This window comes from Lissotriton helveticus, chromosome 8, assembly GCF_964261635.1.
Source record: "Lissotriton helveticus chromosome 8, aLisHel1.1, whole genome shotgun sequence".
Classification (NCBI taxonomy): Eukaryota; Metazoa; Chordata; class Amphibia; order Caudata; family Salamandridae; genus Lissotriton; species Lissotriton helveticus.
The window spans coordinates 1,515,116,008-1,515,188,096 of NC_136069.1; positions in this window are offsets into that span (position 1 = coordinate 1,515,116,008).

Sequence of the window (72,089 nt, forward strand, 5' to 3'; positions counted from 1 at the left end):
ATGTCTGCAAATCGTTGTTATATGTTTTGACGCAGTAATATGAATCGGACACTATAAGTGTCGGGAATTCGCGATCCGCATCATCTAGCGCCATTTTCAATGCTATAATTTCAGTCTGTTGTTCTGAATTAGTTTCTACTGAGTGTGTTTTTGTTAATAGAGGTCTTAGTTTACCTCCGCGCCACACTTCTTTTGTAATCTCATATGTGGGGTTGTATGCTTGTTCTCCCCAAACGGAGGGTTGAGCATGTCCGTCTGTATAGATTACACAAGCGTATTGTCGTAAGGGCAGAATGTCGATTGGCAGAGGGAATGTTCTTTCATATTCTAGATTTTTTAGTTCTTCTAGTTCTGGATCAAAGTAGTAGTTTACTTTGTCCATTGTAATTGAATTCACCCATTGTATCCATTCCGGATTCAATGTTGTTGTTGGTAAATTACACAGTGTTGTTAATGCCTCAAAGGCTGATTCTGCTGTTCTGACTGTGATACGTCTACCGTCCGCTTGATCTTTTTCTCTAGCTATTGCGGTTTGAACTGCATGAACCATGTTTTCTTTAATGCTGAATTTCTTTTCAGCTTCTGTGTACAAGTGTGATTTAAATGCAATCGGTACCTTTTCTCCCTCATTAGAGGTCAGGTATGTGAATCCGCATCTTCCTGGGATGACTCGAATCACAAGATTGCGTGTGTTATCACGTGTTTCTAATTTATTTTTAATTAACATGTCTGTTTGTAAGGATCTCAGAATTTCTGTGTGTATTTGAGTCCAATTGGTTCTTTTAAAATCTGGTTTTATTAGATCATAAAGGGGTTTGACCCTTTCTGCGTAATTTGCAATGTATGTTCTTCCGAAATTTAGGAAGCCTAGAATTGACTGTAGGTTTTTTAGTGTTCTAGGTGCTTGGAGTACGGCACATTTCTCTAGGAAATTGTCAGCCAGGCTTTTGCCTTCACTTGATAATTCATATCCTAAGAACAGGACTGTTAGATGGGCAATTCTAGATTTTTTAAAGTTGAATTTGTAATCCTCTGCTGCGAACCCAAGTATTATGGTGTTCACTCTCTTCAAGTGAGTATCCAAGTCATCATCTGTTAGGTATATGTCGTCGACATACGATAATGCTTCGTCATCATATGTTTGTAGTAATTCTGTTACTCTCGCTGAGAATACCCCTGGGCTGTTCTTGTACCCCTGGGCTAACCGACAGAATTGTTTTTGAGTGCCATTTATTGAGAACGCAGACAAATATCTGCTCTCTGGTGCTATGTTTTGACAAAAGAATCCATTAGAGATGTCTAATGTTGTTTTGTATTTTTTGCGCACTATGTTATTCATTAGTGCAGCACTATGTGAGTTTTGCACTGCAAAAGTTTTGCAACATGAGTTAAGGTGCCGGTAATCCAAAACTAGACGATATGAATTGTCTGGTTTGGAGACCGGAAACAAAGGGTTGTTCATTTGTGAGGTGCAAGTTTCAATCACCCCCTGGTATTCTAGTTGATCTAGGATTTCTTTTACCTGTTTTTTAGCTTCTTGCTTAATTGGGTACTGTCTTTGTGCAGTAGGTTGTGATTTTAACTGGATTTTGTGAGGAGGAGAGTCCTCATCCCATCCTACATGATTTTTATATAAAGCAGGAGCTTGAGCTACTGCCCACTTTCTAGCAAGTGTGTATTTTTTATGAATTGGGATATGATTTGAGAAGGCAGGCATAATTATTTCTTCGCCATGAGGGCAGTCCCTGACAAACTCTGGTGTCTGCAGTTTCCACTTGAAGATATTCATTCGTGTCCACTGTCTCCAGAAGATTCATAAGGACTTTGCGAGCTATGCTCACTTCTGCTGCGCTGTCTAGCATTGTCTGAGCCCATTCTCCCTTTTTCAGTTGTGTCCTCAGTATTCTCGGCATTGTTAACTACTTTAATACTGGCTACCTTCTTTTTTGGAAATTGTAATTTCTTTTTTAGATGAGCAGGTTCCTTGTCTTTGGACTTGGCGTGCTCTTCTCTTTGTTCTGATCGTCCTCTTCTTTCTGATTTCTGCGAGGAAGTCTGAAAAGATTGAGAGGGACGTGTATCAAAATCTTGATATCTATCAGGCTTCTTTATATTTTCCCTATTTCTAATGTTATATCTTTTCCCAGAGGGGTCACTTTGGGGTGACCTGTGTCTTTGGTTCGGAGATTTTTCTCTTCGCCGAGGAGACCTTCCTCTGGACTGGAATTTCTTTTCTTTAGGATTGGATCATTTGTTTCCATCCCAGCTCTTTTTTTGTGATGTTGAATTATTATTAAAAAATATTTTTTCAGGACTTTCAATCAGTTGTGGTTTTACTGGTATTCCACCTAAACTATCTCTACCTAGTTCCTCATAGAATTTTTCTATAATTCTGGCAATTTCAGCTGGTTGGTCTGCTATATCTGTCTCCTTTAACCTCTGGCGGATCGCCACGTTTGCTGCTTCTCCCTTTATGTTGGCTAATAATATAGCCGAGACCTGCTTGAAGTCTTTTAGTAATTTTATACCAAGAGTTAAAGCGGGTTCTGGACCGTATTCGTCTTGAATTTGTTTTAGCACATCTGGTATTACCGAAATGGATGGAACACCGTGCGTTTTTGTGTAGATGGAAGCAAAGACTGTACCCCAAGTGTCACAGTCCTCCACGTGTGGTGCGATTCCCATTGGAAGACAGATAGTCAGAATCCTGTGTTTTTCTAACGGGGTGGTGTCTGGAAACACCGCCTCTATTTGGGTGATTTTTTGTGCTAACCAGAATGGTATTTGTTCCCGTTAAGCTGGTACTTTACCTAGGCAGGATTGTATGTTCTGTGGTGTAATTTTATTTGTGTTCCCCTGATGAGGGGTCAGCTGTGGAATTTTAATTGCTGGTTGAATTGTTGAAGTCCGCATCACATATTGGACTAATTGTCTATGTAATTTTATTAATTGTTTTAGCTGTGTTAAAAGCTCTGCTGCAGACATCCCATCGATGTCTGGATGTGGTGTGTATCCGGCTAGGACCGGCCACGTTGCTCCTGGTCTACCTAATGGACCGAGCCTGGTGATGTGATTATTATGTTTTAGGGCGCCATTAAATAAGAGCAGATGCTCTTGAAATTTAAGTGGTACTTCCACCTCCTCGAAAGGAGTGTACTCATTAGGAGGTTCCTCTGTTTTGTAATAGTGGAAGACCTTTGTTATAGCATTTGCTGCTGGAAAGTGTATCCATGAATAGAATACCTCTGTCTGCCGATATTCGTGTGCCTCAATTACGAATATGACTGTGCCACCTCTAGGTGTCAGTCCATTTTCTATAAGTTTTAAAGTTATAGATTTTCTTATGTTGACCGCGATGAGTATTATATCCGGGTCAGCGTCTTGCAGTGCATTATCAGCTGCTGCGAGTTCAGTTACTATTCTAACTGCCTCTCTTTCTCCTTCAATGTCTGACATTGTACTGTCCAGAAGGTTATTTAGTTTGTTTGCAGATCAGGTTCTTATGGAAACAAAGATTAGATGCACAATATTTTGGAACAGTGTATCCTTCAACGTTGACTAAACCAAGAACCATACATAGGAGTTTCCTCCTGCGAGGTCTGGCGGATATTACCTTTCACCCACTCCAGACGTCTTTGGAGTATTATGGGTAAAAAGGGGTCTGAGTGAAATAGCACGACTGAGTTACTCTAAATGTCTTACGTTAGTTTTATCGCCTATCCAAACGCGTTGGGCGCCATGTAGTGTAGTTCCTATTATCCCAATAGGCTCTGCGCATTGGAATAATACCTTCAATAGTATAGGCCTAGACCAGACGTTAACTAGGTCTACTACTGTCGATATTAGACTTAAAGTTTTGGGTTTGCCAGCTAGCTCAGAGTTCACTAGAAACTTTCTCGAATAGGCAAGGAGGAGTTGAACCTCCCTGGATAGACAAGAAGGGATTTAGTTTCTGACAACCATAGAACATGACAACTTTGCTCTCCCCTAATCAAGAGTGTATCTCTAGAGTCGTGTGAAAACAAAAGACGACTTATTTTACTCAGTCAGTACGTGCATTCTTAGTTTCACCAGATTGTAGAGAAAAGGAAGAGACGGGCGTGTTCAATAAAAGATGTTATTTATTGATCAGTCTCTTTTCTCATACAAGAGAAATGGATCGATATTATTGCAATACTTATGGTTAAGTAAAGTGCATACATTAAAAGCAGAAGTATAAAATAATACTGTAAAAACATTGATATGGTTTCTAAGCCATATGAGGGTTTAAAATGGATAAAATAGATATATACACATATACATTTGACTAATCGTACTCAACTGGTGTTTCTAACTACGCCTACCCCAGATGTACCTGACCTAAGCCTAATAGGTGGGCGGGAGTAGAAAGTAGCAGTTTAAGTTAAGTTTGTTTTGCCAAGTGACTGACTAAAGAATTCTCTGCGAGGGGTTATTCAGTTCTGTACCTGGAATCTAGGATGAATGAGGGATGGTATCTCTCGTCTCTGGTCTCGATATTCCAGGCTGCCTGCGAGGGCTACCCGGGAGCGCCGGAGCTGGATTTCTCGGCAGGAGAAAGGCAGCGTCTCGTTTTCAGCGCGTCAGGAAGGCGGGGCTGCGCCAGCGGGGTCTGCTCTGCTCTGGGCTTCGGCAAGTCTGGCTGCTCCGATCTCGTCACCACCGCGTGTGTTTGCATAGGGCAATATCGGTAATATTTATACCTTTAAGGTGCCGAGATTGACGTAAGGATGGACATAGATACATCAATAAGGATGTCATACGACCTGGTCGTTAGCACATTCTTTTGCTGAAGTTCTCGGTGAAATCAAAACAATGGCCGCAGGGTTTTTCCCAGGTTGTCATAGGTTTGATTTGTTTTGAGAACTCCGTATGCCTTATCAGGGGCTGGAGGAATATCGCTTGTCTAATTAGATGGCAAGCGTTATGACCTAATCAGATAACACGTTCCTGTGCCGTAGTGTGGCTTAATCAGATAACGGTTCCTGCATCATGGGGGTTTTCTGCATCACGGGATGGCTGCTAGTTAACTTGTTAACCAGAATAGGGTCAGGAATAGGGGGATCGATACAGAACCTATAGGAATACATCACAAATGTATATTTATGCATCATGGGTAATGTGTTCTTGCTTATACCCCTAAATGTATTTTATTCTTAGGTGGTTGTTCTTTTTAGTACAGGTGGTCCTAGTGAGGTCCTGGTCCCCTGCGTGACATTCTCCTATGGTGTTTAGGGTTGCGTAGGTGGTACTTGCCTGTTCCCAGTAGATAATGGTTGTGATTTATAACTGTTACTTTGTGTTACAGTGATTTTATATCCTTTTATTCTAATTTCTGACAGTATTTCTATATCTACAAAGTGTTGATTCTGACAGTGGCCCATGTGGCCCTGTCCTGTACATAATCCCTTATGAATGTTGCTCGTGCCAGTTGGCACAATGTACATGTGTGATTGTTATCTGATGAGTGTTTACAATACAAAAGTTATTTTAATATAACCTTGTGTGGAGTCCCTTTTGTGGTGTGCCTAGGATGTTGTTGCTGTTGTGCGCTGGCGCAAATGCTTTACACATTGCCTCCGAGTTTAGCCTTACTGCTCGTGCCAAGCTACCAAGGGGGTGAGCAGGGGTTATCTTGGCGTGTGACTTCCTTGCCCTGACTAGAATGGTGGTTTCTGCCTGGCTTTGGCGTCAGCCTTAGCCTACCAGAAATAGCCAGTTCTAACATTGTTGGTCAGCGGTGCGGATTTGGACTTGTGTTTGCGCAGAGCCACAGCGACAACTGGCTACATTACAAAGCTCTGCATTTTTCAGATAGTCACATGTTTGGGATTATTGTTGTTGATTTTGTTTTTCCTCAAGAGTGTCATTTTCAGATGGTGTTCCTGCGCTTTATGTTTAGTGGCAGATGACAGAAAATGACAGGGCGGGACGCCAGTAGAGGGGGAGGTTCCCATAGACTAGGAATCCCTTGCTGGGTCCAGTGGCCAATCCTGTTCCTGTCCCTGTGTGGGTAGATGGAAGAGAGGGAGTGTGGAGGATAAATGGCTAGCTCAGGAGGGTGGTTATCCCCTGAGTGTAGTGTGTGTGTCTGGATTCCCCAGTATGGTAGGATCCAGTGGTGGCAGCTTAAATGTGTCCAGTGAGTGAAGTCCCATTCCCAGTTCCCAGAGTATGGTGCCTGGTGCTCAGTAAGAGTGTGACAGGTTGAGAGTTAGGGGCAGTGAGGAACTGTCTCACCAGTCTGGAGGGGGAGTGTGTGGATGAGTGGTGTCTTGAACTGGAGGAGTTGGTGTGAGTTTTTTTAAGGAGCTTGCACGTGAGGTGTACCTCTGGTGGTGTGCAGGAGGTCCTGCAGAGGCATTGGACAAGAAGGTGGATGTCTGGCGGTGTGCTAGATGTCTTGCAGAGGCATTAGGGAGTGATTCTAAAAGTAGTGGCTTGTGTATCTGATGATCCTGTGTAGGTGAAGAGGTTCATGTGTAGCCCAGCTAGGTCCCATTAGGATGGTAGGGGTGTAGGGGCTCATGTCCTGTCTCAGTGGAGGCGGAGTGAGTGTAGGACGGTGTGTCCCACGTTGGCCCGAAACCCTATCTCAGGGCCTGGAGGGTTCCCTAAGGGAGCGCCAGGTCAGGGGCCTAGGCTGTACTTACAAGTCATTTGAGGAGGATCTTCCTGTGTCTAGAGGACGGGGAGTGTCTGTAACCAGAACTCCGGCGGTCCTGGTGTTGGGCAGTACCGCTCCTAAGTGGAGGGTGCAGAAGTCCTGGTTCGTTGGGCATTTGACCGTCCAGAGTGCTTGACCATTTTTGGGGCCTCTGGAGGTCGTTCCCCGAGGAGGGGGGAGGCCAGGTTCAGGTTCAGCCTGACCTGGAGGGAAGGGCATCTGTAATCAGTGTCCTGACCTGGTGTTTGGCTTCCAGGGGTACCGCTCCAAGGTGGGAGGGTGCAGAACTCTGGAACGGGGTGCAGAGGGACGGTGTCCTTACTTCTGACCCCGGTGCAACCTAAGGGTTTAGATCCTAGGTTGAGAGATTAGGAAGCTTCCAGGTCAAGAGGAATCTCTACCAAAGTGGATCAGCTGAAGAGACTGAGGGGGCTGCCCTTGCTGTGTGATCTGGGGCTCACCTGCAGTTTGTTGTTTCTACTAAAGTGGAGAAAAGGGGGCTTTGCTGTGTGCTGTGTCCCCCCACCTGCTTGAAGAGGAACTGTGCTGTGTGCTTTGTACCTCAGAAGTGGAATAGTTCCAGGTGGTAGACCAGTGAGGGAGTGAGGCCCTGATCTGGTAGGAGAGTTGTGTTCTGGTGAGTGCTTCCCTGTGAGGGTGCGGAAACCCAGAAGTAGAGGTAGGGTGGGGCATTCTTGCCCGTGACCTCTGGTCAGCCTGAGGATGTGGTCCCTGGGTTGAAGGATCAGTGGTAGTTGTAGCTACACTGAGAGGGAGAGTGGAGGATGGCTATTGTGGGCCAGGGGTTACTACCCCCCACTCTGTGGATTGGTTAGGACCTGTGATATTTGGATGGCCTAGGGCCTGGTCCTGGCTGTGGATGACTAGAGAGTACCAGTGGGGTATTCTAGTTGTGCCAGAGAGCTTTTGTTGAGAGAAATACATGTGGGTTCAGAGTGGTGAAAAACCGGAGGGTTTCCCTGCCGTGCGGGCCCGTGTCCGTGTTTTGTCGCCCAAAGCAAGGAAGCCCATCAGTGGAGTGATTGGTCTACCCTGCGTTTTGGCTGGAAGGGAGTTTTGTTGGACCTCGCCCTTTTGGCAGGTTCACCCCGAAACTTTTTGCTTTTTCCTAGCCTGTTTCTGGAACCTGGGTTGGTGATTTTAGGCCTCTGCGCACTTTTTCACTGTGGTACAGTGTAAAGTGCGTGAGCTCTCTGTGTATGTGTGGTGAGTGACCTGCCCTCCCATAGGAATGAATAGGGAATAGGTATGCCCATGGTAGTTCCTGATGTGTGGGGAGTGCAGGGTCGAGTTTGATATGTGCGAACTCGTGAGAATGAATGCTGCATAATGGTGTATGCGGCATGATTGTGTCTAGTCTAGAAGCGCCACTTTTAGAAGTTGGCATATTTGTGTAATTTGTGCCTGGCGTGTGATTGGCTGGTGAGCCTGAGCCTGCTTGTGGATTGACTGTCTGGTTTTCGAGTGTGACAGGGGCTGCAGAGCCCCCAGGAGGTTGTCTGAGTCAGCCCGTGGATGAAAGGCAGCATCTGCTGCCAGAGAAGTGGGAGGAGATAGCACCTGATAGTGAAGGGCTGTGCCTGCCTGACCACAATGCTGGCTCCACCTCCCCGCTGGGCGACTGTCACCTCTGTCCCTGATACTGGAAGGACTTCCCAATAACCAGTTCTAGCTGGTTCTCACACTGCCTACACAAAGACTTCAAAGACTTTTTTCTGTATAAGAAGGGGCTGTGTCCCCTTCCAAAATGTTCTTGTTTCTGACTTGAATCTGCCAGTGGCGTGATGCTGCTTGGGCCCAGGGGAATCCCTGGGTCCTGCCCAGCCCCTGGATACCGGATGGACTACTGGAGGACTTCCTGGGGGCCCTTTCTGCCTGGCCTGAGGATGGCTGGGAGACTTCACTTGCCCTAGAGCCTTGTCCTGTAATACCCTGCAGCTGCTGGGACCCTTCTTGCTGTGGGGGTCCTCTGTGGGGCGTTTTCATGATTTCAGGGCTCCCCTGCGCCTCATGGGCGCTTTATCCTGATTTCACGGTACAAAAGGGGGAGGTGATGGATGGAGCATCTGAATCAATCAAACTCTCACACCCAGTCAAAAGATCTGGCTTTAATCCATCACCGTTCTTTAGCCCACTCTGCCATCCCAGTTCAGACATGGCTATATGCAAATCAGTCTGACCCTGTGCCTCATGGGAACAGTCCAGCCCGAACTGCCAAGCCATGTCTTCCCTGGACCAGAAACAAGCTTCTGAGGACCGGTTTCTGGCATTCCAGCTGTCTTCAGCCCGGCTTGCTTGAATCCAGTGGCAAAGTGAGCAAGGGACTCACGTCTGAGCATACCCTGCCACACTTATGGCGGCCAAAAGCGGTACAAAAGGGGGTGGTGATGGACGGAGCATCTGAATCAATCAAACTCTCACACCCAGTCAAAAGATCTGGCTTTAATCCATCACCGTTCTTTAGCCCACTCTGCCACCCCAGTTCAGACATGGCTATATGCAAATCAGTCTGACCCTGTGCCTCATGGGAACAATCCAGCCCAAACTGCCAAGCCATGTCTTCCCTGGCCCGAAACAAGCTACTGAGGACCGGTATCTGGCATTCCAGCCGTCTTCAGCCCGGCTTGCTTGAATCCAGTGGCAAAGTGAGCAAGGGACTCACGTCTGAGCCACACTTATGGCGGCCAAAAGCGGTACAACAGGGGGTGGTGATGGACGGAGCATCTGAATCAATCAAACTCTCACACCCAGTCAAAAGATCTGGCTTTAATCCGGTCCCAGGGTGCTTGTTTCCGGTCCATGGAAGACATGGCTTGGCAGTTCGGGCTGGACTGTTCCCATAAGGCACAGGGTCAGACTGATTTGCATATAGCCATGTCTGAAATGGGGTGGCTGAGTGGGCTAAAGAATGGTGATGGATTAAACCCAGATCAGTAGACTGGGGGTGAGTGTTTGATTCGCTGAAACGCTCCCTCCATCATCCCCTTTTGTATCGCTTATCCTGATTTCAGGCAGAGTGCTGTGGCTATCCCGTGTGGGAAGCGCTCCTGCCCCTTGTGTACCGAGTGAACGGGTGCCACCCCGTTTATTGAGTTATTTAGCGAGTGCCTACCTCGCTTTGTTATTTTTAAACCCCAAGGGAGCCTACCCCATGTATGCCGCTGGAAGCTCACCGCCATCAACCCCCGGGGTCCGCTGACGAGACCGAAGGGGCCGCGCTGCAATTGGGTCACCGAGGGAAGCTGAGCTGAGGAGCCGCGCAGCCATTGGCGCTCGTGGACGCAAGCAGGAGAAGAGAAGAATCATGGCGTCCGGCCGACAGAGCTCCCGTGAGCTGAGGGAGCCCTGCAGCGAGAGGAGAGGAAGCCGCGAGTGAAGCGGAGCCCCCCGACCAGCCCGGTGAGTGTCAAAGGGCTGGGGTTAGGTGGGGAGCTCCGCGGGCAGCAGCACCTGATGGAGGCAGTGTTCGAGCGGCCCCGTGGCAGCGGGCCGCTCCTCCGTGATGTGTTTCTCTGAGCCCCGAGGCTCTTGCGGGCATTGGTCGTTTTGAGCCCTGCAAGGCTCCTGCGTAGGGGCACATTTTAGTGTGGTACTGTAGGGCGGCCCCGGTTGGCAGCGGGTCGCCCCAACGTAGTCTAGAGCCCCGAGAGGCTCCACCGAGGGCCAGTATTTGTCTCAAAAGTCCCTGTGAGGGGCGTGGGGGCCATAACTGTTTTAGGAGCCAGTGTGCTCCAAGGCCCACATTGATCTTTAGAGTCCCCCCGAGGGACTTGGGGCATAATTGTTTTAGAGCCTGTGTGGCTCTTACATGTTGGCGACAGAGCCTGTGTGGCTCCAGCAGTGGGCGCAGTTTGCGCCTAAGGGTCAGTGAGGGCCCTGTCGCAGTTTTCTGATGATTCCCAACTGCCCAGCAATTAGTGGGCAGATGCACCGTTTAGGTCTTGGGATTTTCCACAGGTGCCCAAGCAAGTAGTGGGCACCTGCACCGTTTAGGCCCCTGACATTGAGACACAGGGCGTCTTAGCCCCAACAAGGCCAGTTGGCCTAGGGACTGCCACAGGTGGTGGCTTATGTAGGTTTTGCGCAATTGTATGGTTATTGCACCTCTGAATGTGATTTCTTGCATCATGTGTTATTCCTGCACCTCTGAATGTTTTTAGACATCATGTGATTTTTGCGCTATTGTATTGTTCTGGTACCTCTGAATGTATTTTTATTGCATCATGTGCTTTGTTCTGAACACCGCTGAATGTGTGGGTTTATGCATCATGTGTTTCCCTTTACTACTCCTCTGAATGTATATTTATGCATCATGGGTAATGTGTTCTTTTCTAGACCCCTAAACGCTGTGTGATACTTAGGTGGTTGTCCGTACACCTCTGAATGTTTTTATGCATCATGTGTTTCCCTTTACTACTCCTCTGAATGTATATTTATGCATCATGGGTAATGTGTTCTTGCTTATACCCCTAAATGTATTTTATTCTTAGGTGGTTGTTCTTTTTAGTACAGGTGGTCCTAGTGAGGTCCTGGTCCCCTGCGTGACATTCTCCTAAGGTGTTTAGGGTTGCGTAGGTGGTACTTGCCTGTTCCCAGTAGATACTGGTTGTGATTTATAACTGTTACTTTGTCTTACAGTGATTTTATATCCTTTTATTCTAATTTCTGACAGTATTTCTATATCTACAAAGTGTTGATTCTGACAGTGGCCCATGTGGCCCTGTCCTGTACATAATCCCTTATGAATGTTGCCCGTGCCAGTTGGCACAATGTACATGTGTGATTGTTATCTGATGTGTGTTTACAATACAAAAGTTATTTTAATGTAACCTTGTGTGGAGTCCCTTTTGTGGTGTGCCTAGGATGTTGTTGCTGTTGTGCGCTGGCGCAAATGCTTTACACATTGCCTCTGAGTTTAGCCTTACTATTCGTGCCAAGCTACCAAGGGGGTGAGCAGGGGTTATCTTGGCGTGTGGCTTCCTTGCCCTGACTAAAATTGTGGTTTCTGCCTGTCTTTGGCGTCAGCCTTAGCCTACCAGAAATAGCCAGTTCTAACATGTATTAACTCATTTTTAGATGTAGTTACTGGTATGCATTGTACCTATAACTGTGGAAAAAATAGAAAAATGACGGGAACAATTTACAGTACAAAACTAGGCGCAACCTGTCTCATCAAATGAGATGCAAAATAATTAGAAAGTGAAATAGTTTATAAACAACAACCGCGTCCTTCAACTAAAAATGCAACTGAGATTATAATTGCATGCAAGTAAATATAGAGTTATGGGGGCATGCATTCTAAGCTCGGAGAGTTGAAAAATGAGCTTATAGTTAGAAGTTTGACTATGCATGAAGTGTGCGTGGTTACTCACTACTTTAGAATGGTTTATGCAATCAAATTATGTCTTGTATATTATTACTAACAACGGTTTTCTCCCACACTTGAGTGTGATGTTGTCATCCTTAGTCCCAAATCTGTGAACGACTACCTTATTAGGAGTCTCTTTCTCTTGTAGCTCCTTTGGGTATTGGTAAGAGCTCCCGAGGATAAAAAGCGTACAGCAGTAAACTAACCGAATTAGATCAATTACCTTATTATGTAGAAAATCATTTCCGAGTTGGACGTTGCTCATGTTGCTCACAGTGGGTCGTAGCTGTCGCTGCTGACCATGACCCGGAATTGGGCCAAGGTCACGTCGGAAGTATTTAGAGGCTGCGTTCCTTTTCTGAATCGACATTGGGAAAAGACCCAGAATCTGGGGGTAAGAAGAAATACTATGCCCTCTGTTCGGAAAAAAGTGAAGTTAGGAATCCGAAGTTTACTACTCCTAAATGCCTTTTGTTAATATCGAAAGTCATAAAGTTAGGATTTTCTCAGTTTTAGGAGAAGTAAAATTAGGAATCCTAACTTTACTACTTCAAAATGCCTTTTGTGAATACCGAAAGTCATAGAGTTAGGATTTTTCTGTTTAGGAGTTGTAAAGTTGGGAATCTTAACTTTATTACTCCTAAATGCCTTTGAAAAATACTGAAAGTCGGATTAGTATTTTGTCTCAGATTACTTTTGTGAATCGGGCCCAGTGATCTGTAGGTCATTTTCAGTTTCGATTCGCATAGTTGGATTTTATTGGTTAGTGCTATTGAGAGTCTTTTTTTTTTCTTCATATGACCTCCGTAGAAGAAGCAACCTCTCAATCTGTGCCACCCCTGTTGCTCTTATCTGAGGGGTCGAGACTCAGCTGATGTTATTCTTACGAAACTCAGCGCACCACACATCATGAGCTGACCAAGAGGTATAATCATTGGATAGTACAAAAATAAACAGCTTCAAAACAATCTAACAAATTCCAAAATAACCCAAGATCTGTTCTATATCTAGTTTGATTAACCTTTTGGTCCAAGTCTCTAAAATTTCTTACTCCATTCCACTAGGATCTCCATGTTGGGGGTACAGCTTGGCGCCATAACTTACAGATCGCCCTTCGTGCCAAAAGGATCAAAATAAAATACCAATTTACGTTGTAACCCCGAAAGCCCAAACACCCCTTCAGGCTTCAGAACAATACCAAGAGAAGCGCTTACCTCAACCTCAGAACGAAGGATGTCGGACAAGGTCTTACCCATGCTACCCCAGAGTTCTTGAATCACAGGGCAAGCTGCAAATATATGTTCGACATCCACTTTCGGGACTCTGCATCTCATACACTTTGCTTCTCCATTACCCTTTAGAAAGCATCTGAGGTGACCAGTATATCCTGTGAGGTGTGAAAAAGTGATCCTTCCTGAGTGCAGCAGAGTTAATCAATGGGTATAGAATATCTAAGGACACTTGCCATACATTTTCCAGATCTTCACCCAACAAGCACCTCTCCCAGACCAGGTATGGATGCTCCATCTTGCTATCCACTGCAGCAAGAAAGTGATGATACCCCTGTCCTACTTCCTTTTTTTTAACAGCTGGGTCTTGTAACTCATATTCCATGGTGTTATCCTCCAGGGAAGACCAACGTTGACTCTTACACCATGAAGACATTTGGTAATACTTAAATCTGGAGAGTGCGCCACTAGTGAGGTTCCTGCAGACATCCCAAGGATAACATTTGTTACCATCCATCATGTCCTTCCAGTGTGTGACTCCAGCCTCTTTTAGTGGCTGAGCTTAATTGTCCCAAAGACATTCTTCTGTTCCTAGGGAGTCCCACATTGGAGCCCATTCACTATAATAGGACAGTCCCAAACAAACCCGGCACTCCAACCATACCTTAGATGCCATATATAAAGACTTCAATCTAACTTTTAGTTAGTGGAAGAGGTGTGGCGCCGCGGCCAGGGCGACTGACGCTGGAATCTGGGGACCACGGTACGATCCCCGGCTCCGGCGGCAGGTTAGCCCAGCACCATGTGACTCTGGGCAATAGCTCGCTTAATCTTCCCGACGGCCCCCAGCGCCTAGAGACCCTTACGGGTGATTGTGCGCTTTACAAATGTGGACTTTACTTTACTTTACTTTACTTTGCTTTAATTTTTAAAGAATTTAGGAGCACCACATTTATACATAAAGCCTGCCTCATCTAGGTCTAGGAGCATAGCTTTAAACATGCTGCCGATCAGGGAACTATCTGGCTTTAAGAGTAACATTCTACAGTTTTTTAATTGATTTGCCCAGCAGTACAACTGAAGTTCTGGCAGGCCTATTCCTCCCTGTGACAGTTTCCACCTTAGTTTCTTCCAGGACAATCTAATCCCTTTAGCTGCCCAGATAAATGAGGAGATTTTACCCTGTATTTTAAGAAGATCGCCTTTATCAAACTCCAAGGGTATATTATTAAAAAGGTAGGCATACTTAGGGAGAACACACATTTTATTCAGATTGACTCACCCAAAGAGAGATAACGGGATACTCTGCCATCTCTTTGATAGGATCTCTACCTCCCTAGAAACTTTCTCTAGATTTGTTTTAGGGATCTTTCCTATGTGCTGAGTTATTATTACTCACAAATATCTTAATTCCTTAGAGAGCCTCACCCCCTGAGCTGGAGTATTCCAGGCCATAAATAATTTCTGTTTTGTCACTATTAACTTGATATCCATACATTTTCTCCAAAGCCTGAACTTCAGCCATTAAACTCAGATAACGTGGGATTGACATTCGATGACAATAAAATGAGGTCATCTGCATACAATGCTACCTTCCTAGTAAACCCATTAACTTTAAAGGGGGAGATTTTATCTTTCAGCCTTAGACTTTGGCCAATGGCTCGATATACAGATCAAAAAGAATAGGGGATAACGGGCATTCCTGCCTCGTACCACGCTGAATTGTTACTGCCGCAGTAAGATTACCATCAACCAAGATCTGGGCCCAGGGGACTTTATATATTTTTTTAAGGACTTCCCTAAAAAATTTCTCAAAAGCCTTCAAGATGTTATTTAAGTAGTGCCAATTAACTTGATCGAAGGCTTTTGCTGCATCAACCGTGATAATTGAAAGAGGTACCCCCTGCATCGTTGCCAGATCAATCGAGCCAATTAGAGAGTAAATCAAGTCCAGCATCTGTCTGCCCTGGAGAAAACCCTTTTGGTCTTGATGGATTATCGACACCCACTATCTTACTAAGCCGAGTATTCAGTATTCCTGCAAAGATTTTATAATCGCAATTTAGTAAAGATATGGGTCGGTAGGTCTGACACTGGGTTGTGTCCTTTCTGGGCTTTACATAAGGGTGACAGCAGCCTCACTCCATGAATCAGACAAAGAGGAACTTCCTCTAAGGATTTCATTAAACAATCTCAGCCAGATCAGGTTAATTTCATCAGATATTAGTGTATAGACCTCTATTGGGATTGCATCGGGTCCCGCGGCTTTCCCTTTCTTAGCTTTAATTAAAACTGCAAGTATTTCACTCCCATTAATATCTTGGGTAAGAATTTTTTGGCTAGCCGAGTTCAACTTTGGTAAATGTTTCTCGCAGAGCCACTGATCTATAACATCCTCCTCAACCGTTAACTCCTCACTATATAGGCCTTGAAAGAATTCAACAAAAGCTTGCTCAATATCCCTCCTTTCTTCCATGATTTTGCTACCAGCTATAATCTTGCCGATATAATTATGAGATCTATCGACTCTGCTCTTCAAGGCGAGTAGTTTACCATAGTTCTCACCCTTGTCAAAATCTCTCATTTTACTTACCTCCCACTTTTGAACCATAATTTCTTTGGTTTTGAGCCTGAACTTCAACTGTAGATCCTCAGCCCATTTTTTAGAGCTGTCGCTGCAAGTCCTAGTTGTTTCTCTAAAACTACAATCTCGTTTTTTTCCAACCTTGCCCAGCCCGCAACCGCGCCCTTTAACATCCCCCTCAGCCAGGCCTTGAAGGCATCCCACACTATATGCAGAGGGGCCGAATCTAGGTTATCACGAAAGAAGATGGCTATTTCTCTCTTTAATGTATCCGGGGTCGAAGGTTGCAGGAGGAATCTCCTAGTTCAGAGTCCACCTCCTCAAAGTCAGCTCCGAAGGTCATTGAGAGTCTTGTGGCTGTCTTTATGATGAGCACTAGATAGTCCCTAGCGCATTTCCATGAGATGGCTGCCCAGTCTTTCCTGAAGAGGATATCAAGTAAAAAGGTTCTGGGGCGTTGTGGACCCAATGTCGTTTCGGTGCAGTATTTGCTCTAAGGTATTCTGTCATAATAAGGCCATGAATAGCAGTTTTTACTTGTTCTTTCTTGCTATTTGTTAGATCTTCCCATTTGTTTTTTTATGTCAGGGTCTGAATGAGTTCTCTTTCTTGTAGTAGGGAGGTGCCTGAGAGGATGGAACTAATCTCTCTTTCTGTGTAATTTAGTCCTTGTTGTGTCAATATCCATCGTATATTATTAATAACAAATGTCTCCACTCATGCTGGAATGCAAAATATACCACCTCCCAAAAGCTAGAGTGAATGAGGGTTTTTTAAGGACCAATAGACCTTGGTACTATTAAACACCTGATTCATTCTCTTTTGATGTATATGATTACCCATGGAAGCCAAATGGATCTCAGCTTCTCCCTCCCTCGGTATGATATATGAATATTGAAGCAGCGCACAGTGGTGGGAGCTATCATTTGACAAGAACATAGTCAAAACAGGCACCTACAAAACAGGAGCCAGAATCTACACATTATGTAGCTTTTACTGAGCACTCTCCTTAAATACCAATCCTTCAAATCTTACAACTTGCATGTATACTGACCAGGAACACATGAAAAATGGCAGATCAACAAGGACTAAGTTACACAGACGAAGAGATAGTGGTGGGATGAAGAGAGAGCATGAGCTTTGTGGTGCTCAAGACCAAGTAGAGAGAAAGAACAGATTTGGAATTGAGTATCGAGATTGAAGAACAAGTAGAAGTATTTGGAGTTTTGAAGCAGATTACTGTGCTAAGTATGGAGAGTTCCAGATGAAGAGGGCTAGGCAGCAGCAAGACTGTGAATATAATTAAAGAGATTTGGGCCTAGATGTAGGTAAATACTATTTACCGATCCTTAAACACCGAATTTTACCGTATCGGTATTTAAGAATAGGTAAATATTATGTAGGTAATATTTCTGTATATTTTACCGAATCGATAAAATGTGGTATTTACTGATTCGCTATTTACCGAATCAGTATTTCCCATTCATTCCTATGGGCCTGGAGGCCCATAGGAATGAATGTGAATTACGGAATCGGTAAATACTGATTCGGTAAAATGGGGAACACATTCAAGGGTGGCAGGGTGTCACATTGACACCCTGTTGCACCCCTGAATAGTGCATGGGTGTACATGTGGCACATATATATGCCCTAAGGGCATGTATGTCTGCCACATTGCAGTGTTGGAAAAGCAAAAAATGTTTTTTTTCCAAGGTTTTCGTTGTTTAGCACCAACTTGTAGTTGGTGGTAAATAACGAATCCTTAACTGAGGAATGCACTCACTTGAGTGCCCTCTACATTACGGATTTGGTAATTTACCGATTCCTTAAGTTATCGATTCGGTAAAATACCGAAGCCTACAATAATGCCACCAACATCTCAATAGCCTAATGCTGGTCGGTAACGGCCGGAATTCGGTAATATCGGCCGTTACCGACCGGTATTGGGCTACCTACATCTTGCCCTTGATGTTGACTCTAATTATGCCATTGAGATATGAATACCATCCAACTAGTGTATTTGGAGCGCACCGAGGTGTATTTTGGTGGTATCGACAGAAAAGGGATGAAAAGCTACACAACTTAGGGGCCGATTCCGATGTTGGTCGGGAGGGCTCCAAATCAGGTTCGGGATTAGCGGGTTGGATTCGTAGGCTGAATTTCCATCCGGTTCGTAAACGGGTCCAGACAATGAAGTACGATGCGAACAAGCACGAAATCTCCGGCCGAATCGTTTCCAGGTCCGAACCCTCCGTACGTCTCTGCCGTAGGCTAACCGTGGCGCGCAATGGAGGCGAATTGCGTCCGAGCCAGTACGATGCGCGATTCGGACAGTCGGATCAAGTCGGAGCTTCCGGCTCACAATAGCTCCCGGAGCTGGACTTTGGGGGTCCGAATCAGACCCCCTGTTACCCGCAGCCTTACGGCTCAGACAAACTCCCCAATACAGGCATGTATGGTGCGGATGGCACCGACGCGTACACACTGTAGGGGGCGCACTTGTCCGGAACTTACCCATTCAGTCAATGGGAGCCCGACCGCGTTGTACGACCGGCTCCCATTGACTTCAATGGGAGTCCGACCGAAACGAGTCCGACAGCATACGGCCGCATCGTACCCGCTTGGTTGGACTGCAGGAGTCCGGATCGGTCGGAAAATACCCCGGATCAGTCGAGTGATTTCCAACCCAGATCGGAATTGGCCCCTGAATGGTACCAATTTTCTCAACCTCAGAATGTTGAAGGACTTATTATGCACCCTGGAATTTAAACTTATGAACATAATCACAAATAGAAGCCCACCCAATGAGCCAAAATGTATGGCCTTTCTAAATAAGAAGTGTTTGTCACAGACTTCGAAATGCAGGAGGGGCTACATTTGTTTTGTTGATTTGTTTACAAATTTGATACATAAGCCTCGAAAAATGAGGTGAAAGGGAATGCCTACAAATTGACTATACAGTACAGCCTTGACACTGTCATAGGCATGTCACACTCCATATCCACCCAATGCGAACAAAAAGATTTTAAAAGACTCAGACAAGTAGGCATCATCCAAAAGGCCAAAGATCCAACCCTGTGGGTCTCCCTGATTGTAGTCTCCAGAAAGCCTAAAATAAAACGATTAACTCTTTATCTCTTTGGACATGTGTCTGCAAACACCAACTTAAGTTTGAACGCCACCATGTACAGATTATCAACAACCTGGTTCCCATAGTTATCAAAATTTGCTATTTCCATAAAATGAACCTTAATTTGGGGTGGCTTCCTCTCTTTCTTTGCCATGCATTGAGATACATCATTAACCTTTCAATGCATTTGAGGCTGAAAGAATATGAGAGGTTTTAATTTGGCATCTCCAATCATGCACATGTTTTCTAAAACTACATCCAAGAGATTCTCTCTGGGTGAACTGGTGCAGTAAATATCAATGACAACACCCTGGTTCACCCCAGAACTACTAAGGAATGCCAATCCCCATCTGAAAATTCTTCTGACATGACTGCAAGACTGTAGCCTCACACTCAAGAGAAATACATGCACATTTCTAACATTCAGCATAGACTTTTTCAGCTACAGATTCTCACTAGATTCTTACTAGGAGGGGTATGACAGGACCCCTCTGAAGTACATTTTGATCTCCTCACCAGCATCAGTGCACAGTTTCCTTGGCACACTTACCTAATATGGCCATTTCAGGTGAAACCACATAAATGCTGAGAGATCTTCTAAAATTGACATTTGCCTGGACATAGACAAGTTTCCACCCACAAACTTTTCAAGCCACCAAAAACGACCTCTTACCATGCAGCATGATCCAGTATTGGGACAACACCAAGGAAACCGATTTTTCAGTCTATTCCAGTCCTTCGTGCATTGGGGCTTTTATTTTTCAAATGCAAATAAGTGGAATAGGTTCTTTTAATCTATGCACATTTAGTGATCACACCTAGTAAGCAGAGATACTCCCCTATTGAACGATAATCTATTGCCATCTATATGTGGTGTACCTGTATCTGTTCATCTGTACTCATAGAGACACACCTTAAAAGTGACAACCAAACCTAAATCACTTTTCACAGGATCATCATCGAGATGCCCTCCACAGTACAAACAATGGGTTCTACAACTCCAAGACAATTCTGTCAGAATCATCAACAAGACATGATCCAAAAACCCGGCAGACTATCAGTCCCAATTACTTTGGCCTGTAACCAAGATAGACACATAGGCTACACATAAGACAGAACTGTATGTTCAATTGGTAGTCAAAGGTCTGTGACCTCCCCCAAGGATGCTGTTCTCCATTCACACGGCTGTATCAGATGATAATTTCCAACAAATTCAAGCAACCAAACAAGGATTAACTGCTTCCGTGCGGCGCCGATTCCGCCCCTGTGCTGGACATTCCAGAACAGGGTGCGGTCATGACGGAACCATTCCGTCATCAGCACAGCTCAGCCGTGACTGATGACGGAATGGTTCCGTCACACGCATTGAAGGGGTTAAGGAAAGCTGGCTCACACGACCCATTACACCATACCATGGAATCCTGCCATACACTAGCATTTAAACAAAACAAAGTGACAGTTTCCACAGACAGATTACAACTGAGAGGCAGCTGCTTAGTGATCCCATTGTTATTTTCCAGCCGGCCCATGCAAACTACCAATGAGAAGCAAAGACCAAACCTAGACCAAGAAGTAAAGTTTGATTCAATCAATTAGATGACAAGGCTAAAATAACAATAAAAGAATGACTACTGTGCCAAACAGCTGTTAGCCTGATCCTCTAGTTCCTATGATCACCAAATACATTCCACCACACCAATTAAATGTATTAGCTTGTGCTCATTTCCTAACAGGTGAGAATTTTTTTGTTGTCATTGATAGCAACTCCAAATATCAGGATGTAGATTTCATATTGACCACCTCTGTTTAAGAAGTCACTCCAGTGATGAAAAGGTCCTGGCCTGACATGAGCTCCTGAAGCAGTAATGAAATGACACTGAGCCACAATTTTCTTTCATCACTAAAGATAAAGGAAAGTTGGGTCACACTCTGTGGCTCCAGCCCAATTGCAAACCTGATAGGTTCACAAGAACTTTAAACAAAACTCTTCCCATAACCAATTCCTCAGGACATGTGCAATGTACTCATTACTGCGGGAGCACCACAATACTCCTCATCTGAACACCAAATGTCTGTCTTTACACCTCTATTGATAGCGCTGTTTCCTATACCATCCTACATCAATCCACCTAGATTCTCTTTGCACCTAAAGAAGAAAGCTACCTTAAGAAGATGATGAAGAACAATGACTGTGCCAGGCAGTGGGCTCGAACATCTGACAACTATGCGAGAAATCATGTATTAGCTAAGTAGAGACATCACAGTATTCTTATCCAGTGATTCCATGGACCAGTGCAGTCTCAGACAAACGATGACCAAAATGAACCTAACCACGAAGAACTTGATTCTCATAGTCAAATGGATCAATCGGCAATGCCACCCTTTCCTGGGAGATCTGGAGAGTCAGTATTTGCACTTTGTAGTGAATTGCCCATCTTGAGAGACTACCACTAAAAGGCCTTATTCCCTTGACCTACATAACTTTCTAAAGATTTTGCCACCCTAAACCCTGAACTAAACTATGACTCTTGACTGATTGAGCCAGACTCGATGCAAAATGAGATCTAACTCTGAGCTTTTCAAAACATTTCTAATTTTAACAATTAAAAGAACTTTAAGTACCTATGCTGCTGCTCTGTGAAAGTACTATTTCTTGGATTCGGTTCTTTACGTTTCACTACTTGGTCTAAATTGAGGAAGGATGTTGTGTTATGCATGGACAGGACTAGTGAAGGTTTACTAGAATCTCTGTTCAAGAGTCATCTGGTGTGGAAGAAAGAAAGAAAGAAAGAAAGAAAGAAAGAAAGAAAGAAAGAAAGAAAGAAAGAAAGAAAGAAAGAAAGAAAGAAAGAAAGGAAGAATGTGTCCTTGGGCAACCCTCAAGTTTGGGGACAAAGATCTGCTAATGGTGCCTCACATCTACAGAAGTACATTTGGTGGGGCACTCTGCTGCAAGTGGAGGAGGGGGGTTAGAGTGTGAAAAACTCTCCCTGAAGAGAAAGATTAAAGATATTGTATTATTCAGGTAAATGTTGACAACCTAAGTGCATATTATAGATTTGGAACACTGGCCAAGTCTGTTCAACATTCCGTCCATCATCTTTTTCTGTTGCATTTTCACCCTAAATGGGAACGGTATGCCCAGACGTAGGTCCCAAGCTCACCACACCACAGGTTTATAGCTAGCCTGGCTGATGAGTGGTGATACCTCAAAACCGGTCGCAGGCTGCTTGTTTCCACTCCATGGAGGACCTGGCCTGCCAGTTCGGGCTGGACTGTTCCCATGGGGAACAGGATCAAGGCTGATTTGTATATGGCTGGGTCCAAACAGGAATGGTGTGGCGAGCAAAATAATGATGGATTAAACCAGACCTGCGACTGGGGGTGAATGTTTGACAATGTTCAACATACCGTTCATCATCTTTTGCTGTTGCATTTTCCCCCTAAGTGGGAAGGGTATGCTCAGAATTGGGTCCCGTGCTCACCAAGCCACCGGTTTCAAGGTAACCTGGCTGATGAGGGGTGATGGCCCAAAACCGGTCCCAGGATGCTTGTTTCTATCCAGGGAGGACCTGGCTTGGCAGTTGGGATTGGACCGTTCCCATGGGGAACAGGGTCAACGCTGATTTCAATATAGCTGGGTCTGAATTGGAGTGGCGAGGCAAGCAATACAACAATGGATGAAACCCAGATTTATGACTGGGGTGAATGTTTGACAATGTTTAACATTCCGTCCATGATCTTTTTCTGTTCCATTTTTACCTTAAGCAGGAAGGGTATACCTAGACATGGGTCCAGTGCTCGCTACGCCACTGTTTCAATCTAGCCTGGCTGATGAGGGGTGATGTCCAAAACCGGTCCCAGAATGCTTGTTTTCCTGTCCAGGGAGGACCTGGCGTGGCTATTTGGGCTGGACTGTTCCCATGGGGAACAGGGTCAAGGCTGATTTGCATATGGCTGGGTCCAAGCTAGAATGGTTTGGCAAGCAAAATAATGGTGGAATAAACCCAGATCTGTGACTGTGGTGAATGTTTGACAGTGTTCAACATTCCGTCCATCATCTTTTTCTGTTGTAGTCTCTGTTGTGACAGCCCATAAATATGTTCACCGGGCACAGACCAGTGCAGGCAGCTCTACCATAGCACATGAGCTGGTCCCACAGCAGGATCAAACCCGCATCTGCACTGAGAACAGGGCATTATTGAAAGGCGGATAAGCTATAGGAATCTACCTGACTGACTTTCACTGAGGCTGAAGAGCCAGCCGAAGGTTTAAAGGGGGAAAGGGTTCCTCTCCAAGCAGGTGACGTGTGTGACTGCATTCACATGCACAAGAATCCCTGTGTTGTCCTAAGAGCCCAGTCATGTCCTCCTCATAAATGGTACAGTCAGTGTGCCTTCTGGGGTACAAAGACTGTGCACCACCTCTATGTGCGGACAGTCATTGTGCCTCCTCATAGCTTCTTTGCCTTTGCATCCCTGTTAAAAATATGGTGATGTCACAGAGCAAAAGATTCCCACATTTGCATGGGACCACCCACCTTTGCGAATGAGATTGCTTCTGTGCCGGCGCAATCTGTATTGTTGAAGGGGCCGCACCACCACAAAACAACCATCGCTCATGCCCATTGAGCAACAGGGGCACTTTCCATAATCCTGCCCCAGATCTTTTGACTTGCCAGCACTGGATGCCATGGCACAACATCAGGATACCTTATTCGTTTTATTCTGTTACACGAAAGTCATTTAACCAGACTGAACTATGGGGTATATTACCGAGATGTGCGTTGCAAAACGCACAACGCACATCTCCGTATCGCCGGCTATCGCCGGATTTCATTGCCTAATTAGCGCACAATTATCAATGCGCATCAGGCAGGCAATCAGAAATCCGGCGATAGTCGGCGATATGGCACATTAGCGCATGAAAACAAACGTTGTTTTCATGCGCTAATGTGGGCCTTGATAATATGGGGGGGTGGATTCAGCTTTATGATCCACACCCCCATGTTAACAATGCCTAAAGCCTGGTCGGAGCAGGCATTGGGAGACCTGCGATAAATGAGTTTATCGCAGGTTTTTGTCTCCCAACGCCTGCCTTGGTAATAGGGTGTTCCCACCTCCAACCACATTTTACATGTGGTTGGACGTGGGAACGCCCACTTTGCATGTCATTAGTGATGTTTATCGCTGACATGCTAAGTGGGCTCGGGCCAGACGTTCAAGTGCCCTTGGTAATAGGGCTCTAGCTGTATCGCCGCTTTCTCGGCACAATTCGCCGAGAAAGCGGCGATACAAGCCCTTGGTAATATGCCCCTATGTTCTCTCATGTTTTTTTAATTTGTAGGGTTTCTCTTTCTGTAATCTGACTCTGCAGATCTACATTGAGAATACTCTTTATATCTGTCTTTTTTTCTTCATATATACACTATCTCGGATATATCCTCTGTGCATCACCCACTACTTTGTGACCAATTTTGACCGCATTTATTTTCTTTTTTACTGTTAAACTCAAAGCAAATGGTCACTCCTCCCGGCCGAGCTAGAATAGAACCTCTTCCTATGAGCCCCAACCTTTGGCATTGGAAGCTGATGAGGTCTCCTGCACTGCCCCCACTGTAAAAACGCTCATGATTTAGCCCCGTTTGCATGGGTTTTTGCTGACAGTTCATGTGACCACACAACCCATCCCTTCGTGGCTTCAGGATGCTATACTATACACCAGACCTTCGAACCATGCCACCATAGTTTAACCTAATGGCACTAAAAGACATCTTGGATGAATTGATACATTTTACCTGTTTATGTTTACCTTCTGTGTCTTTATTTGAATATGGTGGACAATTAGCTAGGCCTTGTTTATAGTTTTTGCCTGCCACTGTTCACAATTGGGCACGTGATGGGGCCTTATAGTAAACCAAAATCGGCCCTGACAAAATGTTCAATCCAACCCCTTGGGTCATGACAGTGAATTCTGGTCTGAAAGCATCACACCGGCCTGCACACATGGGCGTAACTTTCATTTACTAGTTAATACGTTTTACTACTAAACCAGCCCAATTTCCTTGTTTATCATAAGCGCCCATGACATATTTCTGTACCACTGCCTCTAGAGCGCTAGGAAAATGGCAGAGAGGCATAATGCTATGTTTGTTATGCATTGTCCATACAGGCAGAAACTTGTTTGAATTTTGAACAAGCGAGACCGTTTACAATTGTCATTAATTTAAATTAAAGTCACTTTAACAAGTCGATTTACCTGAGTCGGATGTACACGCTTTGAAAGACAGGACGCCCATGAATTCTGTATCCCACTGATAAATCGATAGCTGCATTACTAATATTAATAGCTTTACTACTAATGCCAGTAGCCGTATTACCAAATAAATATAGTTTGTTAGTGCACAGAATATTCATTCGATAAACTGTAGTGTGTTCTGAATGTTATCCCTTACATACTTTATACAATAATTTATCACAAATAGTAGTTTACTTTGCTAAGATTCGCATTGACATATTCGTTTTTTCTCTGTTGTCCTTCATGGTGGTGATAGACAAATGCAATTACCCTTGTATGTTTTGAAAGGATAATTTATTTTTTCCAATCCATAACGGGCTTATTGGTATAAGTCATAAACTTTATTATTTATGACATTTCATCTATGCGCACTGTCAAGATTCTCATCCGAGATGTAAAAGAAGGATATTGAATTAATGCTTAATGGCTGGGCAACCAAATATGGATCCAATTTTCTCCTTGCAAGCGGTTTCACGATATTTCTGCTGCCTTCTGCATAAATGCAAGATTCACTTTAGTCCTGTGGAATGCCTATTCTGTTTGTGCTGTGTCAGAAGAAAGATGAACAGACAGCCACTTCTGCTCTGAAAGTGTGAAACATGAGTCTGTGAGAGAAATGTAAACTCCACGTAGCAAAGTAGATCTCACGTTTTGAAGTATCAGTGAGAGATAAAGGCATCTTGTGTGATTTGTGAACTGAAAAAGCAGCCTTAAAGTACTGTGATGTTAAGTTCCTTTCAAGTGAACAGATGTGTGTTTAAGCATGTTTTAAATTTAACATTTAGCTGTTTGTTGTCTGGTGTCGAAAGACCTATTGTTCATGTTAGCAATACTTACAGTGGGTTTTAAATTGCCCAATTGATTTTCATTGGTGGGGATTCTTGTCAATCTCATCTGCTGCCTGATTCTTTAATGACTTGCCTTCCTCTTTCCACTTGTGTTTGTCCTTCCTTGGCTGCATAGCTTTTTTAACATCTTTATGATTGGATGACTGTTATAGCTTCTACTGCTTTCATTTATAGAATTACTTTTTTATTTTGCTTTTAGCACTCCATGGAAATGCAGTTGTTTTTAGTTCTCCCTTGTGTGCTAGTTCTCCTCTCACTTCTTCACTCCGGCACTCCTAACTTTGCTTCCATCACTCCTCCCTGCATTTCTCAGCCTTCTTAATTTCCCAAACCAGCTCCTCTGTTGCTCCCCCACCCCTCCCTCGCCATTGTTCCTCCATGTCTCACTGCTTGTCAGTGTTCTATTGCTCCACCCTATGTTGCCTACCATCTCATTTTTACATGTCCACTTTTTCAGACAACCAGTCAGATGTTTTTGAAGCTAGGCAGTTTCTTTTAAAATAATGTGCCTTAATGCATTTGTTATCTTTTTTAGTAATGCCAGTTCTAGATGGGAGTCCACATAATGGAATTGTACATTGAAAGGTAAAGAAAGGGCTGCTACTATTTCACGATGCACATGTGTGATGATGCATGCACTCATAAATATCATCATACGTTTTTGCCCATTCTGTTCAACATCAGCAATAGCAATTCGTTTTCTGCTGAAAAGTATTGGCAAACGCACTGAAAAAGCTGAACATTGAGACCCGTTGGCTAGAACCAATGCTTGTTAATTTTGTTGCATTCTATTCCTAAAGAGAGGCTAACCTCCTCATGTGGCATTCTCATTGCTCTCCACATTAAACAGAGCATTGCACACAAAATGTCATTTCTTAGTTTTGATACGTGTGCTGTCCATGAGCAGACTAACTGTACTGTGCGTCTACTCTAAGAGGCTTTAATTTAACCTAATTTGACTATTGGCTTCTTTGACTCAGGATCCGTCAGCTATTGGCTTGAGAGATTGCCAATCAGATCTTGCATAAACCAGTAGCGGTCGGCAGTAGGAGTTTCTGCAGGGCGGTGACGTGGGTAAAGGGAGGGGCAGGGTGGGGGGTAGTAATGTATTGATTACGGAGTTTAACAGGTATGTAAACATTTAAATAAATAAAACAAATTTTGTTGCGCGCACTGCATCACGTTTGGTGATGCAGTGCGCCCAACAAAATTCATTTTATTTATTTATGTGTTTACTTACCTGTTAAACTCCGTAATCTATACATTACTACCCCCCCACCCTGCCCCTACCCCTGCCCACGTCACCGCCCTGCAGAAACTCCTACTGCCGACCGCTACTTGCATAAACCCACTGGAGTATTTTAGTCTCACCTTCTCTCAATTAGCTTCTTGAGTGTGTCCCCTATCTCGATTGAAAAGCATGAGGTACTATTTTACATTTGAAAAGTACTCTGTTATGACACGTTAAATTCTTAGCACCAGATTTAGGGGCATATTATCAAGGATGGCGTTAAAATTATCGCCGGTTTAGCGGCAGAAAACTGCAGCTAAATCGGCAATAATGGGCTTGATAATATGCCCTGGAGAATTCCAATAGAAGCCCAGGTTAACACCAGAAGGTGGACTTCTATTGGAAATCTCCAGGGCATATTATCAAGCCCATTATCGCCGCTTTAGCGGCAGTTTTCTGCCGCTAAACCGGCGATCATTTTTAACACCCCCCTTGATTATATGCCCCATCATTCCTAGTAGACAGCCCATGGCTCCACCAGAGCAATGGAGTAAATTACTTTATTTACCCGCCAGATTTATAAATGAAAGCCAGGCAGGCAGTCATTTATAAAAGCATTGCATTGACCTGTGATGGGTGTTCCTGTCTAAGCATTTTACGTTCTGCTACAGGGCTACATCAGCAGGATGCAGCCCTGTAGCACTGAGTATTTGTATTTCATTCTGTTTCAAAAGAAACCATGTAATGCTCCTCTAACCATGGGAGTCTTCCCCCATGGTGGAGGGAGCATTGTGAGTTTTTTTTGCTGTTTCTTACCTGGCAGTAAGAAACAGCAAAACATGACTACGTCTGCTCATCCAAATTGGACGGGTGGACATGTAGCCATTTCTCCAATGGCCCTTACCCCCATAGTGCCATCAGAGAAGTGTGGCATTGGCAGAGACAGAGTAGTCTCCACCATGGCCAGACTGAAGGTTGGCCCGCATTTATCGGGTAGACGGACCTTCATATTGGCGGTCTGCATACTCCGTCACCATTGCGATGGAGTATACATACTGCCAATATATAAAATGGGCTCTAAATTCTTTATCTCATTCATACATTGTACAAACAATGCAATTCTTTTAAGTTTAAACATTTTTTTTATTGGTTTAGTCAATGCTGGAGTAAAGCCTATTGGCTTTCCATGAACTGCTTTTTTGTTATTCTGTGCATTTGATGGTTAAATCTAGATATAAAGGATACAGACTATTGTGCATGGCAGAGCAGAAGTCGATAGTGACCAGAATTATGGAGTAAACTAACCTTAAATGTCCACAATGAAATCGGGAATAGCAAGATCAAGGGCTAGGTCCAAGAACCTCTGTGCGTAAGCGAATGTAGTTTACTTCTGTGCAATTTGCTTAATTTTGGAAATTTCATGTTACACTTTACACCAAATTGAGCCATTTTATGGTAAATGATGTACAGTAAATGACAAGAACAACAGAATGCAAACTGCTGTTGCTTATGAGGGTTTGTTTCAAAGTATCCTTGCAGCAAAAATTGACGCCCGACTGCATGTCCCACTAAAATATAGCTCGAAATGAAAGATTTGCATTTCACATATGTTCACATAATTTCTTGCAAATTTGCCGACATATTGAGTAATCATGCCAAAGCAAATTGCGCACAATTTATACACCCCTACCACACATGCCCAAAAAATGTCCCAAAAATGTCCGTAATAATGCTTATCACCACCCAGATCAATGAATACTCAAAGGCACGGGTAAGTACATCTACATGAGCTCAAAATGCCCATATATACAAGGTTATAAAAGACAGCTTGTCTCTAGACTGGAAACATTTTCTGAGAAGGTTCACTGATGTGATGTGCTATTTGTGCAGTTTCGGTGATTGAGGCAGGACGAAAACAGTGAGTGGGATATTCATATGTACAGGCTCTTCAAATCGTTCATTTCATTATTTAAAATAATTTCCTCTACGTCCTTCGTCCTCATCCCAGCAATGACTTTTGAGTTGTCTCCACCTCCAGAAAGGAATAAACAGATTCATTCTGAAAGTAAGCGCCACCCACCCTCCTAGCTTAAATAGAATACTCCTGGTTTTTTTTACAGGCCGAAAACACAGGAAATAATGCAGGGGGGGAATGCCCTCCTGCACGGCTCTTGGAGTGTTCTTCCCTATGTCATGGATGTAACACAAATCTAAGCCAAGGTGAAGACTTGAAGATATCCAGAAGGGATGTATAACACTCAGCAGTGGTTTCCAATTCCACTGTTTTGACTGTTTTCTCCTCTGTACTAAGACCTGTATGTTAAAACAGTGCACCACCAGCAACAGGGATATTCTACATCAGATGGTGCTTCTGTGCTTCTGTGAGCTGTTTAAACTGTTTACTAGGGACCGGGCACTTAGTTGTTTGGCCAGGAGAGGGAGTAAAGTTGAATTCAAACAGTATTGTTAGATTTCAAGTTAGTGAGGCCTTTACCTGCAGAAGTCCAACGTGTGGTTTGAGCCTGTCTGTCTCCGAGGAGATTCTGAACAGGAGAAGCAGCTTCCTACTCCCTGGACAGCAAACCTTGTCTGAGGTCGCTAGGACCTTATATGGTCTGCTAGTGGTTGGTACATGTGTACACTGATTGGTGGTTGTATCTGGTGTTTCTATTGGGTTAGGGTTAGTATCCTCATTGGTTGGGTATTTGAGGGTTCTGATTGGTTTCTGTGTCTGTGATTCAATGAATATAGGGTTGGGACTCTGGATAGGGTTAGGATTTCTATTGGAAGTAGGGACTAGGGCTTCCTATGTTATTGGTTGTTGGGAGTAGGGTGGGACTAGGGCTAGGGTTAGACCTTTAATTGGAAGTAGCGATTAGGGCTTCTGGTGAGATTGGTTACTGGACTAGTTGTGGGACTAAGAGCAGGGTTAGGCTTTCTATTGGAAGTAGGGAATAGGGCTTACTGTACTATTGGTTACCTGGGTTGGGACTACTGGTAGGGATAGGGCCTTCATTGGACGTAGAGATCAGGGTTTTTGAACTGATTGGGTGCTTGGACTAGGGCTAAGATTGGCTTAAGGTTCTGGTCTCCTGTTGGTTCTAGATTTTAGGTTTAGTGTTGTGATTGGATAGTGTTAGGGCTCCCATCAGTGGCGGTGTGTCCATTGGGGGCGTTGGGGCGTTGCCCCACAAGCCATGGACGACCGTCACGTCATGGATTTTTTAAAATAAATGAATTTGAGACTCTAAGCGCACTCGCGGCACTGCGCTCCCGTTCCGGGACAAGTCCGACAGAATCGGGCATTGCAGAAGGAAATGGGCCGTGGGGGCGGGGCTGCGTCAAAGAGTAATAGCGGAGCAGCAAAGGTGTGTTGTGTGCGCATGTCAAATTCAGGAGTAGTTGTTTTTAAGACTGGCCCGGGCATGCGCAAACGTAGTAGAGCTTCCCTCCTCCCCCTCGCCTATAGCACTCAGACAGGCAGGGACCCGGGGCCCCCTTCTCATTATGGGCAGTTAGCAATCCTGCTCGTAGCCAATCCTGGCGCAGTGGTGCTGTTCATGCTGCGCCAGGATTGGCTGAGTAGAAGACACCGCTGCATTAGGATGGTGCCGCGCAATGGGTGGCGGCTGCTTTGCTCAGGGCCGCAGTGTATGGCCAATCACATATATCTATATCAAGCCATGTAGAGGTGATTGGCCAATTCCCTACACTATCGGGCACGTCAACGCGCCTGGCCGCGTACCAGCAGTGCCACAACAACGACGAGTCACGAGGAGGAATGACTGTGTACTCTATAGACAGTGTGTGTGTTGAGTTGTAGACCTCGTGACTCGTGACTCGTGACTGAGTCGTGCCTGGCGGCCTGGCCTGCTGCAGTCAGTGTCTTCTTGTGTGCAGCAGAAGTCAGTCGAGTCGTCGGTCGAGTCAGTGACAGACAGTCAGTACTGCAGTCTTCCAGGCAGGCAGAAATCTAATCCAGTATAACATAGTGGTCACGTAAGTTTTTTCAACACAGTCAGTGACTTGTTGTGTGTGTATGCAGTTACAGAGTGCCAGTACAGAGTCCAGCAGTGCGTGCGTAGTGGTGTGCGTGACTGCCCAGACAGTGCCTGGATGAGTCAAGAGTCATGACTGACTGATGAACTGCACTGGCACTGCACTGCACGCAAAGTTACAGCTAGGCCTCGAGCGAGGGAGGCGGCGATGCGATGGAGAAGGCGAGGCGGCAGCAGGAGGAGAGGAGCAGTAGTAGTACCCGCAGTCACGTACCTCCTCATAAGTCATAACTGCAAACAACTACTAAGCTTGGAGGCGATGATGGGGAGGTGAGGCGGTGAGGCGGTGCCGCGGCAGGAGGGCGGCTTTAAATAAATAAATCTCTATTGTTCTACCGAGACAGTGGACACATGTTGATTCACCGATTGCCCCAATAAATGCCCTGCCCTGGCCCTTGCCTGGCCTTCACCATGACTGTCTGTGGAGGATGAACTGCAGAGTGCAGGTCAGTGCCACGCAGCACGACGCATCGTAGTTAGTGACACAATAAACAGTGTTAGCAGTGATTTGAATGAACCGTCGTCCGTAAAGTTAGCTGCTAGCCGCCCTAGGCCTCGGAGGGAGGCGGCGATGTTGAGGCGAGGCGGCTCCGCAGCACTGCAGGTCAGGGAGAGTCAACCTCATCAGACATCTTCATATTTCTAGCGACTATCTAGTATATACACTACACTACCCCCTCATTATTATCACTCACTGCCTGGCTGGTCGCAGGAGACACACGATTCACAATCACCGATTGCATTGTCCTCCTGGCCCCTTCACCGATCACCGTGAACCAACTATGCACATGCATTACTACAGACAGAGAGTAGTAGACAGCCTGACAGTGCACGCATTGCATCTGATTCATAGTTAGATTCAATGCGTGCGGTGCGTGCCTGCCGCCTGCGTGGTCCGTGGGATGTATGACGAGTCTGAGTCAGGCGAACACAGGTGGGCAGTACTGCCTGGATGGAGCCAAAGGATGATAAATGCCCGGATCATGGCGGGAGACGTACCTGTGTGCTGTGTGTGCTATGTGTGTTGTATGTGTCTCTGTGTGTGCGTTTGTTGTGTGTGTGCACTTGTGTGTTGTGTTTGTGTGTGAATGTGTCCTGAATGGTGGTACCTCTTGACTCTCCCAGGCAGGCACCGCACGTGCAAACAGGGCACCACTGCCATTGCTCTTTAGACTCATAGACTGCTGCGCCACTATTTTTGGTTCCCAGGGTGGCTGGTTACGCAGTGTTTAGTGTGGGAACCAAACCCAGGCTCTATTTGCACTATAGTGCAGTGGGTTCATTGTGCAGTAGAGTAGGGTCTACCTATGCAGTAGTAACAGGGCCGGGTGACTAACAGGTGCAAGGGTAATGTGTTTGTTTCCACTGCAGGTATACAGTAGCTAGTTGTGCTGTAGTCCCGAGGCTCGTGTCAAGTTGTGCTGTAGAGTGGGGCCTTTGGATATAGATGACGCTGTACTCCTGTAGTGCAGCCTTTCGGGGTTGGTTCTTTAGGGAATGGAGTCTAGATATTGTGTAGTGTGACTGTGCAGAGTGCTGTAGAAGACCACCTGGAACCTCGCTGTCTAGTATGGGGGTCGAGTGTTAGTTGTTCTGCGGACGGTGTCGGCTGCAGGGGTCTCGTTGAGCTGCATGAATGAGTGTGTCTGTGCATGTCCTGTGCTAAGTTGTGCTTTAGCATGCCGTTCTGCTGTGTTATGTGCTGTCCCGTGTATGTATGCTGTGCACGGTGCTGTGCTCTATTAAGCGCTGCTGTTTTGCATTGCATTGCACTATGTACAGTGCTGTACTTTAATGTGCTGTGTATTGCTGTGTTTATGTTCTGTTCTGCTTTGATGTTCAATGCTTTCATCGAGTGCCAAGGGGTTTTCCCGTATTGAATGGGATGTCCAGATTTGTGCTTTAGTTGTGTGCTATGTTGCACTGTTTTCGGGACTGTATTGTGCGGTATCGTTGGGCACTGTGCTTTTTATACCAGTCTTATGTTTGCTGCACAGTTATGAGGCTTGCTGGGCTGTGCTGTGCTTTGCTTTGCTACACTATACTTCGTGGTGTTTTACTATACTGCGCACTATTGATGTATACAGCAAAGGCCAGCAGTCTGTGCTTTGCTGTACAATGTTACACCAATCAGCAGCAGCTCTGCCACTGTTGAGCTCACAGATTGCTGCGCCAGTGCTTGCAAACCGGATCCAAGCATACTTTGCTGTCACTGTAATTAATTAGTCTAGCATGAAGCACTGACTATGCAGTGCTAAACCTTACAGACACTGTTATATAGCAACAAGCCTCAGTCACCTTGTAGTAGTAAGGGGGGGGAAGGTCACCATTTATGTTTTCACAGTGAGCTTTGGGAACAAAAGGTTCAATCTATGGAAAATAAATAAACTAAATAAAGCAAGTCAAAGTGTTCGCAAAGTTGCTAGATTGATATTATTGACACCCAAACATATTAGTGCTACTTTGCAGAGTTTGTTAGTGAAGCAGTACTTATGTTTTCTTGTCTTTTTTTAAACAGCATTGTTTTCCCGGGTGGTGAACTGCACCAATCCTGGGGTACTGCAATAACTGATGGATGTGTGGATTGGTAACCATGTTCTTCCTGCTTACATTTCACATTCTTTACTTTGCTTTTTCCAGGATGTTGGTACTTTTTGTTTAGGCAGTATATTGCTCTCTTGTCTAGTGTGTAATTTGAATGGAGTTGCAAGTATATTATGGTTCTAAAAGCACTGCTACCACTGGCCTCTGGCAATTTTCACAAACAATAAAAATGTCATGAGAAGGCTGATAGTTAATGTATGTTTTTACTAGAGAGAGATCAGAGTTGTGGCTAGTGGAAGTTTTGACTCATGGAAAGGTAGCACAGAAGGGTAATGTGCCTGCTGCAAAGAACCTGATGCAGATCACAAAATGCACATGATGTAAATAGGTCAGTGAGTCTCTAAGTCTATTATGAAGCTCTGTGGTTATACTGAATAAGCAGCTGTCTATGTTATATGACATCTATTTATTATTGTAATAACTGCACTTTCACAATTACTTTATTAACCTTCCTGCTTTCTCAAATTGGCTTGAAAATGCACCATTTTTCCACTCTTTTTTCAGAATTTTCGTAGGAAAGACTCTCCCTGAACCCCCCCCCTCCCCTTAGGTTGTTCGGGCTCGCTCGCTTGCTACGGTGCAGTATGAAATCATTTTACGCCTCACCACTTTCAAATGTCACCAGCCGCCACTGGCTCCCATTGTCTGAATGGGTCATCTGATTACTAGGGCTATAAAAGGCCTGGGTTAGGGCGTCTCAGCTAAGGGCAGAGAGCACATGGGCAGTTGCCAGTTTGAGCCTGTTCGAGACTGGCCAGTGCCAGAAAAGCTGCACATTTTTCCCATTTAGCAATACCCAGCCATCCCATCCACAAACCTAAGGTACTTATGGATCTATATATTTATCACTTTCTTCTAATTTAGCATTTCCAATGCACTAACCTATTTTTCAGCCTATGCATCTATCAATATATCCTCTACATCCACTCAATTATCACAACCCCCATACAACTACTATGACCCCCAAAATAACCCTTTCTTGAATCTCTCCTACTCTACTCCTCCTTATATCATCTGACACCTTTCTACTATACCTATCCCCCAAAACAAACCGTTCTAACTCTTCCCTCCACCTCCCCCTCCACTCCTTCTTACTCAGCCAAAAGCCTTTTCCTATTGCTAAGACCTAAAAACAAAAAAAAATCCTTCACCTTTTTATCCCTCCACTATTCTTTTCAATTAAAATTAATAGACTAACCTGTTCACTTCTCATATTCCATATTCAACTATACTAATTCACCACTAATCCTTTATGGGTTTCAGAGTGGCGTGTTTCAACACCCATCAGGGGTAACAAGCGCTATATAAATACAAACCTTTTTTCCTCCTCTATCCTTCTGCTATCATTTCAAATAACAGACTAACCTATCCACCAATTAAAATGTACTTGCATGTTTCACTATACTAATTCAACACTAATTGTCTATGGGTCCAGGAGTAGCATGCTACTCACCAAAAAAGCGCTTTGACGCCTCGTCAGGGATAGTAAGCGCTATATAAATGCATTGACAAGACAAAAGACAATATGTATGGGGCATCAGCTTGGCAGAGGCCTGAGCTTTCATTTTGATGCGGAGACAGAGAGTGCCTTTTTGATCAGTATAAATAGAAGCAGCAGAAGAATTCTCTGTTTGTTCTGCTTTTCAATAAGAGGAAAGGAAATCACTAAGGCATAACGGGTAAACATTCCAGTAAAAGCAGGCATGTATCTCCTTCCAAAGCCCCATTATCTGCCAGTTAAACCAGAGATTCCTCTCCCTCTTCTAAAAGATAAAAGAGGGGTAGTGAAGAGTAGGATGAAAGACAATCTGACTTTATTCAAAGATAATCCTAAAATAGATAGAGGCAAGAAATCATCAGGAGAAATGCTGTCAGCTTCAGATATTTCCCCTGACAGTGAAGATGCCTTTCCTACTCCAGTTTATAATGGCATGTACATTGCTAAAGAAATGTTACAAAAAGTTGTTGCTCATGGTAGAGAGCATATTGGTTTTGGTCTGGTTGAAAAACCTTCCACTTCCCAAGACTTAGCTTGAATCAATTCCAAAAGCTTTCAAACTCAGGAATTCCCATACATCAATTTTGATTCAGAGGTGATAAATCCAGAATAGAAGGATCCAGAGAAGATTTATTTTCCTCGTTTCATGGTAAAATCTATATCCACTCGAATAAATGGAATCAATATTATCAGATAATATATATGCGGACTAAAATGGTGGCCAGCCTGGTAGGAAGATCATCTATGGAGGAAGAGAACATTTTGAAAGACCCAGCTGACAAAATCATTGATTCTTCCCTCAAGAAAGCCATCTCAGTTTTGATGTTGCCATGAGAGCTGGAGTGTTTGGTGCTTATACAGCACAATCATTAATTTCAGACTTTACATGCTCAATTCCACATCAACTTACAAAACAAGCTTGTTGGGATTTTCTATTTTTGCCAAGAACTGCCAAGTTTAACTACCATGGACTAAGCAGCATCCATAGCATCTATTGATTTGGACTGGGAAGAGGAAGCTACAACTTAAAACAGCTTAAGCATTTCTGCAGGAGGTTCAAAGTTTCTATGACCAGTATCTCCAGAAAAGAGAAGTTCCAAAAGGCTGAGGGCTTGATTTGAAGCATGGAGTGCCCCAGAGCATGTGGAGGGGGCGGAGAATGCAGATGAGCAGTTTGAGGGGCCATTGGGTCCAGGAGGGAGGAGAGTAACCTCCCCAGTGGGTAACAGTGTCTCTACCAAAGGCCTGTTCCCAGAGGAGTTGGCGAACAGGAAAGAAAACAGGATGCATGAATTGGAGCTTGCCAAGCTTAAGTTAGGTGGGCAGATAACATTTGAGTTGCAAACTAGGAAATCAGCCCTAGAGGAAAAGAGGATGCAGTTTGAACATGAGTTAAGAATGAGGGAGCTTGATTTTGAGCTTGAGAGGCTTGAGGCCATGAGTGTCTCAGCCCAGAAAAAAGAAATGTGTATAGCTCAGGAAGTGAGCATTGCTGAGTTGGGGGTGTAATCCAGCTCAGATGGTGGCAGCAAAATTTGGTTATCTAGTGCTGATGGAGCAGTACATACCCCCAGAGATGTGGCGCCTGACTTGAAGGAGGGGGCTAACATACACCAGGAGGTTCTAGGATGTGAGGTACCTCCAGTAGTGCGCAGATTCCCTGAGGTGGATTGGGGAACTGGCCCAGGGGTTCATAGTCCTAGTGGTGGGAGGGACACTCTACTGACTCTAAGAGGTGCAGGGAGAGGGGTTCCTCCATTGTTCAAGTCCTGGTGTGTGAGTGTGAAGACCGCCCAGAAGAGTGTGGGTTGAGTGACAGAGACAGTCAGATACTGTCTTGCCAGTCTCAGGAGAGTGGTGTAGAGTACGTGTGCAAGGCACTGGATGGTGAGGTGAAGGATAGTTTGGTTAACCCTTGGAGGGGGCTGTGTAATCCAATTGTGGGAGAGCATATTGTAAGTCCCTGTTTTCCAGAGCTATGCCAACACCTGGTGGAGAGTGATTTCTCTGACCCCAGTGAACTCACATTGGAGGTAGACCTTTTGGAGGATTCCAGAGGGGCTGAAGAGGCATTTGGGAGTGATCCTAAGGGGAGTGGTTCAGGTTCTTCCAACCCCGAGTGGTGGAAGTGGTTCAAAGTAGCCCAGCTAGGTTCCGGTGTAGTGGGAGGGGTGTAGGGACTCATGTCCTGTCTCAGTGGAGAAGGAGTGAGTGGGGGACTGCGTGTCCCAAGGTGCCCGAAACCCAGCCTCAGAGCCTGGATGGTCTTTAAGGGAACACCAGGTGGGGAACCTAGGCTGTCCTGATGGGCCGCCCGTTGAGGCGGATCCCCTAGTGTCTTGTGAACCGAGAGTATCTGTAAGCAGGCCTCCATCAGTTCTGCTGTCTGGCAGTAACGCTCCAAAGTGAAGGGTGCAGAAGTCCAGACTGATAGGTGAGAGGGGGAAAGAGTCCCCAGTGGAAGAACCAGTGGGTCAGGGGCCATCCAGAAGGGCTGCATCACCACTGAATGACCATGGTGGCACCACTTCTGTCCCGGGGGATCTTCGTGCACTGTCAGAGGGGAAGGGGTCGGGAGATCTGCACCAGGCAAGTGTTCAAACACCGGGTAGAGACCCTGGGTCGGAGAGCCAGGTTCAGGTGTTGCCTGACCTGGAGGAAGGGGCAACTGTAATCAGTGTCCTGACCGATGTAGCTTATCGGGGTACCACTCCAGTTGGGAGGGTGCAGTGCTCTGGAAGGGGGTGCAGAGGGAGGGAGTCCTCGCCTCTGACCCCGGTGCAGCCTGAGGGTTTAGACCCTAGGTTGGAGGGCTAGGTTCAGGGTGTTCCCCCTGACCTGGAAGCCCAGTTGCAGGAGAGAACCCCTGAACTGGGGGGTGAATTGTGCAGGACACATGCTACAGGCACCCTAACAATTCTGCAAGGGGGTACTGCTCCAGGTGGGAGGGTACAGAGCCCCAAGGAGGAGGACTGGGTGTGGGAGAGCCCACCCCAGTCTCTTGTCCAGCTGCCGGGTACAGGCCTGGGGCTGGTGGGTGAGTGTCAGGATGTCATACCTGACCTGACAGGAGGGAGAGTGGACAAAGGGTACCAAGCACCTGGGGCTACTACCCCCGCTCTCTGATGCCACATAGGTTTGAGAGCCCTGAGAGGCATAAGGCCTGGCTCTCAACCCTGACTACTGTCAGTGGCCACTGTGGCTTGCTGTCTGTTGGGACACACCTGGAAGCAAGTTAAGATTAGATGCTGCACAGGTGGTGTCCACAGGTGAGGAGACGGGATCCCTATGGATTAGCTTGGTGGGCCCTGAGAGTATGGACAGAGAGATTCCAATAGGCTCAGATTGCCCCTGCAGTTGCGGTCCAGGCCCAGGTTCTATCGCCCAAAGGAGGGAAGCCCATCAAGGTAGTGATAGGTCTGCCCTGCATTTTGGCTGGAAGGGGGTTGGGTTGGACTTGGCCCTTTTTGCATGGTCATCCCTGAACCTTTTGCCTTCCTCCCATTTTTTATCTGGCATGTTTTGATGGTTTTATGACTCTGGGCACTTTACCACTACTGATCAGTGCTAAAGTGCATATGCTCTCCCTATTGTAAATTAATGTATGGATTAGTGATTACATGATTGGCTGATTTGGTTCACTTGTCAGACCCTAGTACAGTCCACTGAGTGTGCCCAGGGCTTGTAAACCAAATGCTGCTGGTGGGCTTGCAGCACCGGTTGTGCCACCCACAGGCGCAACTTGTAAACGTGTGTCTCAGGTCTGCCATTGCAAAGCCTGTGTGCAGTCTGGTACTGCCATGCTGACTGAGCATGTGCACCCACTTGCCAGTCCCTAAACCTTCCATTTTCTTCATATCAGACATCCCTATGGTAGGCCCAAGGGCAGGGTGCATTGTAAGTATAAGGTAGGACAAGTCCTGATATGTGTGGCATGTCCTAATAGTGAATTACAGCCATTCTCGTTTTTCACTATTTCAAGGCTACCTATTCCCCATAGGCCAGAATGGGCAGTTAGATTATTACATCTTATAATCCTATCTGACTCAGGGAACTAGGTAGAAATTCAAGTTTAGTATGCCTGAACTCAAAATGATCAAATGCATCTTTTAGTGAAGTTGGTTTTAAGATTCTGTGTTTGAAAATACCACTTTTAGAAAGTACGTATTTTCTTGTCTAACTATCCAAAACTGCCTCTGCTAGGTTGTGAATTCCTTGTCTGGAGTTTGAGTGACAGGGGCTGGGGGATTCAAGGAGACAGGATGAGTCAGCACAGGGCTAAATAGAGCTATCTGCATTTACATGGGTGGGAGGAGTTGCACCTGGGACCTGAATAGGGCTTTTCCTGCCTTCCACAATGCCAGCTCCACCGCCTGTGATGCGGCTGATGTCTCTGCCCTGCACTGTGAAAGGAAAGAAGGAGTCATGTAAACAGAGTGCTCCAGGACTGACCAGAACTGGTTTGGACTAGGCAAAGACCTCTCTGCCTTCAGAGAACAAAGAGAAACTGTGTATAAAAGAGGGGACACAGTCCCCAGAGAATAAGATCACTCTTGGACAACAAGAAGAAACCTTTACTGAGGAGTGGAACCAGAGAGACTGAGGAGAGACTATCCCTAAGCTGAAGTGCTGTTTGGTGGATTGGCCTGCAGTGGTTGCCTGACTGCCAAAGAAAGGAGAGAGGAACTTTGTGTACTTTTCATCAACTTGTAAGTATCTCCGGGGGCTTGGAACAGAGCTTTCCTCCTGCTGAAGTCTCTGGGACAACAAACTTCACCCACCAGCTCCCCAAGAGTTTTCTTGAAGCGCCAGCAGTTGTGCTGGACTTTATGAGGACTTGCGTGTCGTAAGGAGCTAGAAGCGCGACTCAAGAACTGGAAGCATATCGCCGAACTGCCGCTTGACAACAGGAAGCGCCTCGCATCGCCAGAGAAGAGGATTGACATCGCAGCAGACACCGCTGCATCACCGGGAAGCGTGTCGCATCAAGGAGAAAGCGCCATCTTTATTTCTTTGCACCAGATCTTCAACGCATCACCGTCTATGCGTGTAAGGGACTACCGCTTCACCTTTCCTGCAACACTTTTGTTGCCCTGCGTGTCGCATCTTAAGGTACATTGACTCAAAGTGTCGCATTTTAAGATCTAAAGAGAACTAAGATAATTCTACCATTTTAAGTATAGCATTGTGGATTTTTGTCGTTTGTGGTCTTGTGATAAGTCTATATAAATAATATTTATTTTTGATGTAAAACCTGTGTGGTGTCCATCTGTAGTGTTGTCACTTGATTACTGTATGTGTTCACAAATGCTTTACACACTGCCTATGTGATAAGCCTGTCTGCTCGTGCCAAGCTACCAAGGGGCTGAGTGGGGGTTATTTTAGGAGTGTACCCCCTTACCCTGACTAGAGGCAAGGGTCCCTATTTGTCACAAGTACCTACCTGTGCCAACTAGAGACCCCCAAATCTCACAAAGCTCATAGAATATTAACTGAATCAACAAGTGCTGGCACAACACTGGTTTACATCAGTAAGTCACAGACTAGGATTAGCATAAAATTTAGGGGCCCATTAGGATCTCGGGCAGATCGCCACTGCCCGCATGGCGGTGGCGATCCGCACGAGATACGTCACTTCCGCCACCCATTTCTCCCCGCCATATTATTACGGAGGGGGGACCGCTGTGGATGGAAAGACCGTCCGCTGTTTTTGCACCCGGTCAACAAGTCGACAGGGTGGAAAAGAGTTTAATATGGTGGCGGTGTCTGTTGGACACCGCCAGCCATATTACTATGGGTGCGGAAATATGCCTTTCCGGGTGAGGAAAGGCATGCGGGAATTGCTTGCGGGGGCCCGTTATGGACCCCCAGGGTCTATGGGGGGTGGGGGGTGCACATGGGGGCTATAGGTACTCCCCTGCAGTTCCATGCACAAAATGGCAGGCACCGCGCTGTGCCTGCCATGTTGTGCTTGGAAGTGCACGACATGCCTTCCTGAGATTGTGGCGGGCAGTGCTGAGTGCACCGCCAGCCACAATGTCAGGAATGCAGGATGCGCCCGCCACTATGGTAGGTGCAACCTAATGGTCCCCACGGGATCCCCGCCCTTATGGCGGGCGGTCCCATTTCATGATAGGATGGCGGGCGGACTTTCCTAATGACCCCCTTAGTAACTGAGGTACTGGAGAGGCAATAATGGATGAAGTTGTTATCATCCTACTGGTGAAAGGGACCGCCCACCATAAGGGTGGGGGTCCCGTGGGCAGCATTCCTACCATTGTGGCGGGTGGTGCACTCAGCACTGCCCGCCACAATGGCAGGAAGGCATGCTGTGCATTTCCATGCACAGCGTGGCAGGCACCGTGCAGTGCCTGCCATGCTGTGCATTGAACTGCTGGGGGGTACCATAGGTACCCTCCATGTGCACCCCCACCCCCCTGGAGTCCATGGGGGCCCGCATTGGGCCCCCAAAGCAGACTCCGCATGTCTTTCCGAGGCGGCATTGCAGCCACGGAAAGGCATCTGTCAAAGCCCATTGTAATATGGCTGGCAGTGTCTGATAGACACCGCCACAATATAAACCCTTTGCCTTGCGACCGGGGAGGAAAAGCGGCGGACGGTCTTTCCGTCCGCCGTGGACCCCCCAGCCATACTAATATGGCGGGGGGTCATTCCGGCATGGATGGCGGGCAGATCACCCCCACCAGGCTGGCAGTGGCTACCGCCGTTAGATCTTCGCGAGGGCAGAAACATGTCGACCTTTCACCTTGTTTGACGTCTTGAATATCTTGAGCGTCAGCATTCTGCTTTTTAACAATGGCAAGGGGACTTGATGAATAAAGTTGCGATAAGTACTCCTTAGTCATTTTTAGAACACTACTTTTTTCCACTTTAATTTTGCGCTGCACTTTACTCACACTCTTTTGATCCTCTCACCTTCTCAAGTGAGTCTATAGATGTGAGCAAGCACTTTGTGGGTTAACCAGTCATCCTGTAGCCTTCCTACTAGTCAAGGTTTTTCCGATCAAACATCTAGATCGGTTTTCCTTGATAGGATGGTACCTAAACCGAGATGATGAGACATCACTTTGGGTGATTGATGGGTCTTGGTATAAGGATATCTCGCTCCCACTCCAACAAACTGGTACCCTAGTTTTTGCTTCGTTTGGCTGACTCACCTATCTCTCACTCTTCCTGTGTAGACCCAGGGTGTTCTGTATAGAGTATATAAGTGGCTACCGCCGGCCTGGAGGGGGCGATCCGCCCGCCATCCTAATGGGCCCCTTAGATTGGTAATGGTCACTGGGCCATATGTCTCAAGCTATTTTGAGATCGCAAATGCTGCAAATCGCAAAAAAACTGTGTTTGCGATCGCAAAATAACATGTCCCAATGTATGTCATTGTTTTGCAACACAAATATATTATTCGCAAATACCAATTTCGCGAAGCAACATTTTAGCGATGTATTTTTTACGATCTTTATTCAATTCTTGTTTTCAATGAAATAGCCAACGCGTTTCGTCCATTACCGGACTTCTTCAGGGTTTAAAAGATTGCCTATCTATTTTTGGCAATGTGGAGACGGTTTTATGATTTTCAGTGGATACTGCAAAGTGTAACCGCAGAAATATGTGTGTTGTCAATCATGTGGTCATCTGGTTCGTCGATCTTCCGGAACTTGTGATTGACTTCGCTTTGGGAAAATGAATGTGAACCTTCATACTTGTGAATAGCATTGTATAAGGATTGTTATCCAAAATACATGTAAATCTGACTTATTGGAAGGGTGCAGAGCCATAATTTTGTGTATTTAATTTGAAGAGATAATGAGATTTTTTCTTACCTAAATCTTCATGGGACATAGGGGTTTGTGTCTCAGACTATCAGCACCTTTGCTTTGCCTCTCAGAAATTGTAGGAGACGTTAGATCGGTGCGGGAATTAGTGCTTTGATCCCTTTCTTCTTTTTTTGGTGTTTGAATGCAAATTAGGTTGACTCATCATGGATTTTTTGATTTCGTAAGTAAGGAATATGAGATTCACTTTCACTTCAATGTGGGGCCAGTTGAGTCAAAAAGAACATTAGCAGACACATTCTTCCTAAAGATGACCTGGGTAAAATCTAACAGTCAGTGAGCCTCACCAAAATTCATGTTAGTTGTATGCTGCTTTCATCATAAATGTATGATTTAGAACAATGTGAATTTCATTCATAAAATAATTCACAAAAATGAAATAGAAAATTATCCCGGCAATGATTCTCAGGTCCCCGTGTCCCTCACACGAAATAATCCATACGGTACACTTTAATTCATGTGCTGAGAAAGACACACATTGCAGTTCAGAAATCCATATAAATTCTTTCATTTCAAAATTCTCCATCAAATAACGTAACATATACACCCAAGCCAACACGTGTTTCGTGAAAGTTTTGCTTCTTCAGGGCTTCAGTCAATAAAAAGCGGCTAAATCTTCTTATATCTTCGAATTCCAATGTTTCTTTATTTTCTTATAACCTCGATCTCCTCTTCATAAATATCTCTAATATCAATTACAAGCTGTAGTTGTCGTCTGTTGAATCGCGCAGTCTCGCAGTTGAATCTCATTAATTCGCAGCATTGCGAATATCCTCGCTGGTACCAGGGTGGTTTATCATAGTTGGTACAAGGATCCGAAAATATATGTGTGGTAAGGTTAACTCCGGCAAAAGACCCCAATAGATTGGGACATGGATACATCAGGTGATGTCACCTCATCATTCACTGCAGGTCAGTGCCAGAAAAAGGGCATTCTGAAAATAGTTGTTGACAACATAATCCAAGTTTCCGAGGTGGCTCCTACACTACGGTGAAGGGGTGTCACCCCCTACTGAAATGCAGCATACAGAAGAAAAATAAAATGACAATAAAACTATTTTATTGTCATTTTATTTTCCAGTTCCAGTTGAGTGGTCTAGGGCAGGGTGGGCATTGTGGCAGTGGCAGCAGCAGGGGAGTAGTGGTAGGCCCTGAAAATAGCATGCCGGTTTGGCCTGTCATATTAGGACGGCCACACTGAAATGTGCACTTGGATATCTCCAGGCTGCTTCTTGGAGATATCAGCAGTGCTCAGGGGCACAGGCTCCCAGTCCCTGTTGAAGCGTTAAACTGGCCTGCTACACACAAACCCAGCCTTTCTCTCATGCTGGGAGTAATGGCATGAGAGAAGCACTGGAATTCGTGGGAGGTCTGGGAGCCGGTGCTAATGGGGATAACAGTGCCGGGTGTAGAGGAGCTGGTAACTCTCTCTTTTTGTAATTATTTTCTTCCCCAATCTGCCCCCACATCAGATCCGCAGCAGGCACCGCTGCCAAGTTTCATATGAAGTTTGAACAACATTCGTCCTTTTCATACAGTTAATTTTGTACAGGGTTCACTGATAGAATAGCGATGCTAAAACATCGATGTAAAAAACATCACAAAAAAATTTATAGAATGCAAAAATATCAACTCCCTATATTTTTAACAGGTAAGTAAAAAAATATTAAATCAAAAATATCAAAGTTAAAAATATAGTTGCAAAATTATCGATTTATAAATATAAATAAAATAAAATAATCTACATTAAATATATCAAATATTAATATTATCCTTAACAAAATTAATTAAATGCAATATACATGTTAACTAAATATAAAAAATAAACTCTTAAAAAAATATAAACACATAATAATAAATACATATATAAATTTACTTTAAAATATGTTATTAAATATTATCTTTATTTAATTTAAAAAAAAAAAAATTATATAAAAATAAAATATATACAGATATCAATAACTAAAAAAAACATTCTATAATTGATTAAAACATTAAACTATTAAAACAAAATTCAAACGTACATTTCGCAATACAATAAATACAACATTAGGGAAAATGTTGGATAGCAAAATATTACATTTGCTATTCCAACTCCAGTGAGTGCAACAGTAGTGAAAGTGTTGGATAACGGAGGGGTAAAATGTACTATTCCCACTCCAATGATTGCAAAAGTAGGGTAAATGTTGGATAGATGAAGAATTAAATTTACTATTTGAGCTCCTATGAGTGCAACAGAAGGGAAAATTTTGGATAGTGGGGGGTAACATTTACTATTTTACCGCTTTGCATAGCAGAGGGGCAAAATTGACTATTTCCACTCCAAAGAGTGCAACAGTAGGGAAAGTGTTAGATAGCGGAGGGATAAAAATTACTATTCCCACTAAAGTGATTGCAACAGTAGGGAAAGTGCTGGATAGCGAAAGGGGTAAAAATTACTATACCCACTACAAAGAGTGCAACAGTAGGGAAAATGCTGGCTAGCGGAGGGGAAAAAAATTACTATTCCCACTCCAGTGAGTGCAACAGTGGGGAAAGTTCCGGATAGCAGAGGGGTAAAATGACTATGCCCACTCCAGTGAGTGCAACAGTAAGGAAAGTGCTGGATTGCAGAGGGGTAAAAATTACTATTCCAACTCCGGTGAGTGCAACAGTAGGGATAGTTCTGGATAGAGGGGAGGTAAAAATTATTATTCCCACTCCAATGAGTGCACTAGTAGGGAAAGTGCTGGATAGCGGAGGGGTAAAAATTACTATTCCCACTCCAATGAGTACAACAGTAGGGAAAATGCTGGAGAGCGGAGGGGTAAAAATGACTTTTCTCACTCCAATGATTGCAACAGTGGGGAAAGTTCTGGGTAGCGGAGAGGTAAAAACTATTATTCCCACTTCAGTGAGTGCAACAGTAGGGAGAGGGCTGGATAGTGGAGAGGTAAAAATTATTATTCCCATTCCAATAACTGCAACAGTAGGGAAAGTGCTGGATAGCGGAGGGGTAAAACTTACTATTCCCACTCCAATGATTGCAACATTAGGGAAAGTGCTGGATAGTGGAGGGGTAAAAATTACTATTCCCACTACAATGAGTGCAACAGTAGGGAAACTATTGGATAGCAGAGGGGTAAACATTACTATTTCAACTCCAGTGAGTGCAGCAGAGAAACAAAAATTACTAATAACATTTAAACAACTGAAAAAAAATAATAATCTTGAAACTAAATAAACAATGTTTAAAAATATACAATTAAATATACTAAGGGGGGTCATTAGGATGACGGGCGGACTTAGTCCACCCGCCATCCTATTGGATTTCGGGACCGCCCGCCATAAGGCTAAAAATGGAAGCGGCAGGCATTGTGCGGTGCTTGCCGCATTATGTATGCAAATGCAGGGGGTACCACAGGTACCCCCCATGTGCACCCCCACCTCGCCTTCACCATGGGAGCCCACAGGGGGCCCCCAAAGTGTAGACCGCCTTCCTTTCCCTGGCGCCACATCTCACAAAGCCCATACTAATATGGATGGCGGTGTCTGATAGACACCACCACCATATTAAACCTTTTCCGCCCCTGTCGCAAGGCGCCTGGGGTGGAAAAGCGGTGGGCGGTCTTTCCGTCCGCCGCGGTCCCCCCGTTATAGTAATATGGCGTTGGGGAATGGGTGGCGGGCGGATGGCGGGCGGGCATGGATGTCGGGCGGATCGCCACCGCCCGCATGGCGGTGGCGATACGCCCGACATCCTAATGGCCCCTAAATATATCAAAAGAACGGGGAACATCCTTTACAACGCGGTGTTTACACCGCAGTACCTTTACAACGGTGCCATTACAATGCAAGTCGTTACTACGACTTACGCTGGATGGCGCTGTTGTATAAGGAATATTGTAATTTTATATTCCAACACCTTCCCTACTGTTACGTGGGCTGGTGTTAGAATATAAATTTATAATAATCCACAATCCACGCACACCAACGCAAGTAAAGTAGCGCGATCTAAAAGATCACGTTGTACTAATGTACATCCAAAAGAACACATATTAAAATGTTCATTACATAAAACAAAAAGGTAAAATATTATATAAAATAAATTAATAAATAAATTTATAAACAATAGTTATTTAAAAGGAGCAATTATTAACAAACAAACAAATTATTTAAAACATAAATATATGTATTTTATTTTCTACCCTATAACACCACACCAATAAAAAAAGACTTCAACATTTGCATTTAAATGTATTCCCATAATTAACATAATCAATATTAAATGTAAAACATATTATTAATAAAAAAAGATAATAAACATTCATTGACTACACATTCTTTAACACTATAATATTCACAACACACTCCTAAAGTTAAATACACAATTACCATAATCAATTACTGATTAATTAATTTGAATTAATTAACAACAATTTAATATTTTGTCAATAAAAAATAAATTACTTTCCACCCTTCCCACTATTTACACCTATAAACACCACAACACTTACATAAAATGAATTACACAGTAACCGTCATTAATTACTAATTATTTCTTTTCAATTAAATAATTAATGATACATATTATTAATAAAAAAAATAAACATTCAATGAACACACATTCTTTAACGCTATACTATCCACAACACACACCTAATATTAATTACACAATGACCATACTTAATTACTAATTTATTAATTTTAATTAACAAATAATGAATAATGCATCAATAAAAAATAATTTACTTCACACCCCCCCACAATTTATACCTATAAATACCACAACACACACCTAAAATTAATTACCCAATTACCATAAATAATTACGAATTATTTGATTACAATTAATTAACAACTAATTCATATTTCATCAATAACAAATAAATTACTTCCCACGCTTTTCACCATTTACACCTATAAACACCACAACACACACCTAAATTTAATTACACAATTACCATCATTAATTACTAACTATTCAATTTAAATTAATCAACAACTAATTATGAATACATATTATTAATAAAAAATAAACATTAATTGACTACACATTCTTTAACACTATAATATCCACAACACACACCTAAAATTAATTACACAATTACCATAATTAATTACTAATTAATTAATTTTAATTGAATTAATAACTAATTAATAATTCATCAACAAAAAATAAATTACTTCCCACCCTTCCCCCAATTTACACCTGTAAACACCACAACACACACCTAAAATGTATTCCACAATTACCATAATTTAATACTAATAATTATTTTACATTAATTAACAAGTCATTATTATTTCATCAATAAAAAATGTATCACTTTCCACCCTTCCCACCAGTTACACCTATAAACACCACAAAACATACCTAAAATTAATTACATATTACCAAAATTAATTACTAAATATTTAATTTAAATTAATAAACAACTAGTTATTCAATAATTAATAATCCATTAATTTACACATTTAACACTATAATATCACAATTAACCAAATATGCATAACTAGAAATTGTTCAATAGATTTCATATAATTAAATTACTTTCCACCTATTCCCCTTTAAACCCACAACCCGCTACGGAACTAAAACTGCAAATTTCAAATAAAATAAATTAATCACTACTAAAAATAATCAATACATTTTATATAATTAAATTACTTCCCACCCTATTCACCTATAAACCCACAACCCGCTACGGAACTAAAAACACAAAATTCCAATAAAACAAATTAAAAACTACTAACATTTTAACACATATAATAAAAATAACACATACACGTATAAAATATATACTAAATTACATAACATTAATAAAAAAAATCAATATTTTTAACCACTATGGGGCCTATTACGATGATGGGTGGATCGCCACTGCCTGGCCGGCAGTTTTCAAGGTTACGATTGCGGTGTGGAAGCCAACGCCGGCCCAGTGGTGGTGATCTGCCCTCCATCACACCCGCCATCAGAATATGATGGCGGTGGTGACCACGGTGATGTGAAAATCCGTCTGCCGCTTTTCCGCCGGTAGCAATCCACCGGCTGGCCTGGTGGGCGGAGTTGGACTGCTAAAATGGCGCTGGTGTCTTGCTTTTTTCACCGTCTGGATTGAGATGCCTGCAGAAGCCAGCTTTTCCGCGACGGTCTCTCTGCTATGGAAAGGCTGGCAGGGATTGTGTTTAGGGGTCCGTTGCAGTCCCCCCTTGTGTTGGAGGTGTGTGGGTGCACTGGGGGTTACACTGCACCAAGTGACAGGCACAGTGCAGTGCCTGCCACGTAGTGCAGTGAAATGCACAACATGCTTGCTTTCGCAACGCAGCGTTGCTGCTGCCAGCACTGCCCGCTACAATGTTAACGCTGCGGAGTGCGAGCGCTGCGGTGGCGGGCCCATCATAATTCACCAGGAAGGATCGCTGGAAGCATGGCGGTCTGACCCAATCACCGCCATGCATGCGGCGGTCACAGAAAAAGTGCCATGTGCGGGATCGCCGCACGCATGGCAGTCTGACCCAATCTCCGCTACGGTGGCGGCCGGAAAAAGTCTGACCGCCATCCTAATAGGCTCCTCAATTTTTGCAAATGATATTAAAGACTTTTTTTAAAAAACATTTTTATTGTTTTCATAACATTGGTAAAGTCGTAGCACATGTATACACGGTATGGTAATAGCACTTGTAACAGTAGTACAATACAGTTCTTTAAATTTACATATTAGATCTGTCCCCTCGATTGTCCGACACTTCCCTGTCAGTCCCCCCCATCTCCACCCCCCCTCAGGCCTCACTTCCATCCGAGCCATCAGTTTCATTGGGTGCAGGTGGATCACAGATTCTTCCTCTATAATCATTCCAGGCACCCCAGATCTTAGACCATTTCCGGGGCATCCCCTATTAACAAACACTGCACGTTCAGCTATCATGGCCTCATCCATGTTATTACTCCAAACTGATAGGGAGGGTACCTCCGCCGCGCCCCATTTCTGTGCTATGTTTCTCTTGGCAATCATGATCCCAAATGTAACCCAAGTCTGTCCATGGTGTGTTAGATCATTGGGTTCCCACACATTTAGCAAACATCTACGTGGATCAAGCATTAATGAAACTCCTTGTACCTGTGACATAGTACGCATCACCTGGATCCAGTATGGCAGTAGTTTGGGGCAGTCCCACATTGTGTGGTAAAACGTTCCGTCATTTCCGCATCGCCGAAGACAAAAGGGGTGGTCTGTTCGATGCATCTTGTGTAAAACTGTCCTAGTTTAGTATGAGCGATGTAGAATTTTTAATTGCACGAGCCTAAGGCACGAGGGTATTCCTACCTCCCTTGGAGATGCCAATGCCTCCTGCCACTCAGAGTCATCCATGTCCCCTACGTCTTGTACCCATTTGGTTTTAAGCGGGCCTGTGGGATCGAGTAAATTATTTACTAATTTTCGATACGTGAAAGACGTAGCCTTCCCGTGCATAAATTCCGTTAACAGTCTATCTTCTAAGGGCGATGCCTCCGGGACATTCGAACCAGGGGGAATCGCCGACATGAGGGCCTGTCTGACCTGTATATATCTGTAGTGTTCAGAGGGTGCCATCTCGTACAACTGTTGGAGACAATCAAACGATATCACCTCCCCTCCCCGCCACAGGTCACCCACCTTCGATATTCCTATTTCATCCCAGTGGGTAAATCCCTTACTGTTTCTGAGTCGTCCTAGTTTTTTGTTGTTTCATAGTGAAGTGAGTTGTTTCAAAACCCCCCTCCATCCTAGTTTTGCCTTTGCAGCGTGCCATAATATCAGTGTGAGTCATAGCGGGCCAAACATTGAGGCTATTTTTTATCATAAAGTGGGGAGAGCATGGTGTTACTGCAAAGTTGTGCTCTGTCTGCCCTATATGCAGGATCTAAGTGTGGGATATGTAGCCAGTAGTTGATCACCTTAAGTTGTGCTGCCCAATACTAGAGCTGTATATCGGGGAGTGCTATTCCACCGTCATACCACCCCCTCACCAGCTTGGCCTGCGCTATTCGTGGTGGTTTGTTACCCCACAATAAGTTTGAGACTTGCACATTAGAAGCCTTAAAATAGTGTGGCTGTATCTGGTATGGTGTGTTTTCGAGAACATAGAGAAAGCGAGGCAGTGCCATCATTTTAAAAAGTGCTGCTTTTCCTAGCAATGTGAGCGGGAGCGTTTCCCAGTGTCGCACATCCTTTTTAAGCCTGTCTAGTGGGGGCTGTAAGTTTTTAGTGTACAATAGTGTGGCATTGGCCGTAACATAAATCCCCAAATATTTAAATGAGCTGTTTGCTACCTTAAGTGGGCAGTCATCAGGGAGGGGGGGCGGAGGGCCATGCAGCAGATGAAGTATGGATTTTGACCAACTGATGGTGTATCCTGAGGCCACTCCGTACTTTCTACATACATCTAGTAGGGACTGTATAGAGCGCCTTGGATTGGGTAAATAAAGCAGTAGGTCATCCACGTATAAGGACACGCGGTCTTCCCAGTCATCCGTCCATTTAAGGCCTTTGATCATAGGTTCCCATCGGAGCCATGCCGCCAGGCGTTCCAGGACTAAAGCAAAAAGCAACGGCGATAGTGGGCAGCCCTGTCGGGTGCCACGGGCCAAGGGGAAGTCGCACGAAATGTGTCCGTTTGCCGTCACATGTGCCATTGGTTTAGCGTACAACAGCCTTACCCATGAAATACATTTAGGACCAAATCCTAAGTGCTTCAACACCGCAAATAAGAATGGCCACTTGACCATATCAAACGCCATATGGGCATCAAGGGAGAGTATCACTGCCGGTTCTTCCAAGAATTCCACCCTCGCCAGTACCCCATGCAGCCTCCTTAAATTCATTGCCGTGTTCCTGCCTGGCATGAAGCCGGACTGGTCAGGATGTATGAGTGTTGTGAGATGTGGCGTGAGTCGTCTAGCCAGCAACTTCGCCCGGATTTTAGCTTCTACACATCCTCCGATTGTATTTGCGGTAGCTAAATTCCTGACTGCGATTTGGCACAAGCGCTCCCGCTATAGTGCGAACTCTGATAACGAGCTGGCACAGGCACTTTAAAAGTCTAATGCACTGATAATCACAAATTCGAATGGATTGCAACCAATTTTATTAAGCATGTTAACTGCGTCCTTTCTTGCTCTTTAGCAGTCTGATTCTGGATGTATGACATTACAACGCATGCATTTACATCGCATGCCTTTACAACGCAATTATTACAACGCAGTCCATTACAACGCATAGTGCTTTGGGGCGCTGGATAGTGAATAGTTTAATTTACTATTCCAACTCCAGTCCCCGTGGACACTAGGGAAGGTTATTGGATAGTAAATTAACCTATTCCCTATCCTAGAGCGCCCCCAGAGCAATGCATTGTAATAGTTTGCGTTGTAATGGTCGCGTTGTAAAGGCTCTGTGATGTAAAAGTTGCGTTGTAAGTGTTATTCACCTCTGATTCTTATCTTGCACTAGCACTTTTATGTACATTGTTAATTGGAACGTTTTTCAAAAATTTTGTATTTTAATCATCTAGCATTTCAATGTTTTTGTAAAATATTTTGATGCACATCTTTAAGGGTCCAAGTGACCGAAATAAAGATTGAAAATGAAATGCTTCTACATTTATTAGGGAGATGGGTCGATATGAGGAGCACTGCTCCGCAGGCTTACTGGGTTTTAATATTGCCACGATCTGGCTGTGCGTTGATCTAGTGGCAGTTCACCCCATTCCAAACTATCATGAAACATATTTAGCATGTGAGGTGCCAGGTGTTCGGCTGTACTTTTGTATAGTTCCACTGGGATTCCGTTTGGGCCTACGGCTTTGCCCGATTGTAAAGCCCCCTATGCTCCTGTTAATTCTTCCAATGTCAGATCAGTTTCCAACTCGGTTGTTGCTTCCGATGTTAGTCTAGGCATACTTAGATCTTGAATATATGTCAGTGCTTTGTCTTCGGAGATGTCCGAATCAGACTAATAGACCGTTTGAAAGTAGTGCGCCAGCATATCTACTATCATCTGTGGGTCAGTCTCTACTTCTCCAGTCTCAGTGGCCAACCGTGTTATCCATCTGTCACTTTTTTCTGATTTATCTAGCCAGGCTAATAACTTCGCCGCCTTGTCACCCACTTCATATATCTTATGACGTGAGTGTTGTATTTGGTGCGTAGATAGTGTGGTGAGACATTCTTTATGTTGGAGCTGCCGGCGCCTTAGCTCAGCCGCTGAGTCAGGGGTAGGGTTTTGTGCGTGGGAGTCTTCTGCCACGTAGAGAGCAGACTCCAAGCTGTCTAGTTCTGCCTGAGCTTCCTTTTTATGAGTTGTAATAGAGGAAATGGCTCTTCCCGCAGCACTGTCTTAAAGGCCTCCCAGAGAGTGATTGATGATGCCACCATACCCACGTTTTCGGTAAAGTATTGAATAATCCCTGTCTTAAGCTCTTTTTTAATATGAGGTATATGTAGATAGCCAGGGCGAATTGGATACATCCTGCGGTGTGTATGCTGGTGATATGTGTATTGTAGTCGGAGAGGGGAGTGGTCGGATATGCCCCGAGGTCTGATCTCTATGGTGGCAATATTCTGAAGGGACCCCGGGGAGCCTAGAAAATAGTCTATTCTAGTGAGGCTATTGTGAGCGCCAGAATGGCACGTGTATTGGCGTTCCGTAGGGTGACTTCGTCTCCACAAATCTAACAGACCTACTGCGTCCAGAAAGCCCTGCAGGCGGGACCCACCAGAAGCTCCCATCCACCTCGGGAATCTGTCCATGGTGTCATGCAGTGTTGCGTTAAAGTCTCCACCTATGAGGAGTTCCCCTTCGGGAAGATTAAGTAGAAAGGCACTGAGATCTGGGAGAGCCACCGAATGCAGTGCCAGGGGTACAGAGACAGAAACAATATTGATGGGACGACCCTCCCACTGCGTACTGATTGCTGCAACTCTCCCCTGGGCATCTATGTTAGTAGCAAGCACTATCAGTGGAAACTGCTTTTTCAGTAATATACCCACCCCGCGTGAGCCAGATGTAGAGTGGACAATCATTTTATAACCTCCTCTATCCATTGCTCTACTGGCCGTACCCGTGAGGTGTGTTTCCTGCAGTAGTATCACTGCTGCACCTGATCTTTTAATGCTTTGCAGAACTATCCCTCGCTTAATTCTGTCTCCCAGACCTCTTACATTCCATGTTAGCAGCGATAGAGTGGGCCTTGCAGTGGCAGTACCTCTCAAGGGTTCAGGTCTCTGTATAGGGGTCGATTCTGATCCCGTAAAAAGCGATCCGAATCGTCGTACGGAGCATTTTTTTCCGTACGATTCGTACCCGTAACCGTCCCCGTACGAACGACGTAGTACGATCCACACCCAATGCAGCTATCCATACGAATCGTACCAGGGACCGTACGAATAGAATTCCCGTACGAATCGCCTTCGGAACCCGCTGTACACGGCGTTTGTACAGTTTGCGGCTGCTTTTTACGACCCGGCAAGTACGATCCATGTTGGGTACGCTCCGTACGACCCTTTTTCTACGGGAGCTGGAAACTGCCGTAAAAGCAGAGTTCGCCCCGAAACAGGTACGGAACGGCCCCCCCGGGTATGGCGCGTACACCCCATGATCGCAGGGGTATGTGCCGTACCCCTGCGATCATGGGGGGTATGTGTAGTACACCCAGCGTACATGGGGTACGTGCCGTACCCCATGTACGCTAGGGGGTACGGCACGTACCCCATGTACGCTGGGTGTACAGCACGTACCCCATGTACGCTGGGTGTACGGCATGTACCCCATGTACGCTGGGTGTACGGCACGTACCCCACATGATCGCAGGGGTACGGCGCATACCCCTGCGATCATGGGGTGTACGCGCTGTACGGTGTGTATGTGATTGTGCGCTTTTCCGTACGAATCGCCCTTACCTGACGTGGACCGTACGACTCGCGTCCGGGTCCCCCGGGCGGGATCGTAATCTTCGGGTCGTACGGCGTCTGTACGAGTCGTACGGAAACGGCTCTGGATGCGAGTCATACGGACGGTGATTTTTAATGGATCGGAATCGACCCCCTGGTGTCTACAGATGCAATCATTTAGGACAGAGCAAAAATATCTCTTCATGGACCGTGTTACAATAATAGTGTAAGTGTGTGCATACCAAACAAACTTCGCGTAGAAAAAAGGTTGCAAGAATGATTCCCTCCTCCCCGGTTCTCACCCTGCCTCCCTGCCCCGCGGACCCAGAACTGCCCGCCACCCCAACTGAGCAGAGCGCTTGAAACCAAACCCCATAAACAGTACTTGCACGCTTGAGAGCGGGAGGTCCAGGGGGGGACATCAGCTCTCCACTTTCTTAAACAGTGTCAGCCATAGGTCCGTTAACAGTATTACACCACAATTCAATGGGTCCATGAGTACAGCTCACCGCGTCTTCCCGTCCTTCTCGGGCGTGGTTGTCAGTGGCTTGGGTATGGTCACTCCGACTTCGATATTTTTTAAATGGATATTATTTACCTAAAATCGATATTCCTGACCACGAGAATTTGCCTGTCGATATTCCTTACCCACAATATTTTTGCCACAATATTTGTGCAATTCAATATTTTTTACTCGCTATTCTGTCTCTGCACTTTTGTACACTGATACACTGTAATTTAGTGGCTCTATTTGTATTGATTGACTACGCTGTTTTATAATCATTGATAACTAGTACACAATATTAATAATGTTTCTCAATCCAATTTCTTTCAGAACTGTTCATGTGTGAATTACTTATTTTTGCAACAGTTTACAAAATTCGATTGTATGGCTTTTGACTTTGTGTGATTTTAGTGTACATTTTTATTAAAACTGTTTTTCATCCTTTACAAATTTAAGCAGTTGGATTGCAAATAGCAAGGCCCTCAGTGTAAATAGACCTTTAAATGGCCTGCATTTTCCTCATGGGATTTACCGATACTGGGGCTACCTGTAACTCTGGGGTTGGGGAAAATCCAAACCATTACAAATTGGGTCCTCCATGAAATGAGGAATTACTAGTGGGAATCAATCATTCTGGGTATGATTTCTCATTTTCTTTAGTATTTTTACGCAGAGATTTCTGGATGAAAATAACTAAACAGTAATTAGATAGTAACTAGATAGTGGCTCCTTTAGAATTACGTGGACACTCATAGTGGGGGCCCGATTGTTTGCCCCAAATATTTGTTTCTGGCAAACCATTTTAGTGAATACCCAATTTATAATGTAACCAACATCTGAGTATGGTACTTTTCAATGGTTGTCCAACACCTATCTTAAGAAAATTAACTATCTTCTCTGTTCTAATGGTAAATCTTTTGTTGGAAGTCACACATCATTTCCCAAGATATTTAATTCAAAATACAGCTAAATAAGAGACAGCTATAAAGGTGTGTGTTACTCTTTCAAATGATTGCAAATCCACAAAATCTCTGAGCAAAGGACCATTTTCATATCCCAATTCACTGAAATAGCTACAAATATCTATTTAGCTGGATGGTACAAATGCCAATATAGTGATCATTATTGATGATGTAAAATTATCAAGGACATTTTATTTGTCTCTTTGATAACATGCATCATAATGTTATGGAATATCTTACCTTAGGTTATTATTCTGCCATGCTCTCGGAATTCTTACACTATTGACATATCAGTGTGCTTCGAAGCCACTTTGCATTTCCTGCCACAGCCTAAATGTTCCTCTTAACTGCATAGTCTAGCAATCCATTGTAGCAAGGCCATTAATGTGTTGTGTGTTTACTGTGACACCTGGCTATCAACATTACGCTGTTAAAATGACATAGATTTACAGAGTATAATCTATTTTTTTTAATATATCCAATTCACTCCAGGTTTTGGGTTTGTACTGGCTTAAGTGATGAAAGAATTTGAAACACAAAGCAACTACTATATGGTTGAATCAATTTTGTACGTATAGTATGTTTTAACTCTCTGTAAGTTTGTTCGTATACCCGTTACATAGGTTTTTCGAAGTTTCGGTTTTAGGTCGTTGAAACATGCATCATAACTCTTTTGTGTTTTTGAGCGATCACACTACCTACAATTTCTTTTTTTCTGTTAATTTAGGGCAATTGATGGATGGAACCTCCACATTATATGTATTTGCATGCTGAATATATGATGGCGAGATGAATATTTTTAATAAAATTGCTCAATACCTCATTTAATTGTTCTCCCATTTTTTATTGCACTATAAGTCAGACAGCCAGGTGCTTTACTTTTGCAAATTCGCTGACCCCATGCAGCCAATGTTTTAGGGCAGTGGCATCATCAGCCCAGTAATGACCTGTGAAAATCCTATCCCTGATGACAACGAGAGAGTTACTGACAGAGAAAGCCCAGGGTGCATTAGTGTTAAGCCCTGAAGTGCAGAGGGCTGACAGTCAGTTAGTGAAGCCACAAACTGACCTTTCCCAACTCATCACAGAGTGTTGTGGAACCAGCTAGTCATCACTGTTCCCACCCTTCCCTGTGATGAGTTAGGAGAGATCCCCCCTTATTGTCTGATGCTTTACATGGAGAGCAGATGCAGGAGTTTCTGGTTCCTTCTCCTCAAAATCTCCACGTCTCTCCCGGGCTTCTGCCTGGTGCTGCCTTTTCTACGTATCCCTGATGATATGGCCTGATACGTAAGTTGTTTATTGAATGCTTGGGTATGTACATTTGTATATGTATGAAAGAATGTGGAAGTATAACCCAAAATATACTTGTGAATTGGTGGGAGTGACTGTGCGCATGTGTGTGCACTTGGGAATGACTGGGTTTGAGTATGTGAGTTTAAGTGTGTGTTTGTGTATGGATGGTTGAGTGCATGTGTGAGTAAGCACATGTGTGTGCTTGTGAAGTGATGAGTGTGTGTGAGTATGCATGTGTGTGTATGATTGCATTGTAGGAACCTCTATTTCCCCTATTTCGGTCAGCAAAATGCTTGGTAATAACAGTAAATTATGACAGAATGGCTCATTATTGTGTTTTACTTGTTTGATAACAACGTAGTTAGGCCTTGGTGGAATTGTAATTGCGCCGGCGTAATCAGAGTAATTTAAGTAATTCCGCTTTACTCCTAGGCGCAGAATTTCTGATAATTACGCGATTACTCCCGCTCACGTAAATTCAGGAAAAAAAACTCTACTGCAAGAGCACATTTAGCAAGCGCGAGCAGCCACTCGTGCATGGGAGGGAAAAGAGCTCTCAGGGTTGTATTAATTGAATGTCACAAGAGGTGAAACAAAGTCAATGTGCCACCCCAGAAGGGGGAAAGGGGCCCTATGTTCTCCCCAAAAAGACCTTTGCAACCGGGTGTGTTCACTCATTGCACCTGCCTTTTGAAAGGCAGACAATTGTCCCCACCTGCAAAGTGAAATATGGACCTATTGCTTCAAACATCTTTCCCTAATGCGCTGCCCAGAATAGGTACAAGTTCTTGGCTGTCCTGAGGGTTGGCATTGACTGTAATAGGGTACATTACAAGGTCTGCACCTGGTGCACCTATTTAAAAGTGCTTTGCGGCACATACCATGGCAGTGTTCCTTGTATGCAATGAAGCCCGTGGTGTCTAAGAGAGAGAGAACCTCCGTTCTTCATATATATAGTATTCCTATGAGTACACTCTTGATGACCTGTGATAGTCTATGAAGAAAACATAGCCTGATTAGCTTCTCTTGCAATTGTCTTAATATTTTTCTGAAAACGGAATAGAGATGTCTTTCAAACAATCTCAGCATGAGTTTTGGCCAAGTGAAACTGAAATGCTGTACTTTTCTCCGATCTGGCATTGGTTAATAGCATTCAATATACATCATGGTGCTACTATCAAGAGAATGATGTTTGAGAAATTCATTGCAACTGCAACTTCCTCTAGAGGTACCATCTTAGAGATATATAATGTTTTGATATCATCATTTGCTATTGTACAATGACCCATATAAGGAAGTGGAAGATCCAAATGAATAAAGATGGGGGGAAAGTAAATGGTAACATCAACTGTAATAATATATCTAACTAGAAAAACAGGCTGATATAATTACACTGTATATTCCTTGGTGCCTGTCCTTGATCTGGAAGAGACGTCAAGAAATCGGTGATGCTAGGCATGAATGGCAGAGATGTCTGAAAATGTGTACTTTCTGCTTGGGAGGTGATGAGTGCCATAAATGTGTCTTGGGTTACCCCACTCTAGAGGTGCCTAATGTGATTCTGCTGCGGCTACGACCCACGGTATACGTCCCACAATGAGGTCTGATAGAATAGTGCTTTGACATTCCCATTGTGGAGGCCAAGTCATATATTGCCTCTATTTGGAAGAAGATAGACCGCCTGAGCTTACATTGGCAGGTCCACCCTAAGAATATACTAGTGATGGATGGATTTAGCAATCTTGTCTATAATTCTACAGATTTTTGTAGGTATTTAGAGTGTGGAGGTGAAATATTCATCAAAAAGAATGCTATTGCTAACATACTGTCATAGACTTTGGGCTGTGTGCCTATATGAATACGAAGATATACCTTCAGATTCCTTTAAGTGACTTAGGACTTCTAACACGAGGAAGCAACGATGACATGGAGAGGTGTAACTTACTGGAGCTGTTAAAGTTAGAGGGTAGAGTCTTTTTTTAGAATAGCCTGGAGACACTCAGGTAGGTGGTAGGTTAGGCCTTTAGGGTACAGCAACGACAGGTAGGTCCCATCACAACTTAGGGGCTCATTATGATGGTGCAACGATCGCCACCACCGAGCCGGCGGTGGCGACTGTTACACTATCATAACGAGTAATACCCCCCGCCATATTATAATGGTGGGGGTTTTGCAGCAGACACCAGGCGGACTTGGGCCACAATATGGTGGCAGTGCCTAGCAGGCACCGCCATCCATATTAGGATGTGTGCGGTGTAAGCCCTTTCCATGGTTGCGATGCTGCCATGGAAAGGCTGGCGGGGATTTGCTTTGCCATCCCGTTCCCGGCCCCCCTGTGGGGTGCACTTGAGGGGTACCCACCGCACTGTGCCTGCCACGTTGTGCATGGAAATGCACAACATGACAATTTAACATTGCGGTGGGTGCTGCTTACAGCAGCACCTGCCGCAATGTTAAACTGCGGAATGCGACCGCCAGGGTGGCGGTCGCATCCTGATTTGCCGTGCGGGACCACCGCATGTCTTGCAGCCGGTCCCAAAATCGCAGGGATGGCGGGCAGACTCAGGTCTGCTCGCCATCCTAATCGACCCCTTAGTTCTCCCTCTAACTGTCCTGGATTCTTGGCTATCATTTCACACCAACATTACGTCAAGGGAAGGGGGGAAACAGAATAATACACCTCTCCAATTTTTATAAATAACATAACAAAAAGGTATTCCCTTGCATATAAAGTGCATGGGAAATCTTTCACAGTCACACAATATCCAACAAACTTAGCTTACACATTCACCCAGCATTAACAACCTGTTTAACTCTCCAATAACCATACAAACACACTCAAAAAACAAATCGCGGTCAAATAAACTCTGTGATATGTCAAGCCATGAGGCTCCCATACCTCATATAAAATAAAGGAATGAGACACCAACTAAGTTGTGACTACTATCTTGCGACCTCCTTGGACGTGAAAACCTACCACCACTTGTTCGCACACTCACAATGACACCATACAACATTTTTGCACAGAGGACATGTCGACATGGATGCCCAGTCTTGTAAAATCCAGGGCATGAAAACTACAGGCTTAATTTGACAAAGGATTTCCCCGTTAGCCCTAAGTCTACACATTCAAGGCACAAATTGAAACAAAAACAGAACGTTTAACTATTCATTACTTGCAAATAAAATTCCCTTGACAAGACTCCAACACAAAAACTCATCAAAACTACACTCATACAAAAGTCCCCAGTAATCCACCTCACATGATTAAACTGCACAGCACAACAAATGTGCACACCTGTATCTTTCATAAGAAACACACACAACCACACATGGGCAACACACAGCACACATGATCACACACAAATGTGCAACCCATTACTTCAGCAAATTTCACACTCAAGGCCTGATTTATATTTTAGCGGATGGGTTACTCCATGACAACGGTGACGAATATCACATCCACTGAACTATAAATCCTAGAGGATATAACGGGATTTATATTTCAGTAGATGGGAATCTGTCATTGTGAAGGAGTGACCCGAACACCAAAATGTAAATCACTCCCTCAGTCTCACTAGCTGACAAATCTACCATCACCAAAACGCAGGCCAAATAAAGCATTTAGGGGTCGATTAGGATCGCAGACGGACTTGAGTCCGTCCGCGACCCCAGAGTAGGAGGGAACGTCCGCATGGGCTGCAGCGTTTCCTCCATGCAGATTAGGATGTGACCGCCAGGGTGGCGGTCACATCTCTATCTTTAACATTGCTGCGGGTGCAGCTTCAAGCTGCACCCGCCGCAATGTTAAAAATGCATGCACCGCATTTGCGTGCACAAAGAGGCAGGCACCGCGCGGTGCCTGCTACTATGTTCATGCAAATGCAGGGGGGTACCATAGGTACCCCCCATGTGCACTTCCACCCCCCTTTCACCCAGGGGGCCCACAACGGGCCCCCAAAATGAAGGTCTGTATGCTTTTCCACGGCGGAAAAGCCGCCGCGGAAAAGCATACATTTTACACCATCCTAATATGGCTGGCGGTGTCTGATAGACACCGCCAGCCATGTTAAAGCTTTTCCGCCGCGGTCGGAAGGCGACCTCGGCGGAAAAGCTGCGGACTGAATGCAAGACCCACCAGCCATCCTAATATGGCGGTGGGTCTTTCTAGGCTCCACAGCGGTTTTCCCGCATCCTCCGGGCCGGCGGTGGCTTCCGCCGGCCCGGAGGATGCGGGAAAACCGCAATCATAATAGGCCCCCATAGTCTGCATCGAGTACCATGCCTTCTGGAAACTGCATCTGAAAAAAGTTTGCACATATTTCAAACAACAAAAACAATGATGGGAACCTCTAGCAAATACTTCTTGGAAAGATTATTGTCACAACACAATAAACTAATTCTAGGGCAGTCCAGCAATACAGCCCTTGAGACCAAACTATGTCAGCCGTTAAAGAAGCACTCACCTACAACACACTAGAGTTACATCAAACACTACCATTCAAATACAAAACTGACGGCTCCATTATAGGCAAGCTAATTAAAATGCACCAGAAGAAAAACACAAATGCATCAGCTCTTGTACTACATGCGTAACAAATCTTTCCATTTATACAGAAAGATGACTGGTACCAGAGCACACACTGGCAAAGCTTGTGGCTACTATTCACAATGGTTCTCTGATAGAATATCGATGACAAAAACATTGATGTTAAAATTATCGGAAAAAAAATACAGCATACAAAAATATCGACTCCCTTACCAACACAGGTATGTACAAAAATATTGGATAAAAAATATTGATGTAAAAAATATATATGTAAAAAATACCAATTTAAATATATATATATATATATAAAATAAAATAATATATATTAAATATAAATTAACAAAATAAATTAAATGTATTATACATTTTAACAAAATATAACAAATAAACTTGAAATACAGAAACAATAATGTATACATATATATGAAATAAATGAAATAATTAATACACTATTTTCTTTCCTTTCTTTTAACAATTTAAAATATATTAAAAAAAAATATATAGAAATCAATAATTATAATATATTATAAAATTCTATAATAATTTAAAACATTAAAGTATTAAAAAATGTTAACTTACATTTCCTAATACAATCAGTGCAACAGTAGGAAAAGGGTTGGATAGCAAAATAATAAAATTTACTATTGCAACTCCAGTGAGGGCAACAGTAGAGAAAGTGTTGGATAGCGGATGGATAAAAATTACTATTCTCACTCCAGTGAGAGTAACAGTAGGGAAAGAGTTGGATAGCAGAGGAGAAAAAATAGCTATCCCAACTCCAAAGAATGCAACAGTAGAGAAAGTGTTGGATAGCGAAGGGACAACAATTACTATTCACACTCAAACAGTTAAAACTAAAATAAAAATCATTAAGAATTATTTTAAAAATCATAACAATAAATAAACAATATTTAGAAATGAAAAATCTAATATATCAAATATATAACAAATTAAAGATATAAATGTAATTACATATAAAAAACCACAAATAAAATTTAATATAAAATAAAAAATAAAATTCTTTGAAACTAGAAAATATTTACAAATAAATTAATTAATACATAAATGTATTTCTTGTATTTCCTACTCTATAACACAACACCACACTTCAATATTTCTTTTCCAAAATTAACATAATTAATAATATCCACAACACGCACCTACATTAAACTCTGAAATAATAAAACACAACTAAAACTTATTTAAATTGGAAAACTGCTATTAACAAATAAAAATCAAGTAATTAAAATGTATTTAATACCCACTCTTTACCCCTTTGAAAGTAAAAACACCAGACAAACAATTAAACAAATACCCAAAATAAATATAAAATAATTAGTATTAATTAACAACTATCTATTAATTGATTAAATGCAAATTACTTCCCACCATTTACTCCTATAAACACCAAAACACACACCTAAAATAATTACACACTTGCCATAATTCATTACCAATTAATTTAAATAACTAGCAACAAATTATTAATTCATCAATTAAAAATAAATTACATCCCACACTTAACACCTATAAAGACCACAACACACCAAATATTAATTACACAATTACCATAATTAATTATTACCCAATAATTATTTAAATTTAATTAAAACCACTTATTAATTAATTATTAATAAATTACTTTACCCATTAAACACTATAATATCTCAATTAAACAAATATGAATTAATAAATTACTTTGCCCATTAAACACTATAATATCTCAATTAAACAAATATGAATAAATACAACATAATCAATAAAATTGATATAATTACATTTCTTCCCACCCTTCCCACCCTTTCCCCTGTAAACCCACAACCCACTACAGAACTAAAAACGCAAAATTCCAATAAAAAGTTAAATTAATAACTACTAAAACGTTAACACATTTATTAAAAATACAAACAATTCTTATACAAAAAACATACAACACATGCATATAAAATATATACTAAAATACTTAACATTAATAAACAAACAATATTTTTAACAACTGAGGGGTATTTTCACAAGAACGTGTGATAACTAACGCTAGAGTAGCGTAACGCAGCTTTCAACATCGCAGTCTATCATGGGAAAATAACCCTGTGTCAAAGTGGAATTCACAATGCGGCAGTAGCATGTGATAGACACCAGATAACGCTGCAAATATCCACGCAAAAACCAACGCCACGCCGCTAAAATGCGATACACGAATGCTAAAAAACATGCCAAACGTTGTACAAAAAGTTGCAAAAATCAGCCACAGGCCTGCAAATCCCATGCGTCTGGTGGGACAATGCACCATAAAAACCACAGAAAAAATACACCAGAAACAAGCCAAAGCACGTAGCAACATGGATGCACCCTGACCCAGCGCAGAAGCCAACTCGAACCCCACAAAACCCACAGACCACCAACAAGGAACCACAGGGTAGGAAGGCCAAGGAGAAGAGGGAGAGGAAGACGGGGTGCAGACCACAGGAAAAAAAGACCAGCGTCACGGAGGTGACAGAACACTGTCAGCAACTGACCCACTAGCAGACCACCTGGATTGCAGTCGGAGTGCCAAGGAGGCCAATAGGCACCTGAATGATGTGACTACATAAACCAGGCACCAACCCGCTGCCAACAGGAAGGCAGCAACAGGAACAGGAGGTGGCAGTCCAGCACCACTGGTGGAGCTGGAGGAAACCCAAACCACAGTCATCAGTGTGGAGACTGTGCAAGGAGTAGGGAGTATGGACAAAGCTCACGAGGACCTGACACAACATCAACAGGGAGGTACAACGAACAGGGACTGGTGGGACGGGGAGATGGGCACAATGGCATACATGCACAACGAGGTGTAGCACACTGCACACCCACAATCACCCAGAATCATGTCCCAGATCCCCTTGGCACACTGCGGCACAAAAGGAGGTGGTCCAACAGGTGTGGGTGGGGGCCGAACCCATGTAATACATGGACACATACGTAGGTGTCTACCACGTTTCAGGGCCCACCCACACCCCACTATGGAGTCCCACACTGCCATCAATGTCCGCAAAGAAGGGGTCCCAGACCTGACCAGCACAGAGTTAGTGGCCCCGGATGCACAGCTGCCGGCACAGGCACCCAGCAACGGGACGGCTACTTGCGGTGCAGTCAGATGGGCCATGCGACCTGAGCGGGTCACCATCAATGTCCAAGGTGTATGTTGCAGAGAGTTGCGGGGGACAGTGGAAGGTGTCCTCCAGGGCAAGATGCTGAAAGGTTTGATTTTATCAGGAAGCAGCAGATGGAGGATTGGAAGGCGACAGCCTCATTGGCACCACCAATTCGGTATCAGCAACATGAGGATAAAAACTGCCCCCTAGTCCATAGGTGCAGATGCTACCAAAGTTCGACCAGATGGTCTCCATGAATGTCGGGGAACAGACTTAGTGGCACCGGACCGAGAGGGGATGCAGTCTGCGATGATGCCAGTACACTGATATGAACTCAGCCATTGCTAAATCATGACTCTGTGATCTACTGGACCACAATGTAGGCCGGAGGCAGCGGTCAGCAGTGGCCTACAGCCACGTGTTGTTGGCTCGCGATGCACATTGCTAGTGACACCAAGGCAGTTGTTGGTACGAACACCTCCGTAACGATGATCCTTTCCTCTCCGCCAAGATGCGAGGTGTCATCCACTTACGCCTCTCCTTGCGTGCAATGATGTGTAATCTGCCTTTTCATACTCCATGTTCAGTTCCAAATCTGTGACCTATTCGAGCGCAGACTAGGCCTTGAGCAGTGTAGGCCGGAGGCAGCGGTCAGCACGGGCCATTCACCGAGTGTCACCAGCATAGGTTGGTGAACCCACTGTCCTGCGTAGTTCAGGTTTAGTGGCACCACGTGTTCAGTCCCCTCCGTGACTGTGACCAGGCTTTCATCCAGACTGAGCTGCATCTTCCTCTTACACCTCTCCGTGCGACCACTGGTGTGGACTCTGCCATTCTTGATTTATGACTACCTGCTGGATGTGAGACCTACTGGTCCGCAGGGTAGTCCTGTCCCTCATCCTCGTGTCGCCGGCTGGCATTGAACAGGGTTTGTGGCACCACGTGTCGCCGGATGGCGTTGAACAGGATTTGTGACACCATGTGTCGCCGGCTGGCGTTGAACAGGGTTTAAGGCACCATGTGTCACCGAATGGTGTGCAACAGGGTCTGTGGCACCACGTGTCGCCGGAAGGCATTGAACAGGGTTTGTGGCACCACGTGTCGCAAGTAGCCCATATGGAACTATGCCTCACTGATCGGGGGTCCCATGTTGTGGCCGCTGGCCCGGATTTGGGGTCACTGCCATTTAGGAGCCAGGACACAGTTTCACATATGGGCCTGCTGTGCCGCAGAGGACGCCGGTGGAATATGTAAATGAGGAAGGAGTAATGTAGGCCAGCGATGGTCTGAAAGGCTGACAGAGTCACGGGACTCAGGCTTGGAGCTTACACAGGCATGTGGTGGGCCCTCCTTGACATACACCGGTGTCGGATGCTGATATTTACTTTACTTTACTTGTGGATTAGTAGAGCGCAAGCGAATCATCACTAGAGGGATCTCTCGGCGCTTCGAGGAAAGAGTATTTATTACACGTGTGTGACTAAAACAGCCAGGTCTTTAGAAGTTTCTTGAAACTGGTTAACTCCTTGCAGGCTCTGATGTTCTGTGGCATTTTGTTCCAATGACTGGATTCCCTAGAGGAATTTTTTGCCTCTGTAATGCGTGCGTCCAGATGAACCCTTCTTGCTGTATTGAAGCTGTTAAGATAAAGTTTATGGGCCTTTCGATATCGTAGTTCATCTGTGTCACTCTTTGATTTCCTCCACCTCCTCTCCAGGGACCTACATGTGGACTTCTCCTTTCTGAGGGTATCGGTATACCAGGGGGCAGGAGCAGCCCTCTCTTGAATATTTACCCTTTTAAGTGGGGCTACAATGTCGAGGGCTTCCTGGATTGCTCCCTCCAGTTTTGCCGAGGCCAGGTTAGGGTCCACATCCAGGTTGAAAGTGGGGTCCCTGTAGACTTGAGCAAAGGCACCCAGAGTTATTCTTGACCATGGTCTGCGGAAGATCTCCTGCCCCTGTGCCCGTCTAACCGATGGCACAGGCAGCACCGATGATCGCAGAGCCATATGGTCTGTCCAACCAAGTACTAGAGGGGGCTCAGCTGACAACTCAGATATATTTGTGAAAATGGCATCTAGCGTATGGCCCACCCTATGTGTGGGACCAACCACTCTTAATAATAGATCCAGAGATTCCATGGCTGCTACTAGACTGGCTGTATCCGGATTGGCAAGCAGTTCTAAATGACGATTAAAGTCTCCAATCAGTAGAAATGTATTTGCTTTCAGAACATGAGGTGCCAATCTGTCTAGTAGTGCAATGCAAAATTCCTTTTTACTACCCCCAGGAGGATGGTATACCAGAGCACCTGTCCATATGGTAACCTGATCGCGCTCTACTCTAATAATAAGAGCTCCAAATTGGGGGAAGGCACCCTATCCAATGTCCTCATATAATAAGGGGTGCACAGACATAATATCGACTCCAAAATATCGTTTGGACAGAATATCGAGTCAAAAATATCGTTTGGACAAAATATCGACAGGACAGAATATAGACAGCCAAAATATCGTTTTTAAGGTAAGTGAAGTAATATCGACTGTAAATAATATCGAAAGTGAAAATATGTAAGTATATAATATAGATAGTAAAAAAAATGTTTTTATTTTTAGGGTTCAGGGTCAGTTTTGGGTTTTTGGGTAAAGGGGTATTTTTAGGGTTCAGGGTCAGTTTTGGGTTTTTGGGTAAAGGGGTATTTTTAGGGTTCAGGGTCAGTTTTCAGTTTTTGGGTAAAGGGGTATTTTTAGGGTTTATGGTCAGTTTTCAGTTTTTGGGTAAAGGGGTATTTTTAGGGTTCAGGGTCAGTTTTGGGTTTTTGGGTAAAGGGGTATTTTTAGGGTTCAGGGTCAGTTTTCAGTTTTTGGGTATTATTTAATTATATTTTGTTACTATATATATATATATATATATGTTTTAATAAATATGAAATAAAAAAATATTTATTTAACTTTCATTAATTATTTAATTATTATAAGTTAATTTAAGTAATTTTAAGTATATTTTAGTAATTAATTATTAATATTAATTTAATTTAACACTGTTTTTAGTAAATACGATATTTTTTACAACTATATTTTTGTAAACGATATTTTTTACTCGATATTTTTGTACTTACCTGTTTGTAGATAGAAACTCGATATTTTGACTGTCGATATTTTGTCAACGATATTTTTGATGGTCGATATTTTGTCCCTCGATATTATTTCAGTGATCCATAATAAGGCAATTGTGTGGCGATCGCTAGCCCCCGCGCTTACACGGTCTATCGAGCCTGGTAACTACATAATCCTCCGGTAAAGCCACCGCTAATACCGGAGTGACATCTTTATTAAGCCAGGTTTCAGTGAAGAGACATATATCGGGTTTCATCTCTTCTAATATATCCCATGTCTCCGTTGCATGTTTAGGAATGGATCTGGCATTCAAATATAAACCTTGCATGTGGGGTCTCTGTCTATCCAGCCCTGTCATACTGGGTCGCTCTGAGTTAGCTTTTTGCTTTGTGCAGACGGATAGAGATCAGAAAGGGGAGGTGGTTGTTTGACCAGGGTCCATCCACAGTTAATACACCTGTCATATCTGGTAGCCCTGTTATTTTCGGCTACATGAGCCTCGCTATTGCTCCCTTTACATGATAGTAATGTCCATATGCTAAAAGTGCTTCTCGTGTATAGGAGGTTCTCCTCCCCAAAAGCCTCTGCTGTGCAACCGGCAGCATCTCTGGTGGCTGGTGGCGTTCAGGCGCGGACGGGCGCAGAGGGGCCTGCCTTTGGCCCACCGGTGGCGCGCTCTCTGGGCGCCCGCTCTGGCAGCAGAATTTATGGCTTGGGCGTGATGGCGACTAGAGCGCTAACCGCCAGCCAGTAAGTTAGAGCAAAGAAAGAGTAAAAATCGTCCCTCTCCACTCAAACAATCGCCTAGTGCGATTGCGGTGGACGGGAGAGCTCACTAAGTGCCTCAAAGAAATTAAAAAGCCACTGTTTCGATTTCCAAGCCCCCTCCAAAATACGAAGAATCACACAATATTAAAATAAACATGGGCTAGGAAACATTGCCCAAGTACCTCTCCTCCTGTGTGGCCTGGCTGTCTAGGGTCGGAGCTGACAGGTTCATGGGCCAGCGAACCGGGGTATGGCAGGTGCACAGGATCTCAGGCAACTCCGGTAACGAGGACGGCGTCGGCCTTGTGGCGGGGTGGGAGGCGCCGCCCTAACAGAGACTTGGGCTTTCCGGAAGAGGACCACGGCCAGGGTTATGTGCTTTTTATTCACACCCCTGCGCTTGCCTGGCGTATGCCGGGCCATCCCACTCTGCTCACGCTTACACTGACTGGGGTGACATGGTTGCGTCCACTGTTCACTACACTCCGTACACCAGAGGTGAGTGTCGCTGTGGATATGGGTGTGTTCTGCATGCTGCGGTCTGTCCAGAACTTCTCCGCCACTCTTGGCATTGTGTACTTTCCCAATCATGGTTCTACTGCATCCTTCACACATGCCTGGTTGTCTCCTCTCCCCACATTCGTCTATTGTGTGGCTGAGGTGCCATGCCATTGATTGGTCATGTTCATGGCTTGCCAAGGTTACCATTTTAAGTTGTTCTATCGAGTCTGGGGGGTGGGCATGTTGGTGTGCATGTTCATTGTGAACTTGTGACGTGTGCAATGCCAAAGTTGTGGATTGCATGCTTGTGGAGTTGAGGTGAGTGGGGTGTTAATTGGGAAGTTGTAAAGGGGCTGTGCATTTCCCTTGGTGCCATCCTGGGAAGGCTGGTTTCTGATGGACTGTCGGAGGGTGAAGGGATCATGCACACTGGCTGCGTATTTGGCGGCAACATTGGTGTAGGTTCTGCGGTGTTCTGATGTTGCCGGCACATTGATGTGTGATGTGTGATGTGTGCTTCCTATTGCACTGATTGTGTGCTGTGTCACCAGGGGGCACAGGTGGGACATGTGTGCAGTGGATTGCCCCAACAAGTGCGTGCATCCGGCTGTGGCGTATGGTCCTTGCTTGGTCGCCAGCTGTTCCTGGGCATTCTGTTGGCCGTACGGGGCCTGGGGAGCCAGGGTGATGGTGATGGTGATGTCCAGCAATAGACAGAAAAACCTCTATAGAGACCTATATTTGTTTTCACCTAGACATTAAATGCTCATTTACAATTAACAAAAGGATGCAATCATAACTAGGAATCATTCACTTAGATTTAATATTTAATTTCTTCATTTCTTTATTGTATATCATTCTTTTCTCTTTTTTTGTTTTTCAATTTTAGTGACACATATATCAAAAATGATTTTTTATATATATACAGTGACAACATAACATGTATGCAAATAAATATATAAATACACAAAGTTGATTTCTTTCTCATTAGGAACCCCAAAACGATTTTTCATCTATCATACATTCAATCATTCATACTCAGTCTCTCTTTCTCCCTCTCCTGACACGACTATCACAACAAACATAAGGAAAATAGTGAAAGCAGAAGTTGTGTGTCCTTTTATAGACTCCTCCAGATATCAATTTTATACTAGAAATTAGTAATCTTTCACATTGGGATTTTTTTCTTTCGCCAAAGTTTTGACTATGATTTATGTGGGGGTCTCTGGTGCGTACGGCCTACGTACGTTTCGGTGGTATTATTGCTTTACATCACCTTCCTCAGGGCCAACATGTCAACTGGACACCATACTCATTAAAAACAAGGGGTTCACATTTATATCTGTGACTCAATTCTGCATATAAATTGTATGCGAATGGAGTATCTCCAATTATCTCGATTAGTTTTTCAGTGGGTGACAGGTTTTTGTATCGATTAATGTTTGATTCTTGCGTGGCCTGCGTTGTTATTTTGCACTATTAGTCAATTGCGGGGCGCTCATACACTCGGCATTAGCAGTTGATAGTCCTGGTTAGCAAGGCTGAGTATAACGACGCTGTTCGAGTTCCTATTCTGCAGCGCGTATCTTTGTTCCTGGGAATTCCCGTTTCACGAATGGCGCCTCCGGCGACGTCACTGCCACTGACCAACGGTGGTGATGTCCAGGCCAGGTGCGGTGGACTTGGACATGAATGGCTGTGAGACTCCGCCGACTCTGGCGTGTGTTGTGTGGGGTGTGCCAGGGGCCAACAGGTGCAGCACAGCCAGCAGCTTGGTGTGGGGTGGGATGATGGTTGTCTGCTGTGTTGGTGCCGTTAGCCTGTTGGGCGATGATGGCCAAGATGCGTAGGATGGTTGTCCCTTTCAGCCTGTAGTGGACAGTGACATTGTCAGATGTTGTACCTGTGAGGCAGGTGCGTTTGCTGGGGGGGGCCGCTGTCT